Source organism: Sphaerodactylus townsendi, linkage group LG08 (genome assembly GCF_021028975.2).
Source record: "Sphaerodactylus townsendi isolate TG3544 linkage group LG08, MPM_Stown_v2.3, whole genome shotgun sequence".
In the NCBI taxonomy this organism is placed as follows: domain Eukaryota; kingdom Metazoa; phylum Chordata; class Lepidosauria; order Squamata; family Sphaerodactylidae; genus Sphaerodactylus; species Sphaerodactylus townsendi.
In genome coordinates, this window is record NC_059432.1 from 2,186,746 (window position 1) to 2,258,834 (window position 72,089).

The 72,089-nt window shown below is 46.1% G+C and overlaps 1 protein-coding gene across 1 annotated transcript; it reads right to left on the reverse strand.

Moving 5' to 3' along the window:
• Positions 1-7,089: 7,089 nt before the first annotated feature.
• On the reverse strand, positions 7,090-55,146 carry BMS1 (BMS1 ribosome biogenesis factor). Its single transcript, XM_048506684.1, has 21 exons — positions 55,066-55,146; positions 53,099-53,332; positions 51,327-51,517; positions 50,090-50,169; positions 46,546-46,734; positions 45,364-45,506; positions 43,638-43,759; positions 40,986-41,182; positions 36,422-36,561; positions 34,115-34,935; positions 33,451-33,552; positions 31,315-31,466; positions 28,887-28,968; positions 25,878-25,954; positions 24,735-24,914; positions 23,980-24,168; positions 19,921-20,101; positions 16,379-16,437; positions 14,247-14,369; positions 11,145-11,292; positions 7,090-7,212 (listed from the first exon to the last, which is right to left on the reverse strand). The coding sequence occupies exons 2-21, from the start codon at positions 53,272-53,274 to the stop codon at positions 7,097-7,099; spliced, it is 3,468 nt and encodes a 1,155-aa protein (XP_048362641.1). The 5' UTR covers positions 53,275-53,332; positions 55,066-55,146; the 3' UTR covers positions 7,090-7,096.
• Between the last annotated feature and the right edge of the window lie 16,943 nt (positions 55,147-72,089).

A 72,089-nucleotide genomic window follows, 5' to 3' on the forward strand; every position in this document is an offset into this window, starting at 1 on the left:
ATGGTGCCCACTGGTTTGTCATTTATTGGATTCTGTGAAGTCTAGCGATGGAGCACAGGTACCTGAACAGGGGAATTCTGCCATCTATAGATACCGAGCCACCACAAATGGATAATGCAGCTTCCCAGTGTGTCAAGTATCATCCGGAAGGAGCGTTGACTGTTGAAAGCTTATACCCTCAAAATCTTACCGGCTTCTAAGATGCTACTGGACTTGAATCTAACACCTCATTACAGAAGCTAATCTTTCGTCCTCAAGCATTCCTCCTCCACTCTAGCTGAGCTGATGCCAACGTCTGTTCTACCTCTGCATCTCGAGTGCAAAGACTGTTGAGCAGTTCACTCTAGCAGTGTTGTAAACAACTGATTGGCACCCGGGATGGTTTTCATGACCTCAGAAACCATTGGCTGTCCTAGTCGCACAGGCCTTGTTCTACTAGGAGCAGCAGTGGCGTAAGAGGTTAAGAGCTTCGATAATATCTAATCTGGAGGAACCGGGTTTGATTCCCAGCTCTGCCGCCTGAGCTGTGGAGGCTTATCTGGGGAATTCAGATTAGCCTGTGCACTCCCACACACACCAGCTGGGTGACCTTGGGCTAGTCACAGCTTCTCGGAGCTCTCTCAGCCCCACCCGCCTCACAGGGTGTTTGTTGTGAGGGGGGAAGGGCAAGGAGATTGTCAGCCCCTTTGAGTCGGGAGAGAAAGGGGGGATAAAAATCCAAACTCTTCTTCTTCTTCTTCTCTTCTACTGTACCGAATCAGAAGTGTTGCTATGGACACATTTCAGCCCGTGCACCCACCGCTCACCAGATCTTCAATGGCATATTCACAAAGTGCCGCTCATTTCTTAGTCAGGCCAGCGAGAGAATCCCGCTCAAAAATTAAACATAATCATCACTGCTATGAAAATCATAAGAATCCCACTCGACACTCAGTATGAAAACACTTTAATGGATGCTCTGAGCGCCCGTCACAATGCTTGGCGATGCCCTAAACCTTTGAGTTCAGCAGGCAAACAGAGCTCTGTGTTCTCGCATGACATTTGCCCGCCTCCCGTCTTTCCTCCAAGGCAAATTCACTGGACTCCAAGTGGCCATTTCAGCATTTTCTTTTCCCATTCTCCAGGCACTCCAGGCTTAAGACACCTTCTTGGTTTCTGCAGAGAGCAGCTGGAGGCTCACTTCTCCGTTGCCAGAGACCCCTTCAGGCTCGATTTCTGCCTCTTCTTCTCCCTCTGCCCGATAATCCGGAAGAGTTTCTTCTTGGCTTCTTTCTGCCTCTTGAGCTTCGCTTCCTCCTCTTTCTGCCTCACTTTTAGGTGTTCTTTGACCTGCTGGCGATGCTTCAGTTTGGCTTTCTTCAGCTTGTCGTTGTGTACCGTACCCAGAGCCACGAGGAGGGCAGCAATCTGAACGAGGCAAAGAACACGCAGAATAGAGTTAGAGAAGATGAGCAACAGCGGAAAAGCTGGATAAGTGTGAGGAAGCAGTAAGGTCCAGAACAAAAGTAACCGTAAGAGTTCTTTATTTGCTGGCTTTCAAGATCGGCTCTACAGACAATGCAGATTCTGACACTCTCTTGACCGAGGCTTTGCCCGGCTTTTACAGGTCTCTTCTTCCTTCCGCCAAGAGCACGAGACGCAAACAATATGCATTCCCACAAACCAGAAACAGTTTTCACACAGACAGAAAGCAAGGTTAAGTAGCGATTAACAGCAGTGCTAACGGGCAATCAATAACGCGGCAGAGGAATCTCTTCCAAGGCCAAACCAGCCTTCTAACTAAATCATAACCTTACAATAAGCAGGCACTGTTTAAAGTGCTGAATAAAGACAGCTGAATGCCCCTTGGATCCTACACGCCAGGGCATAAGCCGAAGCGGGGAATTCGGCCTTGTGTATTACAGAGCCTGAAATATGCTTCTAGTCCTGGGGTCATTGACCTTTTTGACCCATGACCACCTTTGGAATTCTGACAAAGGGTGGCGGATGCAGCTACAAAATGGCGGCCACAAAATGGCGGCCACAGGAGGTGGACCCAAGCACAAAATAGCTGCTGCAGCTTACGTTCAGAAATGCTGTGAAAATCCTCGCACTCTGGTAGCAGATGTTGCCAAAGCAGTTTTAAATCTGCAGACAATCAAATCTCTGGTGGCCAATAGCCCCACGGGGTACTGCCCACTTTCTAGACCCGGGGTGGTGAACCTTTTGCACTCCAGATGTTATGGACTACAATTTCCCATCTATCAGCCCTCTCGCCAGCATGAAAGCCCAATTATTTTAAAACATGGAGTGCGCAAGGTGTCTGCCACCACACTACACTAAGTAATGTCATGGAAAACAGTTGGTATATCAAAGGTAATTTATTGGCTACCCTCTCCTGGATCTCAGACATTTGAGCACAATTGGCCATGCTGGTAGGGGCTGATGGGGAATTGTAGTCCATAACAACTGGAGTGCAAAAGGTTTGCCACCACTGTTCTAGACACTTGGGGGGCACCAGGAAAGGCTGAGCGGCAACATGGCACCCATGGTCAGCACTATGAGGAGCAGCAGTGGCGTAGGAGGTTAAGAGCTCGTGTATCTAATCTGGAGGAACCCGGGTTTGATTCCCAGCTCTGCCGCCCTGAGCTGTGGAGGCTTCTCTGGGGAATTCAGATTAGCCTGTGCACTCCCACACACACCAGCTGGGTGACCTTGGGCTAGTCACAGCTTCTCGGAGCTCTCTCAGCCCCACCTACCTCACAGGGTGTTTGTTGTGAGGAAGCGCTGGCAGGGAGATATGTAAGCCGAGGTCTCCTGCAGGAGAGAAAGGAGATACAAATCAAACTCTTCTTCTTCTTCTTCTTCTAGTCCAGTGATGGCGAACCTATGGCACGGGTGCCAGAGGTGGCACTCAGAGCCCACCTCTCTGTGGGCACTTGGCGTGCAGGGACCCCGTCATGTTGGGGGGGGCACAAAAGTAAAGCCCCCCCACTTTTTCCCGCATCTAAGAGCTGGCCTGGGCTGCTGGAAGCCGCGACATGCAGGTGTAACCCTGTTCTGTTTAAACCCGGTATTGATTTTCAAGTGGGAAGAGACTAAAAAGCACGAAATCCTTTACCTGGGAGTAAGGCTTCGGTTGCTGACAATGAGGCTTGCTTCTAAAACTCCTCCTAGGGTCACCTGGATTCACCCATTCGAAGCGTTGCACGATTGCTTCAAAGCAAAGCCGCCGACTACCCACCAAGCTTACTCCCAAGTAATGTGCGCCTTGGAGCCAACTGTTTTTTTCTAAACAAAACCTCAGTATTCCGGTTAAATTGCCGTGTTGGCACTTTGCGATAAATAAGTGGGTTTTGGGTTGCAGTTTGGGCACTCGGTCTCAAAAAGGATCGCCATCACTGTTCTAGTCCTACGCTGGCTGGCCCTGGTCCACTTTGCCCACTAAAGGCCTTCCCTGCAAGAAATGTCTGCCAGGCAGGGTACCTGTAGGCCAAAAAGGCTCATAGAACACTGGACTGTTTCATGTTCCCCCTTCTCTGTGCAAGTCTCCTTCTCTCGTGCGGTATCCCCAGAGACAGAAGGGGAAGCTGCTGAGATGAGACCAGATCTTGGCTCCAGCGCAAACCGGGGGGCACAAACCCTTGTACCAATTCTTTGACGTAAACAGACAAGATTAACAGATGTGCTCAGCCTTTATTTCATCTTATGGGATTTACAGACATTAATCCAGGTGTTACGCGTGGCTTGACTGGCGGCGTTTGCGTTTTCAACCCGTGCATTCGGTTTCTGGAGCCCTGTCTGGTTGTCGCTCTCCTTAGGCAGAGGTTTGGAGGCTGCTGGCTGCTAGCTACCTCGCCTGAAGCACCCACACCACTGAACGTATCTAAATACTGAGAGTGGAACATGCTACGAGAGCACATCTGTGTGCAAGATACCTGCCGCTGAAATCAATAATAAACTTGGGAGTTGGTTTTCCTGGGAATACAACCTGAATGGCCATAATTTGCACTACGAACTGAGAGGAAAAAGACTTGCATGCCGTGCGGAACTATTCACTGCAAAGGCGACGCGAGTTACACATAGCCTGTTGACTAAGAGATCTAATTTGCCCATATTGCCCCGGTAGGCCCCTCCGCTCCTTGGAGGAGGACCTACTCGTGATCCCTGGCCCCAAAATGATCAGGCTGGCTCTGCCGGACGAGGGCAAGAGGCCTTTTCAGCCCTGGCCCCTACCTGGCGGAACAAGGCTCCTAGAGGAGATCAGGGCCCTGCCCGGGCCCACAGAGTTTCCGGCAGGGGCTCTGCCAAGCGGACCTGGTGTTCCGCCAGGTGTTTTGGCCAGCCTGGTTAAAAATACATCTACCGTGTCATCTGGCCTCCCGCAATGAGAGCGCAGAGGAGGGGGTAGCCAAGGCGCCCGTCCACATTTTTAATGGGTTCTGTTTTATGTAATTGGTATTGAAATTATGTTTTAAGGTATGTTTTAACCTGTTGTGAACCGCCCTGAGCCCTCAGGGGGAGGGCGGTATATAAAACTAATAATAAATGAATGAATGAATGAATGAATGAATGAATGAATGAATGAATGAATGAATGAATGAATGAATGAATGAATGAATGAATGAATGAATGAATGAATGAGATTTAGAAAGGTTGGGGGGGGCTCAAGAAAGGCAAAACACGGGGGAAAAGAAAAGCGCTCACCTTCTTTTCGTGAGGCTCCCTGATAACAGCCGGTCTCCACTGGTCCTTCGTAACCTTGGCTCTTTTCTCCTGATTCTTGGGTTTGTTCTTGAACGGCAGGGCCTTTTGAAGAGCTTTGGGGAGATGCAGCTTGTTGAAATGCTTCTTCTGTTCGCCCGCGATTTCCACTTTGTGAAAAGCAGCAACAGGCAGATTAAAAATCAACAACACCCCTTGCTAGAAAGCTGCTTTTAAATATTCTCTTTTCCCCAGTTGCACATTTCATACAAAATATCTGAAAGGTTATGGAACGGAAATCTCTTCATGGAGGGCTTCCCGCCTCAAAAACATCTTCGAATCTCCTTCCAGAGTCAGAAAAGGGTTGCGAAAAAGTCCAGGGGCCATGCAGCAGGAGGCCATGCTATAACTTCTTCCATGCTAGCACGGCTCTTGTGTCATGGCCCTCTACTCTCTTAGCCAGGGTCCTGCCATATTTCATTCAGGGTCAATTCTACAGGGCAACGTTGAGAATTGTTTGCATTGAATAATTCAGCCTTATCTTGCTTTGTAATGGTTTTGCAGCTGGAAATGGGGGGAGGTTTTGGATGCCTGTTTCTTCCAGATTCTCACTGTCTGAGGAATGTGTGTGAGTGTGCCCTCCCGCCCAAAGATGCAGGAGGAGGGGGGCATGGGAATGACATGTCTGTGGTGGGGGATATAACGCTTTGCCTGCTTTAATATTTTCAGTTCGGACAATAAGAAGTCAACAGCTTTTCTACACTTGTAATCAAGAATCAAGAATTCTACTCTTGAAGCACCAATTTGTTTACTGGACAATTCTGGGGTTGTGACATCGTACTTCTCAGAAAGGTGAGGAGTCACAGGCAAGACCCATGGAGGGCATCTCTAGTTACCCCAGCACCACAGGGAGGGGGGAGCAAGACACTTTTTTGAACACAAATATAAAGACTGGAGAATTAGGAAAAAAACGGAAGAGAGAATAAGCACCAGCACCAGAGACCACTTCATGGCACAGTAGGGATTTGAATTGTGGTCTCACAGCTCCCCTGTTCCATTGGTATCACAGCATGGTGTAGTGGTTAAGATGCACTCTAATCCTGGAGGGAACTACTCTAAAGATGAGAAGCACGAAGTTCCTTTTATGGATTACCTATCTGGCATTCCAAACGAGTTGGCTGACTCCTATGAATATCTGTCCAATCCAAATTTTTCTCCGTAAAATTATGGGCACTAAGCCAAATTGTGTACAGTACCCTCTGTTTAGAACTGGGCCAAAATTCATTAGTTTATAGGAGGGCTTCTGGTTGAGAGCCTTTAAATTTTGGCTTAGCACTGCATTTCTCGCAGATATGATGAGCACTAAGCTGATTCAATTCTACTTTTTTGTCTGATACTCAGGGCTAATCCAGCTTAGTTCTCTCTGATCGAAAGAAAGATTGAATCACTCTTGAGTATATCTCTGGGCTAAGCTTTTTCCAGCTATCTAGTTCAGAATCTACTGCGAAACTTGTTAAAACAAAAAATTGTTGGAAGCCGAATGGATTAAATTTATTTAGGGCTGCTATGAAAACTTGTCTCACCCTTACATCTTTCAATACTCCCTATATCCAAACATCAGGATGGCTCCCTATTTGTATTTTTTGACTAATCCAATGCAGAGAAGAGGCCCTCACACTTGCTTCGCTTCAATAGGTTTCCCCCTCGGCTTTGCATTAAATTGGTAGATTTAACAACTTGGAAATGAGAGAAAGGGTATGCTCTTGTGGTGAACAACAAATTGAAACATTGGCACATCAACTGCTTTGCTGCCCTAAATTTGCTAATATCAGGTCAAAATATTCCAATATTCTTTCTAGGATACCTGGTGAAATGGGAGAATCAGGTAGACTCCCTTTCCTCCTGGGCAATTCTGACAATAAAACCTGTGAATTGGTAGCACGATTTTTACTGGAGGTGATGCACAATCAATAATTTATATTCTATCTTAAACCTTTGTATTTGTGTACCTTTTATCTCAGGTTTTTTATTGTGTTATGATTATTGTTATGCCAAATAAAGGCTTATTATTATTATCTGGAGAACTGGGTTTGAGTCCCTGCTCTGCCACTTGAGCTGTGGAGGCTTATCTGGTGAACCAGATTAGCTTGTGCACTCCAATACATGCCAGCTGGGTGACCTTGGGCTAGTCACAGTTCTTCGGAGCTCTCAGTCCCACCTACCTCACAGGGTGTTTGTGGGGGGGGGGGGAGGGAAAGGAGATTGTCAGCCTCTTTCAGTGTCCTTACAGGAGAAAAAGGGGGGATATAAATCCAACTCTTCTTCGAGATCCTGACAACAAGGACATACCTTATAGAGGGAATCCTTGTTTTGTTTTAGCCTGATGCCCTTCTCATGCCGTAGACTTGACCAATTAAGTCTTCATTCCAGTCCACGAATCTTTTTCACCCAAAGGCTTCAGCAAGGAAGTAACTGGATTGTAGAAGGCTGGGAGGGATACAGGGTACCAAGTCCGCACGAAGACGATATCTAGAATGAGAAGAGTCGGGTTAAGCTCTGAAGACAGCAACTCTCAGCGGATGAACTTTAAAGAGTTGCTCACAGAGGGAAAAAAATCCCAATTCCATGTTGCTTAGGAGGATGGATATGTCGGGCCTCAAAGACTCTCCTCTTCGTCATCATCTAAAGGCACAGCTGAACAAGTTGAATCTTCAAGAGCAGAGGTTGGGACCTCTCAAGGTAAAGATGGGGAACGCTCTTTTTAAAAATACGAACAGGTTCTAGGGCAGCCCTTTCAGTTTTTTGAGGTTTTTCCCCCCTATGTCACGTGTACAATTGTAAATCTATATATATAAAAAGCAAACAGTGACTTTGTTGGAAGAAGTCACTCCTACTTGCCAAAGCAGCTGGACCGGATCGCCCCAAACTTTCATACATGGCCCGTTCCTCCCTGTTTGCAGGCTGGTAATAGGACCCTTCAAATCGCCGAAAGTTCATACCTGAGCCAGGTAAACGCAGCGTCTTTCCCTGGGCGGCTCCCAGGCCATGAAGCTGGCTCTGTTTAACTGTCACCCTCAGAATGTTCGTGCAGCCTGTCTGTCTGTGGCCTGAGGGCTTAGGATGTTCGTGCAGATGGGCAGAGATGCAGTGAAAACAGTAAATAGGTAATACTGGTAGGTAATACCAGTGGAAGTGAAACACATACACACTTTGCCGTGTGAGACATCAGGTGGGGTTCCCCCCCCCCCACACAATAGCGCAGGCCAGCACAACTTGCTCTGTGCCTCTCACCCACTGCTACCACACAACACACATCCAGCTCATCCTCACACACCTCACATCCGACCAACACTTACCCGCTTCCTCACCCATATTCGCCACGGCTCTCTTTTACTTCAAAAGCGGCAGCTGGAGTTTGCCTTTTCTTCTAAGAAAATCTGTGGGAAATTCAGGCGAACCAACACTACCGGCTCCGCTTCTTTTGCGTGGCCCTTTAAGAACCCGGGGGCTGGCCGATATTCGATCTGAAGTGCCTTCACCACCCCTGCCTCTGCTGCCTGAGCTGGGATAGCCTCACTTGCCCCAGTTCTGCCTTTTTTTACCCAAGCCAGGACTGTCGCGTGTCCAGCCAGCCTCATGGACAGCCGGGGATTAGCGCTACTGCTGGGCAGTTCCATTGTGGAATGGGAAGGGTTACCTTATACTAAAAAAACAAGACAGCACCATATAACAATGTGAATTGAAAAGGGAAAGAGGGATTCCATTTGACCACCCCAAAAGACTATGCTAGGGAACATTGGACCTGCATGGACATCTGTGTGGGTTGCGGACTGTGATGAGAAGGACAATTGCCACAGCAACGCGTGGCCGGGCCCCGCTAGTAATTGTATAATTGTAAACTGCCATCAAGTCATAGCAAACTTATGGTGACCCCTTGAGGTTGTCAGGGTAAGAGACATTCAGAGGTGGTTTGCCATTCCCTGGCCTTTCTTGATGGTCTCCCATCTGAGCACAAATCAGGGCTGACTCCGCTTAGCTTCCAAGATCTGGTGAGATCGGGCTATCCCCGGCCATCCAGGTCAGGGCAGAAGAACAGAGCTTTCCTGCCTGTTCTTGCATAGAAATTCTGGCCTTTCTTGGTGGTCTCCCATACAAATACAAACCTGGGTCACTGTGCTTGGTTTTGGGGATCTAATGGGATCAGACGAACCTGGACCATCCAGGTGAAGGTATTCCAGGTACAGGAACATTAAAATATGTGCCCCATATACCCACCCCCGCCACAGCCTGAATGGTGTCGTTCTTTCTACCATGTCATTCTGCCGCATGTCTACCTCTGCCCCTGCTATTAATTGTAAACCAACTGTTCTTTTCCTACACGAATACTTTCAAGGAGCAGCAGTGGCGTAGGAGGTTAAGAGCTCGTGTATCTAATCTGGAGGAACCGGGTTTGATTCCCAGCTCTGCCGCCTGAGCTGTGGAGGCTTCTCTGGGGAATTCAGATTAGCCTGTGCACTCCCACCCACGCCAGCTGGGTGACCTTGGGCTAGTCACAGCTTCTCGGAGCTCTCTCAGCCCCACCCACCTCACAGGGTGTTTGTTGCGAGGGGGGAAGGGCAAGGAGATTGTAAGCCCCTTTGAGTCTCCTGCAGGAGAGAAAGGGGGATCTAAATCCAAACTCCTCCTCCTCCTCCTCCTCCTCTTCCTCCTCCTCCTCAACAGTCAACACAGGAAGATGCGAGACACCCTCATAATTTCCTTCAGTAGACAGAAACATAGGCAGATTCCACACGGGCCAAAAACAGTGGTGTGAAATCGGTGATAAAATGTTGTAAAAGGGTTTACACCATTTTCACACTGTTTTCACACAGCTGTTTTTGGTCCGTGCGGAATCCGACATACCGTCTCTGAATCAGGCTTTAAAAGCAAAGTTGCATAATTACGACGTTTTGTTGCTAGAGAGCAAATGCAGCATGTGGGGACCAAAAAGTTAGTGGGGAGTAACAGCTCAGAATGCGAGACCAGGGTCAACAAGAACTGAGTTCGAATCCTCTCTCAGCCATCAGGCTTCAAACACCAGCCATTTTCCCTCAGCCTTCCATACCACATAAGGAGGCTGTTTCGGGGAAAAAATGAAACTGGAGGCAGAGAGAATTAACAGCATGATTGAAAAAGTGATAGAAAACGTCTTCTACCAGAAATATGGGAGGGAAATACTTTTATTTATTAAAAAAAAAATTATCCGCTGTCCTATCTTGTGGCACTTAAAGGCAGCTTACAATGTAAACAGAAGAACAATAATTTAAAAACCCCACAAAGACCACAATTTAAAATCTTAATTGAGACTGCTAATAAATAAAAACTACATTAGTAAAATGCAGTCTTGATTAAAACTGTCCTCAATTGCCTCATAAAGATTGACAGTGTGGGGGTCAGGTCCACCTCTCTGGACAGGCCGTCCCAAAATTGTGGAGCCATTTCAGACCGACAGATGAATCAACTGTGTCCGGGAGCAGGGGTAGCCCCCACCCCCTCCCCGGATTTGCGCCCCTGCCCGTGGCCGGCGGGCGCATCCCCCAAGACGCGGGGAGCTGCCGCGTCGGGAGGGGAGTCCCGTCGCCGCGCCAGCAAGGGACGAGACGGCTCCGAGCCCCGTCAACAGGATGGCCGGGGAGCAGAGCGGCATGCTGCTCTCCCGGGCGGAGGCATCGGCGGTGGGGAGAGGCGCGCCGAAAGGGCCAGGCCAGACGAGCGGCGACAGCTGGGCCCTGTTGGGCCAAGACCCGGAGGTGGGAGAAAGCGCGGGGGCGGAGTTTTCAACCCCACAGCGTGCAGTGGAGGAAATAAAAGGGAGGAAACACAAGGACGAGGGGGAGAAGGGCGAGAAGGAGGGAAGGAGGGAGTGTGTGCGTGCGTGGCAGGGAGAAGAGAAGGAAGTAGAGGGAAAAGGAGAACGACAGTGTGGGAGACCAAGTGGAGAAGAGGAGGGGACAACAGGGGTGAAGGTCTGGGAGAAGAAGGGAGGCGGCGGACAGTCAGAGGGGGCAGGAACTGAGAGGGAAGGAGAAGTCAGCAGTCCAGAGGCTGACAGGGGGGCTGCCCTACTCTCTCTCCCTAGCTTTCTGCGGACCTTGGGTCAGCTGTGGGCAGCCGGCTCAACCTGTGGCTAAAGCGGCTGTCCCACTTAGTCCACTCCCCGGAGAACGGGAATGAGGCCGGAGATTCCAGCATCTGGGCAGGGGAAGGTGGGTTGGCAACTGGGGCCCCAACGGGGACCCCACCCCGGGCGCAGGACAAACTGAATTACTGCTTCAACAATTCATGGAAATAACTGTGAACAAGTCCCACTGAGAGGACTTTGGGAATTCAAATCTGACTTGCAGTGATGCCAGAGGAGAGTCCCCTGAAACAATCCTCCTACCATACAAGATTGAGGCAGGGAACGGCAAGTCTCCACTTACCGCTCATGAGCAGCTTGTCTTCAAAAGTGGCCCTGAAAGCCCCCTCGGGTGCCCGCAGGGCCTTCTTGATCTGTCCACGGATTCCACTCACAGTCCGGACGGCTGCGCCTTCGAACTTGGCCACCTCCAGGACAGAGTTGAACATGCCCTGTAGGCCACGAAAGAATAATGAAGCTGCTTGTGAAAAGGCTGTCCATTTGTCATGTGGCACCTTCTCTACTTTCTAGACACTGTCTTTCCCCCTAATGTCATAAAAATACAATCGCCAAATTGATACACAGTGCTGAGGCTCTTTCCGCACAGCAAATATATAGTGCAGTGGTGGTGAACCTATGGCACGGGTGCCAGAGGTGGCACTCAGAGCCCTCTCTGTGGGCAAGCGCAGAGTGCCCCCCACATCTAGGCTGGCCGGGGCTGCTGGGCTCGATTATCAGCATTAAACCTAAGACCCAGTTTTGGGGAAGACCCAGTTTTGTTAAGCACTGTTAAACCCCACTGATTTTCATGCGAAGAACTAAAGCGTGATCCTTTACCTGGGAGTAAGCTCGATTGCTGGCAAAACCCTCCTAGCATCGTGATACACCCATTGGAAGAGTTGCACAGTTGCTTCAAAGCAAAACCACCGACTACCACCAAGCCTACTTCTGAGTAACACACGCCTCGGAGCCCACCGTTTTTTCTAAACGAAAACCTCAGTATTCAGGTTAAATTGCCGTGTTGGCACTTTGCGATAAATAAGTGGGTTTTGCGTTGCAGTTTGGGCACTCGGTCTCAAAAAGGTTCGTCATCACTGATATAGTGGGTTGCAGTTGGGATAAAGTAACCTGTTTTCCTGTTTTCACAGTCACATGGATCCGTGCAGGCAGCGATCGGAGCCACAGAAACAGTCCGGGCTGCTGTTGTGCTTTCGCACAGAGACGTCTCTTTTTTTTAATTTACTTCCCACCGATGCATAGCTACGCAGTCCTGCACAAATGAACCCCCCACATCCATGCTGATGTCTCACAATGCGACCATCTGCACCTGCGTAACTACGTAGATGTAAGCCGCAACATTTTAAAAAAGGAAAACAGAGGCATACATATATATACTTATACATAAGCCTTTATTGGCATAGACAGAAAGAAATACATAAATCAGGAGCAAATGCATGAAGATGTAAGACCAAGTTATTCCACCGGGCCTTTGGGGAGGCCGGCCGCTGATTGTGTGCGCCCCTCCTGTCCCTCCCTTTATCATTCTGGGAGTCTGTGACACTTATACCGTCCCCCTCTCCGGGAGGGGTTTTTTACTAATAGTTTTAATGCTGGACGCCATATGGTTCATACAGAACGCTGTAATTTTATATATTTTAATGATGTTAATGATTTTAAATGTTATTGTTCTTGCGATATTGTTTGTAATACTTGTTGTCCACCGCCCAGAGCCCTTAGGGTATGGGGCGGTTTATAAATGCAATAATAATAATAATAATAATAATAATAATAATAATAATAATAATAATAATAATAATAATAAATAAGTAAAGATAGAGAGAGAGAGAGAGAGAGAGAGAGAGAGAGAGAGAGAGAGAGAGAGAGAGAGAGAGAGAGGCCCCACGGGGAGCACAACAAGTACGTTCTACTGAGAACTCTCAACTATTTCCGCAATGAAATTGGCGACCTCTTCACAAAAACGGGGGCCCGAGTTGTTTAACAATAGAGATAACCTGGTCAGATCAGGCAGCCCAGATTGGAAGAAAAAATGTAAGTTGGTGTATTTAGATCTGATGTTATCAAATCTGGTGCAGTGCAAGAGTTGGTGAGTCAGGGTTTCCACCACATTAAGTTTGCAACTGCATAGCCTTGCAGATTTTTCTAAATTGAGGAACCTACCCTTTAATGGGGCAGAGGGCATAACGTTAAATCGCGCAATGGTAAGGGCTCTCCTTGCGCGTGGGTTCGTTGAAGTATGGAGGTAGTAGGCCATACGTCTCTGCTCAAATGGAATTAAGAGTTGTGTTAGAGAGCAGGTTCGTTTGGCTGCTAGATGTAAATTTGCAAATTCTAGATCTAAAAGCCGATCTCGGAGCCTATTGTACGCTTCTGAATAGGACATTAGGTAGAGTGATTCAATAGGCATGCCGATGGAAATGATCTTTCTCTCGATTAGAAAAAACCAGGGGTTAGCCTGCGTGTCCTGTAGTGTCAATGAGACAAGGGAGCATTCGGATGGCAGGTAGTGAAGGTGGAGCCAAAATCTGAAGGCTCTAAGCCAAGCTTAGAGGCGAATAAAGTGACTCCCACCTGACCATTTGCGTGCAAGGGGCTGCAATGCAGGATTTTTGAAAAGACTCACTAGTAGTGTGATTCTCAAAAAACCCAGTTTGGGGGAAATAACACAGGGCAGTTTCGGGTTAGTGACGGGATCTGTGCAAAGTTCCCCCCCCCCCCCCCCCCCCAAATGTGGTTTTTTACCATCCTACACCCGTGTTTATTGGCCCGTTCCAGGGTAGCCTAAGGCAGTGATGGCGAACCTTTTCGAGGCCGAGTGCCCAACTACAACCCAAAATCCAGTTATTTCTTGCAAAGTGCCGACACGGCAATTTAACCTGAATACTGAGGTTTTAGTTTAGAAAAAACGGTTGGCTCCAAGGAGCGCGTTACTCGGGAGTAAGCTTGGTGAAGAAACCATGGAATGCTTCGAATGGGTGAATCACGATCCTAGGAGGGTTTACTCAGAAGCAAGCCCCATGGCCAGCAACCGAGCTTACTCCCAGGTAAAGGATCACGCTTTAGCTCTTTGCATGAAAATTAGTGGGGTTACCAGCGCTTAGCAGGGTTACCTACACTGCTTCCCCAAAACTAGGTCTTAGGTTTAATGCTTATAATGGAGCCCAGCGGCCCAGGCCAGCCTAGATGTGTGTGGGAGGGGGGGGGTTACTCTGCGAGTGCCCACAGAGAGGGCTCTGGGTGCCACCTCTGGCACCCGTGCCATAGGTTTGCCACCACTGATATAGAAGACCCCAACTTTCAGAGTGGTACACCACCAATATTTAACCTGAACTCAGAAAAGCAAAACATATAGTTCTCATGCTTCTGCAAATGTAATTTAAACCCATACCTTGATAAATGCTGTATTCTTGTAAATTTTGAACGGGAAGCCGGTCAGCTTTAACTTCTTCACAACTGTGACGGACCTGTCTAAGTCAAGTACGACTCCAGTAGCAGCTATCCGGAATTCAGGCTGGAATACAATGACATAGGCAATTCACACATCGCAGAAGTAAAGAGCAATGAAGTGCCAGTCTAGCCCAGTTTTGACTTTGTTGTGTCCAGTGATACATAAACTACTAGCCAAGCAGTAAACTGAGAAAACTAACAGCCTCACTATTCTCTAAGGCAGCGGGTGTCTGGGATCTAATGATTCACTCCTAAGTTTGTGGACAACCAACTTGGCAAGCAACAGTCCCTCTAAGACAGGGGTCTGCAACCTGCGGCTCTCCAGATGTTCGTGGACTACAATTCCCATCAGCCCCTGCCAGCATGGCCAACTGGCCATGCTGGCGAAACTGATGGGAAACAATCCATCTAGGCACGGATTGCTACTCAGAACTTTCCGTAGGATTATGCCACAGGTGTCAAACTCGCGGCCCTCCAGATGTTATGGACAGGGGATGATGGCAGGGGATGATGGGAACTGTAGTTCATAACATCTGGAGGGCCGTGAGTTTGACACCAATGGGTTATGCGGAAGCTCACTTGCAGCGTGGAACTGAGCAACAGCAAGAGCTCCCCCTGCTGGGCAGTCACCCAACCTGCGCGGTACAAATAAGGTGCTTGTGTGGCCACAGGGCAGTGCTGCTTAGAGGGAACGTTGGCTGGGGGAGTATTTCCCAGAATGCACATGTACAGTGGACCAATGGTGCAACTGCTAAAATACAGCACTATTTCATTAAAGGGCAAGATTTGAATCCAGTAGCACCTTCACAACCCACAAGATTTCCAGGGTATAAGATTTCAACAGTCCACGTTCCCTCAGTCAGATACAAGGCTGTTGTGTTTATTTATTTATTTGGTTTTTTACCTCGCCCTTTCCCAACAAGCTGGGTTCAGGATGGCCTCCGATCAAAATTCACAACCATTAAAATATAAAATCCCAATCAGTAAACATCAGTAACATTAAAATCCCAATTAGTAAATCTCAATGGCGCCTCAAACACAGCAAGGCAGACCAGTCAGAAAGAAAAGGCCAAATAAATCCCTAGTTGGAAAAGGAGAAACCAATAGTACAAAGAATAAATGTGGGGGGGGGGGGGGAGATCAGCAGGATGGAAACTGTCACTGCCCTCAATTGTATCTCACGAAGACAGCTTTAACTGTCAAAATCTTATACCTTGGAAATCTTACACATAATTGAACAAACGAAGGGCGATTCTGCACATGAGTAAAATAGGTTCGACCCAGTTCCCTGAGAAGGGTACTAACCTAGGTCGAAGCCATTGTTGTTCCCCACTGCAACCAGCTTGATCCCAGCTCGGAGGGCGGAATCATCCTGTGCCTCTTCACCGCTCCGTTTCGATTGGCTACTGTTCTACGGCCACGGACGAAGGTGGCGTTTTTTGATTGGCTATGCGCTGTGCCGAAACACTCAGCTGTGATTGGCTGAATGGGGGACTCCTGGCACCAGAGATTCCGCACTTTACTGGAATCGAGCTGAGTTAGAGCGTGGTTCCCTGAAAAAGTAGTAGTTCCCAACTGGAGTCGGAAATTTGACCGTTACACGGGGCGAAGCTGGTACAAAACCACGTCGATCCCAGTGGTTGTCGCGGGAGCACCAAAGTGCGGCCGCCAGCTTCAGGAAACTTAGGTCGATAGCAAGTCTTGAGAATCGAGCCGAATGCCTTCTACAGAGTAATACCACTGGTTCATCAAAGACCTTACTGTCTACCCAGACTCGCAGCAGTTTAACAGGGTTTTGGGTTGAAACCTTCCACGTCAGATACTTTGTGGTCTTTCAACTAGAGACGCCTGCAATTGCTCCTGAGAGCTTCCGAATGCCACCCAGGGGCTTTGCCCCTGAGCCACGCCTCTCCTCACGCTACCAGACTTGAATCTTGCTGTTCGATTGCAGAATGGCTGTCCACAAGAAATTATTCCTTTAAAAATATCAGTGCGTTTAATGCGCATTTCACAAACGACACCCATCACTATTATCTTGCGCTGAGCTGAAATGGTTGGTGGTCAAACACTCACCGTGGCCCCACTGACCGACTGGATGGCCAGACATCCCGTCCCTTGTGGAGTGATCGGACCTGAAAGACAAGATGGGTCAAAATCTTCCGCCGGGGAAACTGACAGCACGTCTCCTCCCAGCTAAAAGTGATGAGAGACACAAAATCTCAAGAGGTCTACGATTCTTAAAAGATGGAGCATTTCCCTTCTTCAGCAAGGTAGATTTTTTAAAAAATGCCATACATCTGGGTAATAAGTAATCTCACTGTCACCAAGAAGCGTTTTGACGACTCGAGGAAATTAGTGTGGAGATACCTGGGATCAGGCTGTTAGCAAAAAGCTTTTGGTTGGATGGTTGCTAAACTCTACCAGCTTTTCCATGTTCCAGTACACAATAAACAGACTGCGGAATGAAGCCAGATAAATAGAAGTCTGGTCACCCGGCAACTGATAATACGGAATGGTCACTTCAACGGCACTGCCCAAAGCTCTTCTGCCTCAGACTCAAGAGGGACTGGGGCTCGGTGACAGAACTTTACTTGACCAAGAGATTAGTCCAATTCATTTGTCTCTCTCTTTTTTTTTTGGCACAACTCACTCTTAGTTGAGTATTTTTGACATGGTAGTAATAACTTCATTGTATCCAGAGCTGAACAAATATCCAGGTATGGCAAATACCGTTTTCTCCCAAAGCTTGAGAATTTTTGTGAATGCAAGTTTCTGTCTACAAAATATTCCAACGCAGAGTAGTTTAATGTATTTATAACCCACGTTTTTGGTTTTTCTGGACCCCAATAGCAACTAATAAAATAATTCCAAGATTTAATTCATGCTGATACAAAGGTAAAGCTACAGCTATTAAAAACATTAAGCCAAGATGAAAAAACAAAACAACTACCCCAAGTAGGCATAGATACAACACAGCACTGCTTCGCTTAACTTAAACAGTCATCAGGAATTTTTAAGTTTTCAGTCGTCTGGGTGAATGTTACTTGTATTTCCAGGAGGAAGAGAGTTGATGATTGGAATTAACGTTTGTGATATTGAGTATACCCAGGATTTCCAGGTCTCTCCATGACAAAGGCAGGCGAAAACTGAATTACTATGGTCTCAACTGCACCTTCTCATAACCATGGGCTATGCCCAGACAAAGGAGATGGTGAAACAGAGAACTTTGGATGTGGAAAGACAACATGACAGGAACAAAGTTAAGAGTTTTCTTATCGATCCAAGTACTCTAAATAAGACTGTTCTGATGCCTTATATGAAGTACTTAGATAATCCTGATTATAGAAGAACTTTTACTGCGTTAAGATGTAATGTCTTACCCTCTGCCATCTTCTACGGTAAATACAAAGGAATACCTCTAGCAGAATGCGTATGTTTGTGTGGAGAAGGAATCACTGAGTCAATGGAGCGTGTTTTATTCAAGTGTAAGATTTATACTCGTATTAGAGAAGGCCTCATTATATGCCATTAAAGGTTGAATTGAATTGAAGTAGAGAAGGCCTCATTACTCCTATGGTTTCTTGCTTTCTAGGAAGAGATAGGGTCTCCTGATGATTATGTTAACAGATAGGAAGGAGGAGATTGCTTATAGCCATGGTGGCGAACCTTTGGCACTCCAGATGTTATTTATTTATTTATTTATTTATGTATTTATGTATTTATTCATTCATTCATTCATTCATTCATTCTATTTATATACCGCCCTCCCCAAAGGCTCAGGACTACCATTATGGACAATTCCCATCAATTCCCTACAATTATGGACTACAATTCCCATCAATTCCCTACAATTGGCCATGCTGGCAGGGGCTGATGGGAATTGTAGTCCATAACATCTGGAGGTTCGCCACCACTGGCCTAAAATGTAGCCCAGGGGTCTGCAACCAGATGTTCATGGCTGCGGCAACCTGCGGCTCTCCAGATGTTCATGGGCTACAATTCCCATCAGCCCCTGTCAGCATGGCAAATTGGCTGTGCTGGCAGGGGCTGATGGGATTTGTAGTCCACGAACATCTGGAGAGCCGCAGGTTGCAGATCCCTGGTGTAGCCAAATTTGTGAGTAAAATTAGAAAAATTTGGGCTAGTCATTTATAATTTCATCAGGGATATTTATACTTTAAGAATGCAAATGCTACTGGAAGGTTTTGTATTATTTTTAGCATTATTTTGTATTACATCTGTAGTATGTACTGTGGTGCTTTTATTCCCTGGTCTTGGACCACATAAATGAATAAATGGAACAACAGAGCATCTTTTGGCAGGCAGAGAGTCCCAGGTTCTGTTCCCGGCATCGCCAGCTCAAAAGGACCAGGCAATAAGTGACGAGACAGACCTCACCCTGAGACCTCAGAGAGCGGCTGCCAGTCTTAGCAAACAAGACTGACTGTGATGAACAAATGGCTCGATTCAGTGTTCAGCAGCTTCATATCCATACATGCGCGAAGCATATAACGGAGGGCACTTTGTTGCTTATAATGGAGGGTATAATGGAGGGCACTTTGCTGCTTCTGCTTTAGCTCTGGCAACACAAGTCTAAATGCTTATTCCTGATGCTGTTTCATAATAAAGAAACCATCTGAACACAGGGTCTCATGATTGAAGAAGAAGAAGAAGAAGAAGAAGAAGAAGAAGAAGAAGAAGAAGAAGAAGAAGAAGAAGAAGAAGAAGACGAAGACGAAGAAGAAGACGAAGACGAAGAAGAAGACGAAGAAGAAGAGGAGGAGGAGGAGTTTGGATTTATATCCCCCCTTTCTCTCCTGCAGGAGACTCAAAGGGGCTGACAATCTCCTTGCCCTTCCCCCCTCACAACAAACACCCTGTGAGGTAGGTGGGGCTGAGAGAGCTCCAAGAAGCTGTGACTAGCCCAAGGTCACCCAGCTGGCGTGTGTGGGAGTGTACAGGCTAATCTGAATTCCCCAGATAAGCTTCCACAGTTCAGGCGGCAGAGCTGGGAATCAAACCCGGTTCCTCCAGATTAGATATACGAGCTCTTAACCTCCTACGCCATGGCTGCTCCTTGAGACTTGTCTTTGGCTGCTATTACATAATCTAGGGACACAACACAATCCAGGGACACAACACAATATGATCTAGAGAAAACAAATCACACAAACTCATTTGTCACCGGGGTGCTGTGTGGTTTCCGGGCTGTATGGCCGTGTTCTAGCAGCATTCTCTCCCGACGTTTCGCCTGCATCTGTGGCTGGCATCTTCAGAGGATCTGATGCCAGCCACAGATGCAGGCGAAACGTCAGGAGAGAATGCTGCTAGAACTAACCGCTAACCGAGCTAACACTGCATTCGATACCATTGAAAGCCCAGCCGACAATACATTTGTCACCAATCAAGGTTTAGGCATGGACGCCTCTGGCCTGAGGAACAAGCAATTTCCCAGGCCCTTCCAGCCTCCTACAAAGAGACCTCTCTGCATTTTACACACCAGCCATTTCTCAGTATTTGGTTTAAGAAGTCAGGTTTTCCCCCAGAGGTTTTTTGCCCTTCGCCTCAGGCTGAAGATTTTTCCTTGCCCCAAAATGATGCAGATTTTTCCTTACCCCAAAACGATGCTCCACAATGCATATGCTGCGGTGTATACTTGAGCAACCTGTGGCGACTGTTGTGGTCCTCTATGTAATATATGGGGATGGTTTGAAACCTCCTCCAGCCCAAAGAGAGAATCAAAGGATCACGAGTCTTCAGTATTTTCTTATACCAGCGATGCTTTTTCAGACGCATCTAAGTAAGAGCGAGGCACAGTTTTATCCAAAGCAAGCCTCAGCATTAACGACCACCATTATCTCGGAATTCCCCACCCTGCCTCAGTAAAACCTTTACTGTACAGACGACCAGTGGCGCGTATCTTCTACATATATAAAAGGCAAGGCATATTGGCGATGACTTTTTAAAGAGATGTGCAGGCACGCAAGCAGAAGGGGGTAGGCCGCAGTGATGTAAATCAGTGCAAGGAGGAGCAGCAGTGGCGTAGGAGGTTAAGAGCTCGTGTATCTAATCTGGAGGAACCGGGTTTGATTCCCAGCTCTGCCGCCTGAGCTGTGGAGGCTTCTCTGGGGAATTCAGATTAGCCTGTACACTCCCACACACGCCAGCTGGGTGACCTTGGGCTAGTCACAGCTTCTCGGAGCTCTCTCAGCCCCACCTACCTCACAGGGTGTTTGTTGTGAGGGGGGAAGGGCAAGGAGATTGTCAGCCCCTTTGAGTCTCCTGCAGGAGAGAAAGGGGGATATAAATCCAAACTCCTCCTCCTCCTCCTCCTCCTCCTCCCTTCCCCCTCCTCCTCCTCCTCCTCCTCCTTCATCATCTCTATCATCATCATTGTGGACAACTCACGGTTTTCTAGCGCCCGCTGTATTCTTTTTGCATGGTGGGCTTTATTGCTAGCATAAAACACTGTACAATTCCAAGCTCCTCAGCAAAAGAATCAAACAGAACTGCCACAAAGATCAACCACATACATCCAGATTCCCCAACATGATGCTCTTGGGTGCCGTGGCACCTGTGGACACGTTTCCTGGTGCTCACCCAGGGTTTTGAGAAAGTGGGCAGGGCTAGGTGGGGCTGTGACCTAGCAGGGCTTCTGATTGGCTGTGGCCTAGCAGGGCTTCTGATTGGCTGTGCAAAGTTGCTCTGGCAGCACAAGGGTCTTCGGTTACTTACTTATTTGGCTGCTATTCCATATACAACAGTTCAACAGCTTATTATCTAATGCTCCACAGTGCCCAGATATACAAAAATGGGTAGGCCATTAAAGAGGAAAGGCAAGAAACCACTAAATAACTATTTAATCAAAAAAGGAAGACCAGCTGATTGAAAACTATCACTGTCCCCAACTGCAGGCTGAAGATTTGTACACAAGATAACATTTTAAAACAATGTCTTCATTTTTCGAGGAATCGCGTTAAACAGAGTTTCTCCCTGAAATGCTGAATTTACTACTAGAGTAGTAAATGAAATGGGTCTATCCTTGGATGCATTGGTTTTAATGAATGCCAATGAGCTAAAGCTGACTATCAAAAAGAGATTGTATGATCTCGAGTATAGCCACCTGATGCAGCAGGCTAATAAACGCTGCTCTCCCTTGCACTTGGGTATACCATTAAAACCCTATACCATGGCCAAGTATTTCCATTTGGTCTTAGAACCCAAATTGCGACGAGCCCTGACCCTTGCCAGGTGCAATATTCTCCCTTCAGCTACCACTCAGGGCAGAAAACAGAAAGTGCCTTTTAATGAAAGATTTTGTCCCTGCAGTTCAGCTGACGAAGAATCAATCCAACACGTGATATTACACTGCCCGTTACACAGTTTAGCCAGGAATAAATATCTAAACCCGTGGTTAAAACCCCCCATTGATAATATTAATCTATCAATTGTGGTAACGATGTTGGATTGTGGTTCTGCAAGTGTATTGGAAGCGCTGGCTAACTTTTTGTGCTCTGTCATCAGCAAACGGTTATAACTGTACTGGAGATTGTATCATTACACTGAGGTCGCCATTTTTCTGGTATATTGCTGCTGTTTTAATTATGCCACTAAAGGTTTATATATATATACTAGAGTTATGCATGACCTCACTTCCTGAGATTCACACCCTGCCTTTCTCTCCTGTAAGGAGACTCAAGGTGGCTTACAAACTCCTTTGTTAGGATAGAATTTATCCACGCAAAGATCTTACTGTCTTTGCAGTAAGAGAAATATATTCTTTAAGAGTAACATAATATTGTTCTTTTCATCTCCTTCTGTGAAGTTAACCCCCAACTCTTGCGGAAACACTGCCTCTTGAAAGGAGTCACCATTTTGCCATTCAAGACTTTGGGCTCTTTCTCAGCAGTTACTTCAGAATTATTTTGAGACTGAGATTGCAAAATTTAAATTTCCATTCACAGGAAACTTTCCCCAACCCTTTTGAGCTGTTTGCTAGCTGGAGATCAGAAAGGGTCTTTCAATTCTCATGTCCTCCTGTTTTTCCTCATTTTTCCATGGGGATCTAACTCTACCAGTTAAACTCCAAAAGGAGCCAAGTACAATAACTTTGAGCTTCCAATTAGTTTCTGATACCCCTTTACAACCAATGGAAGGGGGAGGTTCATCAACAGCTTGTTTCACAGGCAAAAGATAGATGAACTAAATCACCAGGGTACCAGCTGCAAAACTCAGCCAAAGCAGGTTTACATTGTGTGACTTGCCAGAAGCTCGTAAACATAAATTATGTCCTACCGGGAGGAGAGAAAAGCTTGTCAGAGGCAGAGAGCAGCCAAGTTGAAAGTTTCACCTAACATAAATCAGAGCCTTGAAAGCATAATCTCTTATATCTATATAAAATAGAGCTTCTACAGAAGCTTCTTAAAGATGCTGTTACGAAGTCCACTTGGTAAGAGCACTTTGGAGGGCACCAGAAGAGGGGTCTGTAGAGGGGTCTCAGAGGAGGTTTAGAAGGGTTCCCATGGTACCGAGGAGCACCGCATTGGGCCCCTGGTCTGCAATTTGGAAGTCAACCTGGTCCATAGACTTGACTGGCAGAAAAGAAACTAGGCCAGCAAAATAAGAACATAAGAACGAGCCTGCTGGATCAGACCAGAGTCCATCTAGTTCAGCACTCTGCTACTCGCAGTGGCCCACCAGGTGCCTTTGGAAGCTCACATGCAGGATGCGAAAGCAATGGCCTTCTGCGGCTGTTGCTCCTGATCACCTGGTCTGCTAAGGCATTTGCAATCTCAGATCAAGGAGGATCAAGATTGGTAGCCATAGATCAGTGATGGCGAACCTATGGCACGAGTGCCAGAGGTGGCACTCGGAGCCCTCTCTGTGGGCACGCGCACACAGAGTTTGTTATGGGGGGGCGGAAAATCACCCCCCACACACACACACACAAACATATATCTAGGCTGGCTTGGGGCACTGAGCCCGACATGCACGCACTGTGGTGAGCAGGGAGGGCTGGCGGGCCTGGTGCCTGTGCTCCGGGTAGTTGCTGCCCGAGGCGGGCGGGTGGTGCAGAGGAGGCAGAGATGCTAGAGAGGCACAGAGCAGTGCGCGCGGGACTTGCTGGAGGCTACAGCAGGCTGGCCCCTGCTTGAGCGGGTGGGGTGGAGGAAGAGGGAGCCGACCGTTTTTTTCCTAAACTAAAACCTCAGCGTTCAGGTTAAATTGCCGGGTTGGCACTTTGCGATAAATAAGTGGGGTTTGGGTTGCAATTTGGGCACTCGGTCTCATAAAGGTTCACCATCACTGCCATGGATGGACTTCTCCTCCATAAATCTGTCCAAGCCCTTTTTAAAGCTATCCAGGCTAGTGGCCATCACCACTTCCTGTGGCAGAATATTCCAAACAGAAAAGGAACTAGGCCAGCAAAATGCTGTAACAGAGGTTAAAAGAGAGTAAGAAAAACAGGATTAAAATGCTATCTTTGCAAAAGATATAGTTGACTAATATTCCAAGAAGCTGGTCATAAGAGCTTCTCCCACTCTCTGTTGAGCACTAAGCTACAAGTATTGGGGGGGGGGGGATACATTTGAACATGACAGAACACACCACGCACACTGGCACATGAGAAACTAATACTGGAACAAAGACCACACAACGTTGTGACTACATACCTGCACATACCCTACATTTCCTTCCGTGTTTCCCAGGCCACCCAAGATAATCGGATAGTGGGGGTCAAAATTCAGCACCAGTTCGCAGGGAACGTTTTCAATTTCTACCCGGACATACATTCCGGGTCGGAAGCCTTCGTACTGAACTCTGGTCGCGTCGTCTTGATCTTCAAACTCAGCCCGGTTAAGCTGTGCGATGGAAAGAGGCGAGGAAAAGGAACGACCGTGAAAACCAAAGAGGCAGAGTCCTAGCTTTTCACAGCCTGCTGAACACCCACCCTCCATCAGAACACTGCTCCAGCTTGCTTCTGAATACGGGGGTTTCCCTTCTATCAAACCTGGCCCACATTTTATGTGTTGCGGGTTTTCCAGGCTTGGTGGCCGTGGTCTTTGCTCCTAACATTTCGCCTGCGTCTGTGCCGGGCATCTTCAGGGGCATGGTGCACAGGATTACACCATTTGAAGTCTGACTGGTTTTCATTTGGTGCAGCGATGAGTGGTTAATTCTAGGATAAGGCTTAATTCTGCTTACGCAAGATGTCAGCTTTGCTTTGTTCAAGGGTCAGCCTTTTGAACTCAAGTAGGGACAGACGCTTTCCTTGCATGTGAGAAATCAAATAATGACCTAAGCTTCTAAGAAGGAATTTCTCTGTTGTTTGCCTCCATCTATTGAACCCAAACGTTTCTCCCTGCTGCATATTAATTTAATGTTCTCGCCCCCGACACCTGATCTCCCTCAAGTGGGACGTTCCTACCTGCGCCTGTCGTAGCATCTCCCCTTTCAGATCGTCGAAGTAAGTGGCATCCCCTTCATCGTATTCAGCATCAAACATCGCCTTCAGTTTCCGCTTCTTATCCATGCGCTGCTGCTTCTTCTCCTCGTCTTCCTCACAACTTTTTCCCTCGTCATCCGCTTTCACCTCTTCGCTTTCCACCTAATAAAAAGGAGGGGGGGGGAGAGAGAGAATTCGTCTCATTCGATATTTTTTTCAAAATGCCTACAAGGCAACTGGACAAGAGCTTGTCTTGCCATTCACGTACGGAGACAAAGAAAGATATTTTCGTGTATAATGCGACACTGTACCTATTATGACAAGTTCAGGGGGAAGGGGTTACTTCTTAAAAAGGAGACACAAATGAGGCCACATTTTGGACAGAAGAAGAAGAAGAAGAAGAAGAAGAAGAAGAAGAAGAAGAAGAAGAAGAAGAAGAAGAAGAAGAAGAAGAAGAAGAAGAAGAAGAAGAAGAAGAAGAAGAAGAAGAAGAAGAAGAAGAAGAAGAAGAAGAGGAGGAGGAGGAGGTGGAGGAGGAGGAGGAGGAGGAGGAGGAGGTGGTGGAGGAGGAGTTTGGATTTATATCCCCCTTTCTCTCCTGCAGGAGACTCAAAGGGGCTGACAATCTCCTTGCCCTTCCCCCCTCACAACAAACACCCTGTGAGGTAGGTGGGGCTGAGAGAGCTCCAAGAAGTTGTGACTAGCCCAAGGTCACCCAGCTGGTGTGGGTGGGAGTGCACAGGCTAATCTGAAGTCCCCAGATAAGCCTCCACAGCTCAGGCGGCAGAGCTGGGAATCAAACCCAGTTCCTCCAGATTAGATACACGAGCTCTTAACCTCCTACGCCACTGCTGCTCCCTGCCCACTTTTCTCAACCGTAAGGAGTCTCAAAGTGGCTTACAATCACCTTCCCTTCCTCTCCCTACAACAGGCACCTTGGGAGGCAGGTGGGGCTGAGAGAGTTCTGAGAGAACTGTGACTGGCTCAAGGTCACCCAGCAGACTTCGTACAGTGGAGAGGGGAAACAAACACAGTTCACCAGATTAGAGTACATTGGTCTTAACAACCACACCACGCAGGTTTACTATAGCGGATTTACACAAAGGAAAGTGATTCTTTACAAACCTCATCTCCTTGATTGGTCGTTCTGCCTTTGTGTACGGTTCCCGTTTCCAGGTCTTCAAAATCGCCATACAGCTCTTCTGTAAAAAGCGGGGGGGGGGGGGGAAGTTTTTTAAATGCTCACAATAAACTATCGGGTTTTCTTGTGTAATCATCTGGCATCTCGTCAAAATTTCCAGCCATATGCAAATGGCAAGGTATCCGCTATCACTTCAAGCTCCTGTCAAACTAATTCGTTTGGAGGACTTTAAGGAGATTTGACCACCTGACTGGTCCGCAACAGAAAACCGTCAGCACTGCTGGGGGGCTGACACATCCATTAAGATGGGAGGGGCCGTGGCTCAGTGGCAGTGGCATTCTTCCGACGACGGAAGAATAGAAGACGAAAATACAGCATTTATTTGTTATGGACAAGCAAGCTCACCAAATTGCACTTTTACCAGCAGAGAAATACAGAACCAACTGGCAGCTTTGGATAAAACATATATCAGAAGCAAATGACATCAAATTTCTTCCAGTTGAATATTAATTGATTGTTAGATAAGTTTTTTATGTTACTGAATGCTACATGACGAAACTAATATATAGGTGAACAATAAGTTCACAGATTAGAAGGACTATAATAGAAATTGAAAATGTTTAGCGGAAAGTTGATATATAACAACAACAACCTTTATTTGGCATTTAAAAATAGGTTCTAGAGCATTGCCAGACATTTTTGAAATACAAATCAAGAGTACATTCAAAGCACAGACAGGAAGACTATATAGCAGTATACCTTACTTAGAAAGTTCTGTCACTTGTAAAAGAAATTTTGCTACTTTTTCCAAGAGCACGACATCTGTGTTGTTTAACAGAAGCTCCACAACAGAGCAGTCAGAGTCAATTTCAGATTTGTCTAGGGCCAGCCTGGGAGAGAAATTCCTAATGCCCACATATTTCGGACAGTCAAGAACAATGTGAGCAAGAGTCTCCACTTGATTTTTACAGTGTGGACAAACCCGATCCTGGAGAGGGATGGATAAGTAGCAACCCTTTGTAATGGCCAATGGGAAGGTAAAGTTGATATATATAGAATAGGAGAAATGAAACTTAAGATAGTGTAACATTTAGTATTATATAGTAAGCTTAATAATATATAGAATTTGAGGAAAAGGCAGGTTATGATCTGCACCTGAAGGTGAAGTCACAATGAATTAAGCTAGAAATTAATTCAAATTTAATAACCGAGAAATACAACATCTTAAACTATAACTGTATGTAATCATGTAACTATTTCTTTTTCGGTCTCTCCCAACTCTCCAAATATTTTTCTTTTACTTGAGTCCTGGTTTTCATTAGATTCTGATATAATAAGTATAAAGTAAAGAAATTTAGTTATTATATATACAAGACAAGAAATGATAAAATTATTTTGATGGCTGAAATGGAGGCTTTTTACATTTTCCTTTTCGTATTTATTGTATCTATTGATTCTGTGTAACTTTGCCTGAAAATTTTCTAATAAAGAATTTTTTTTTAAAGCATGCAGGAGGTCCCAGGTTCGATCCTGGGCATCTCCAGTTAAAAGGACCCGGCAGCTGGTGATGCCAAAGACCTCAACCAAAGACTCTGGAGAACGGCTGCCAGCCAGAGCAGATGATACTGATGCTGATGAAATGGTGATCTGATTCAATAGAACACAGATGACTCCAGTTCATACAAAATCAGAGATTCGACCCATCTTCTTTGATATAGACTTGAGTCTCTGATGTTATATGGACTGGACTCATATGCATTAGGGAAGTGGATTATTGTTTCGGGTTGTGGGTTTTGTGTATGTAGAAGAAGAAGAAGAAGAAGAAGAAGAAGAAGAAGAAGAAGAAGAAGAAGAAGAAGAAGAAGAAGAAGAAGAAGAAGAAGAAGAAGAAGAAGAAGAAGAAGAAGAAGAAGAAGAAGAAGAAGAAGAAGAAGAAGAAGAAGAAAAAGAAGAAGAAGAAGAAAAAGAAGAAAAAGAAGAAAAAGAAGAAGAGGAGGAGGAGGAGGAGTTGTTGTTGTTGTTGTTGTTGTTGTTGTTGTTGTTGTTGTTTGGATTTATATCCCCCCTTTCTCTCCTGCAGGAGACTCAAAGGGGCTTACAATCTCCTTGCCCTTCCCCCCTCACAACAAACACCCTGTGAGGTAGGTGGGGCTGAGAGAGCTCCGAGAAGCTGTGACTAGCCAGCTGGCGTGGGTGGGAATGTACAGGCTAATCTGAATTCCCCAGATAAGCCTCCACAGCTCAGGCGGCAGAGCTGGGAATCAAGCCCAGTTCCTCCAGATTAGATACACGAGCTCTTAACCTCCTACGCCACTACGCCACAAGAACATGTGGATTGAGAAATTTCTGTGCAGCTGAGGCGTAGAAGGTTTTTCCTTGCTATATTTCCTACTGGTTCCACAACACCGTATTTGTGTTTGTTGTTTGGTATTACTGATTCAATATAAGGCAGTTTCAAGTATTCAAGTACTGTGCAAGGGAGCCAACAAAACTGTAGATCATGTTCTCAGCTGCTGCAAAAAGATTGCCCAGACCGAGCACCAACAGAGGCACAACTCAGTGGTAATCGGCACCCTTGGTGCCATTCCAAAAACACCAGGGCAGCACTTGAAACATCTTCAAATTGCCAAAACTCAGATTCAAAAGGCAGTCCTGCTGGGATCCACAAGAATACTACGCCAATATATTACAACTTCCCAGGCTTCTGGCTGAGGCTCAAATTGTAACGAAAGGCCAACGACCACTAAAGAATTGGCAACTGGGACATTAAACAAAATTAAATAATAATAAATGTTTTTCCACTTTGGGAAATCATTTTTACCATTCAGTGGCTACAAACCGCCCCATTCCGCAGCCTATTCCAAACCCAGTGCCCTCAGTAAAACGACGAGGTAAGTTTTCCACAAGTCCTTCCAATATCAGAACTCGCTCAGAAACATTTTCAACCGAACCATTCAAAGAGAAGAGCTGCCGAAGAAAAGCGTCTGCCTTACCGTCGTCTTTCAACAGCGTTGCTGCATCTTTATCGGCTTCCCAGTTTCCGGTCACAAAGCAGTCCCGGATACTGTCCATAACCTGCCGAAACAGGAGAGCTCGTCAATACGCCTCTTACTCGTTCCAGCAAAGGAACTGCGCTATGCCTGATCCCTGTTAGCAGCAATCATTTTATTATGGAGCCTACAAAACTAAACGTTTTGAACTATGGTTAGTTAGTTATTCTCAATTAATTAGCAATCTCTTCTTGGAACTTCTGCTGCACCAGGTCAGCGGTCCATTTTTGGCTGCTGCGTTGAGCAAAAGACTCTAATCTGGTGAACTGGATTTGTTTCCCTGATCTTACACGGGAAGCCTGTTGGGTGACTGTGGGCCAGTCCCAGTTCTCTCAGAGCTCTGTCAGCCTCACCTACCTCTCAAGATGTCTGCTGCTGGGGAGAGGAAGGGAAAGGATTTTGTAAGCAGCTTTGAGACTTCTTACAGGAAGACTTACAGGAGACTTCTTATAAATCCAAACTCCTCCTCCTCCTCTTCTTATACCCCGCACTTTTCTACCTTTAAGGAGTCTCAAAGAAGAGCTGGTTTTTATACCCCTCTTAAGGAGTCTCAAAATGCCTTACAATCACTTTCCCTTCACCTCCGCACAACAGGCACCTTTAATCTTTAACACAACAACCTTTATTAGGCATTTGAAATAGTCTCTAGAGCGTTACCAGACATTTATGAAGTACAAATCGAGAGTACATTCAAAACGCAAACAGAAAGACTGTAAATAGCAGCATACATTACTTCGAAAGTTCTGTCACTTGTAAAAGAAATTTTGCTACTTTTTCCAAGAGCATGACATCTGTATTGTTTAACAGAAGCTGCACAACAGAACTGTCAGAGCCTCCTTCAGATTTGTCTAGGGTCAGCCTGGGAGAGAAATTCCTAATGCCCACATATCTCGGACAGTTGAGCATAATGTGAGCAAGAGTCTCCACTTGGTTTCTACAATGTGGACAGACCCGATCCTGGAGAGGGATGGATAAGTAACGAACCTTTGTAATGGCCGATGGATCTGGCCCTTGTGATAATCCATCTCTGGACAACAGGCACCTTGTGAGGTAGGTGGGGCTGAGAGTCCTGAGAGAACTGTGACTGGCCCAGCAGGCTTCATGTGGAGGAGCAGGAAATCAAACCTCCTGGTCAGAGTCCTCCAGCAGAGTGTGGAACTGGGAATGTCAGATTGTAAACCCCCCCCCTTTTTTTCCCGACAACTGGGGCCCTGCTGTTCCCTCTTAGAGGAGTTTTAGTTGTTGGGTTAGTTGTTGGGCACTATCCCCTGCTTGAAATGTTATATTAGGATGGAACGCTGTTTTAATGTACACCAAGACGGAACGTTGTTTTAATGTACACCAGGATGGAATGCTGTTTTAATGAACGCTGTTCTAATGAATGCTGTTTTAATGTGCACCAGTACTGAATGTACGGTGTTTATTATTATTATTTGATGTTGTTTGTTTCTCTGTTGTGAACCGTCCTGAGCCCTTCGGGGTGGGCGGTATATAAGTTGAATAATTAATCAATCAATCAATCAATTAATTAATAAAGGATGTGAAAGAACAGTGTCTGGCCCAAGGTCACTGAAGCAAGCTTGCAGGGCAGAGCATTCAAAGCTGGGTCTCCCAGAAGAATGGCAAACCTTTTCGAGACCGACTGTGCCCAAACTGCAACCCAAAACCCACTTATTTATCGCAAAGTGCCAACATGGCAATTTAACCTGAATACTGAGGTTTTAGTTTAGAATACACGGTTGGCTCCAAGGCGCACGTTACTTGGGAGTAAGCTTGGTGGTAGTCGGTGGCTTTGCTTTGAAGCAACTGTGCAACGCTTCAAACGGGTGAATCACGACCCTAGGCGGGTTTACTCAGAAGCAAACCCCATTGCCAGCAACTGAGCTTACTCCCAGGTAAAGGATCACGCTTTCGTTCTTCCCATGAAAATCAATAAGGTTTACCAGTGCTTAACAGGGTTACCTACACTGCTTTCCCAAAACTAGATCTTAGGATTAATGCTAATAATCTCCCTGAAATAATTACATTATTATCACATGACGAACTCTGTGCACGCGTGCCCACAGAGAGGGCTCTGAGTGCCACCTCTGGCACCCATGCCATAGGTTCGCCACCACTGCTCTAACCACTTAACCATTGTGTCCTGCTGGCTGGCTGAGAGTGCCTCCTTCTGCCAGGTTTCGCCAGTTTCAGTTGGAGAAGACCAGTCTGCAGTGCACTCTCAGATGTATACACAGGGGATTTTTATTTTAATTTTCCTGGTTTGACGGGATTGTTAAGGTTTGTGGTGCTTACGAGCCACAAGCTCACCCCCTCTACATTTCGAAGAGCATCGAGAACAAAACTCAAAAACAGAAAGACAAAGAACTACCTCATCTAAGTCCCAATCTTTGGGGGCTTCCGCTGGGAATTTAGAGCAGTCGAGGGCGTCGGCTTTTCGCTTGGATTCCTTGTCGGGGCGACTGACGTGGAACAAGCCACCGAGCTCTTCTGTGTCGCCTTCATCCTCCTCCTCTTCAGCCACTGAACAAAGCAGCACCGAAAAACAATACAATGCCTGAGTTGCAATGTTTTCAATGCTTCACGCAGCAGCCTTGCAGCATTTCCAGCAACAAGGGAACACCCTAGAACAGACCTGGGCATTATACGGCCCGCGGGCCACATCCGGCCCGCCAGATGACCCTGACTGGCCCCCCTGCCATGCTGGGGAGCAAGGCGCCTTTGAAAGCCCCGCAGAAGCCGGTTGCCTTGGCTGCCGGCTTCTGCGGGGCTTTCAAAAGCGCCTCGCCCCCCTGCCTTTTGGCCCGGCCCTCCACAATATTTTCTGTTTCTTATGCGGCCCCATGGAAAAAATAATTGCCCACCCCTGCCCTAGAAATATTAGACCTGGTAGCTCTTTTATCAGATGGACCACAGAAGAGTAAGCCTATGAAATCAGGAAATTCACCTCTTTTAAGTCGGTCTGCTCTCTATGTCAGGAGTCTGAGCTTCAGATTAATGACAACTGACGTCTATTGTGGGTTCTCTGACTTCAGTGATCCATGTAAACAGAAGTAGAGAAGCTGCTGAAATCTAGAGGGCAGCCAGATATGGGGGCTTTTTAGCAATTTAGTCCTGGCACACATATGTTTGCTTGCCCAAAGTGGCTTGGGACTGCGGTGTCTGAAGGACTGCCGTCTCCCAAACATTGCAGCCGAGGAATTAAGAACACAAGGAGAGGCTCTCCTGATTGTTCCACCAATAAAAGCTCGCCTGGTGGGTACACAAGGCAGGGTCTTTTCAGTGGCAGCCCCACAATTACGGCATAATCTCCCAAGGGAGGTACATCTGGCCTCCTCACTATTGATCTTCAGGAGGCATGAGGCGAGAGGCATAAGAAAAAAACAATTTTGCAGAGCGCGACCCCAACGTGATTATATGTTAAGAGCATTGAGGAAAAAAATCCCTGCACTTTGCTTAACAGCCTTGAAGGTTTCACGAGGCCAGTAATTATCTAGATTCTGGCTAGCTGTTGCTGTTATTGTGTTAAAAAAGATAAAAATAATTACTGTGTTCCTATGTACCTGTATTGTATAAAAATTGCTTTGAAATAATTTTTCAACACTGCTATGATGTTATAAAATTCCTTGTGATTTCTTAGTCTTCAGCCTGGTGGGTACAAATTTTCTCTTATCGTTATTAGTTTTATTTAGCCTGCATTTGACTCAGTTAGCTTTTTAATGCTTTATTTATATTGTAGGCCACCTTGAATTCCACAAAGGAGAAAGGGGGGTAATAAATGTTTCTAAATGAATGAATGAATGAATGAATGAATGAATGAATGAATGAATGAATGAATGAATGAATGAATGAATGAATGAATGAATGAATGAATGGATAGGAATCAGGCCACCAGGCCAGGGAAGCTGGAACTGGGAAACCACTGGATCCTGATGCCTTTCATACAGTCAGGGTCATACAGAGGTTAAAGTGTTGGCCTGTGATCTGGAAGACACAGGTTCAAATCCCCAACTCTGCCATGGAAGTTCACTGAGTGATCTTGGTCTCCCTCAGCCTTAACTACTTCGCAGGGCTGTTGTGAGATTAAGAACGAGGAGAGCAGAAAGGTGTTCTAAGCTGCTTTAGATCCCCATCAGGGAGAAAAGCAGGCTACAAACATCACCGTTAAAAACACGATACAATAAAAATAACTCAGGTGTGTATAGACAAGAGCCTTGGAAAAAGGTTACACACTCACAACTTTGGCCTGTCATAGGTTTTCTCCTCTGTCCTCCACAGGCCTGTTCCGTTAGCTCAGGGGTGTCCAACTCTGGCATCCCAGGTGTTCATGGACTACGATTCCCATCAGCCCCTGCCAGCATGACCAATCAGGAATTCCCATCAGCCCCCTGGCAAGGGGCTGATGGGAACTGTAATCTATGAACACCTGGAGCACCAGAGTTGGACACCCCTGCATTTGCCCCTTTCCAGAATCCGAGAGTGCAAAGTGTTTTGGTTTTTTATTTACCTGTCCCATAAATAAGTTTACGGAGACTGGGAGCCGACTGCTGTTGTCTGAGAAACGTTTCCGCTGCTTTTTGAGTAAGGTCTTCTTTCCATTTGAGAGCACCTGAAAGAAAAATATAAAGTCACCTATATGACTGCATTACTTTGGAAGTAGCTTTTGTGGGGGAGGGAATTCCACCTCTAACATCTGAATTGCAACCACTTGTATTCACCTCCAAAAGTATTTTACTCTCTCCTGTTCCTACTTCAGCTTGCGTTGCCTTGGGGCTTTTCCATACACTCTGAATAGCGTGCTTCCAATTCACTTTAGCAATCATTTGTGAATGAATTTTGCCATTTCACACAATAAAATCCAGTTAAAAAGTTCGTCGGAAGTGGAAAGAAAGTACATTCATTATTCAGTGTGTGAGAAAGTGCCTTAAATCTCATCACCCCTGAGCTTTCTTTCGCTAGAAAACTATAAGCATAATGTAAAACATGAAGACTCAGCATGAGACAGCAATGGTGTAGCTACCAGGGGACGGGGTGGGGACCGGCACACCAGGCGGAGCCATTGGGGTCATGTGGGGGCGGAAAATCGCTCCCCACACCCCTCCTCCTTCCCCCCAGCCCCATCCCGTCCCCAGTTTGTCTAATGCAGAAATTAGACAAAGTAAAGAACGTACCAGCTGTGTCAGCAGAAAAGTCACAGGCTTCTTCATATTCCTCTTCACCTTTCAACAGACCTTCAACATCCTCCTCCTCTTGTATGGACTTTGATTCCGGGTTCTTACTTCCAATGCTCTGCACTTCGGACTCCAGAATATCTTCTCCGCTGGACTCTTCAGCATCTGAGTCTTCCACTGACCCGCCTTCCTCCTCCTCCTCCTCCTCCTCCTCCTCCTCCTCCTCCTCCTCCTCCTCCTCCTCCAAGGAGAAGTATTCTTCTGACTCGAATCCCGATGCTTCTTCAGCTTCGCCATGTTCAGAATCAGTAGTGGGAACCAACTTTTTGCTTAGGTGTCCTGATTCTCCACTGCTCTTGTTGGTTTCACAGGACCTGGGCCTGCTGGACAGATCTGTATTTCTGGCTGTCGATTCAGAATCCGTAGCCTTCTCCTCCTCCTCCTCCTCGCTTGCATGTCCTCCACCACCTGCACCTTCCATTCCCTCATTCAGGACAGCTTCTCCTTCATCACCAGAACTCAGCTCCAGATCATCGTCACTGTCGGCAAAAGCGGGCAGCTCTCCCGTAGTCATTTGTCCCGTCTCTTTTTTAAGAGGTTTGCAAGTTCTCTCAACCAGGTCCTGTTCTGGGAGATCTTGACCGCCTGGTTCTTCATGCACTTCCTCCTCTTCCTCATCCATAGACATTCTTTCCTCCTCTTCCTCTTCCTCCTCCTCGCTTTCCTCATCTTCCTCCTCTTCATCTTCAAACACTGCTTTCCGACGCATCCGCCCAGTGAGCGTGTCCATTTTCTTCTCTTCTTTAGGCACGCTGAACATCCTTCCCAAAAGAAACACAAACCAAAAAAACCCTAATCAATCAATCTTTATTACAGTTAACATTGTTATTAGGATGATATTGTTTTGCTTGTTATATTTTAATATAAGATGTACAGTTTTTGCACTTATTTGTACCTTTGCACTTTCACCATTAAAATTGCAATTCAGGCTGATTTGTTATAATTATTGACGGGGGGGGGGGCACAGTGGTCTTTCTCCTTTTCCTGTAGCTGCTACACTGTATCCATTTTCTTCATGCTGTGACATGATCAAACCAACCTGCATAGCTGAGCCCTGCTGTTGGAAAACTATAAGATTACAGTACACTCTACACGAACAGTGGTTCAATTTGGCATTCAGATTGCCAGACCATCAGCTCTCCCATGGCCAATTGGCCATGCTGGCAGGGGCTGATAGGAATTGTAGTCCATAACATCTGGAGTGCCAAAGGTTCGCCACTACTGTGTCTAGTAAGACAACCTCAGGATTCATTAGGCCTATTTTGTAGCACACACGGTCCTGTGACGTACTTTAAGTGCTGCTGCACAAAAATTAATTATTAGCAGAAAATCCACCTAGACCTAGGCTTATTACCCCAATCTCTTTCAGCCATATCCCATCCATTTTGAGTGCACTAGGCTAGGGTATTTCAAAAGCTCAGACTAAATGGCTTAGACCCTATGCAATTACTGGAGCTGGGTCAGCGTCAAGCTACGGTAAGACTTTGATCTTCCAATGCTTCAATGACACTGAATTGCAGAGTGAGTCTGAACTCCCCACACCGGAATGCAGACCCTTCAAAACACGGACAGGAACACTTCCTGCTCCCGATGTATCTTCGATCACGCTGCCTAAACTTCGTTGGGCCTTTTCGAGAGCACGCTTTGATGCTCTCTCCTGAGCTGGAGGGATTCAAAATACACCGTTGGGTTTGCCCCAGGCACCATCCCCCACCCCCCACCCCCCGTCATGGCCAGATCTGGATGGCCCAGCCGAGCACAATCTTGTCAAATCTCAGAAGTTAAGCAGCATAAGCTGTGAGGGCCCCCCAAGGGTGCTTTCAAAAATTAAGGCGTTTCTGTTGGATGCCCTGACTAGATGGGCCAGTCTGATCTTGGACAGTGAAGCAGGGTCAGCCCACGTTAGTACTTGGATGGGAAACCAGCAGGGAAATCAGGGGCTGGTATGGAAAGGCCTTGCCTCTGTCTCTTGCCTTGAAAACCCTACAGCCGTGGTGGCAAACCTTTGGCACTCCAGATGTTATGGACTACAATTCCCATCAGCCAATTGGCCATGCTGGCAGGGGCTGATGGGAATTGTAGTCCATAACATCTGGAGTGCCAAAGGTTCGCCACCACGGATCTAGAGATTTGAGTCCTAACTTTGGGGCAAACCTGGAAGTTGGAAAGCAGAAGTTCTGCCCGCTGCGGGGGACTTCACAACACACACATGAACACAGAGGAAGACACGCGAACAGTGTGACTCACTTTTGGCTTTCAATATCCTCAGTCCCTATTGGCTTGGAATCCATGAAGAGAGAGACTTTGCTGGAAGCCATCTTGGCATCAATGGTCGAGTGTGCAGAGATGAGGCTCTGGACCAGTTCGTGATTTGGTCTCGTTTCATCCTGGAAAACCAAAAAGGCTTCATTCACTGTTTACTTCTTGGCTCTCTTTTGCCAATTCCATACACTTGGATTCCCCAAACTTCCTCTGAAATTCTGACATTGTGGAGAGTGTGGCCGCAAAATGGAGGCAGTGGTTTTAAAAATTTGCACTGCCAATCAAATCTCTAATGGCCAATAAAAAGCCTTGCTGGGAAAAAGCCCCACCCACTTTCTAAAGACTCAGTGGGTATCAGGAAAGGGTTGGCAGCTACCCCGGCACCCACGGGCCCCACTTTCGGGACCCGTGCCATCAGCTATCAACGGAAATACTGCTCTACTGCTCCCATTGCTAACCGTTAAGAATTCTATGGGATATGTTTTTGTTGTGTTGCAATTTTTTGCCCGCTTTGAAACAGGTCTATCAGAAGGAGATGACACACAGCCACTAGGTGATTGCAGCTCACACCTCACTGTGGAGGAACATGAGGTGAGGCAAGTTTTGAGGGCTGTGAATCCAAGGAAGGCTGCTGGACCGGATGGTATTCCCGGTCGGGTGTTAAAGGAATGCGCTAACCAACTGGCTGGTGTTTTTATTGGGATCTTTAATCGATCTTTATCCCAGTCCACCATTCCATCTTGTTTGAAAGCTTCCACCATTGTTCCACTACCAAAGAGATTTCCTGCTGACAATCTTCAGGATTATAGACCAGTGGCACTCACCCCCATCATCATGAAGTGTTTTGAAAAACTGGTCCATAGGCATATTAGTTCTTGCCTTCCAGATACATTTGATAAACATCAGTTCGCATATCGGACTAATAGATCTACGGAGGATGCCATTGCCATTAGCCTCCACACAGCTTTGACGCATCTGGAACAGCAGGGGAATTATGTGCGAATGCTCTTTATGGCATGGACTTTAGTTCCGCATTTAATACAATCTCGCCACAAAGACTGGTGACAAAACTTGTGGACCTTGGACTCTCACATTCAATCTGTTTGTGGATTAGGGACTTCTTGTCTGGACGTTCCCAGAGGGTTAGACTGGGAAATCGGGTTTCCTCAGTTCTTACTCTAAATATGGGAACGCCACAGCGCTGTGTGTTGAGTCCTTTACTGTTCACCCTTTATACATATGATTGTACTCCTGTCTATCATAGTAACACCATTATCAAATTTGCTGATGACACAACGGTGGTGGGGCTCATCTCTGGAGGATGAGTCTGCCTATCGGAATGAAGTGGACCGACTGCTCATGGTGCAGGGAAAATAACCTGGTTCTTAACACTAACAAGACAAAGGAGCTCATAGTGGACTATAGAAGGAATAGCTCAGAAATTCAGCCCTTGACTATAAATGGAGATCAAGTGGAGCGGGTGGCTAGTTTTAAATTTCTGGGCGTTATGATTAAAGAGGATTTGACCTGGGGAGTACAGACTGCCGCGGTGGTTAAGAAAGCCCAGCAAAGACTGTACTATCTGAGACTTTTAAGGAAGCAGCAACTGGATGGAAAACTCCTGGTGTCCTTTACCGCTGTGCTATAGAGAGTGTCCTAACCTACTGCATCTGTGTATGGTTCTCCAGTTGCACAGTGGCGAATAGGAAGGCGCTCCAAAGGGTGATCACCACTGCACAAAGGATTATTGGCTGCCCTCTCCCCTCCTTGGAAGAAATCTATAATGCCCGAAGCCTAAATAAAGCCCAAAATATTCTGAGGGACCCGTCTCATCCAGCACACTCTCTTTTTAAACTGCTACCATCTGGCAGACGATACAGGGCCCTCAGAACTAGGACAAAGAGGTTTAGAGACAGCTTCTACTCTAGAGCTGTGGCTATGCTAAACTCCGCTGCTTCATATTGATGTATTTGGGGCTGTGTAGGGATGGGTGGAGGATGATGATGTATGAGTCTGAAATTGTGTGCATCGAGGAATGCTGCTGTAAATTTCGTTGTGCGTGCACAATGACAATAAAAATGCTTATGCTTATGCTTATGCTTATGCTTATGAAGTAGAAGAGCAAATAATAGGGAAGAGAAGTGAGCGAGTTGTTTGGTAGAGCTTCACTAGATAACAAATAAATTTACACTAAATATAGGAACAGCAAACTCTATCCATGCGAGTGCTCAGTCTAGGTGTCTGTGCAGTCTATATCAGTGATGGCGAACCTTTTCAAGACCGAGTGCCCAAATTGCAACCCAAAACCCACTTATTTATCGCAAAGTGCCAACACGGCAATTTAACCTGAATACTGAGGTTTTAGTTTAGAATACACGGTTGGCTCCGAGGCATGTGTTACTCGGGAGTAAGCTTGGGGGTAGTCGGAGACTTTGCTTTGAAGCAACCGTGCAACTCTTCCAATGGGTGAATCGTGACCCTAGGAGGGTTTACTCAGAAGCAGGCCCCATTGCCCGCAACTGAGCTTACTCCCAGATAAAGGATCGTGCTTTAGTTCTTCACATGAAAATCAGTGGGGTTTAACAGCGCTTAACAAGGTTACCTACACTGCTTTCCCAAAACTAGGTCTTAAGTTTAATGCTAATAATTGAGTCCAGCGGCCCAGGCCAGCCTAGATGGTGGGGAGATGGGGGCAACTTTGTTTGCGTGTGCCTACAGAGAGGGCTCTGAGTGCCACCTCTGGCACCCGTGCCATAGGTTCGCCACCACTGGTCTATATGCAGTCTCCCTTTTTTGCCAGAAGAAGAGAGATCTTTCCAAAAGCTTATGTGATTCCAGACATGTGACTTCAGAAGTTAACTCTGGCTTGACTGAACGAAGCAGGCACTTCTAAAATCCTAACAGGTTTTTTTAAAGAGAGGTACATGAAGGACCTTGATTTTCCCTTTGGCAAACTGAAACAAAGCCAAATCTTCTTAGAAATTATACCCTTTTCTTGGTTAGTACCCTTGTACCAGCACAGCAGCTGACCACCTTAATATCAGGAAAGGTATCAGTGAGCACCTGGGACCTCTCACCTGCTATTTCACCTGCAAAAAGTATTCCTGTTTTATTTCCAATAAATGCAATTCCTGCCTGGCGGGGCAACTCATGAGTAAAAACAGTCATATTTTAAGTGCTGGTTTGCACAACACATGTGTTTGCCTGTGTAGAAATCATTCCCCTGTCAGGGAAGAAAGGAGCCCTGCGGCACAGAATGGCAAGCTGCAGAACCAAAGTCGGTTTCAGGCCGTCTGTTCAAGGTTGACTCCTTCAATATGCTAACCTTTACTGAAACTTTTGCCCTCATTAAAGAGAGACTGTTAGCAATGGACTATCAACAACTGCAGAGCTTGGCAAATAAATCTTGTTCACCAACAAATATGTCAATTCCTTTCACGCAGGGATACCCAGCCTATTATATTACAGCGCTCACAAATCCCATACACAGGAGAGCCTATGTGCTGGCTAGATTTAACATCATGCCATCTCCGCTACATAGAGGAAGACTTAAAGGTCTTCCAAGCGATAAGAGGTTCTGTACCTGTAGCATAGGACAGCTGGATTCCATCCCACACATTCTCCTGAACTGCTTATTATACCAAGAACTCCGATCCAGCCTGTTATCCCAAGCTATAGACTCTATGATTGATTATACTGAATCAGATAAAGTAGTTATGCTTTTAAATTGTCAGGATTTTCATTGTTGCCTTATAGTGGCAAAGTTTTTGTCAGAAGTTTGTAAACTGAATGTATGACAAACATGAAGTTTTTTACTATTCACTTTTTAACTGGAATTGTATTTTTATACTATCGTGTATATGCCAATAAAGGCTTATTGAATTGAATTGAAGGTTGACTCCACCTTCCCTCCATCCCATGTCGGCAAAATGAGTACCCAGCTTGCTGGGGGTAAATGGTAGACAACTGGGGATGGCAAGCCACCCATAAACACGCTATGCCTAGTAAACGTTGTGATGTGATGTCACCCATGGGTCAGCAATGACCCAGTGGTCGCACAGGGAACTTACCTTTACATTTAAGGCAGGGGTGTCCAGTTCTGACACCCCAGATGTTCATGGACTATGATTCCCATCAGTCCCTGCCAGCATGGCCAATTGGCCACACTGGCAGGGGCTGATGGGAATCGTAGTCCATAAACATATGTGGCACCAGAGTTGGTCACCCCTGATTTAAGGAAAAAAGACATATAGGAAGCCTGCTGGGGGCAAGATTATATTCTATTTATGAGACCTTATATTATATTTGTTTTATGTCTCATTGTACACTGCCCAGAGCCCATCGGGGGTTGGGCGGTCTATTAAGCTGAATAAAATAAGAAGGAGGAGGAGGAGGAGAAGAAGGGGAAGAAGGAGGAGGAGAAGGAGGAGAACAACAACAACAACAACAACAACGAAGCTTGGTTTTTTGAAAAACTTCAGAGAAACTGACAGGAAGCGGATTTGGAACAACAAGAGCAAAGAATTAAGCCAAGGCCTTTTGCCCTCACCTCTTCCTCTCGACGGGCGTGACTCCCCCCCAAGTCAATGTAAACGGCATCTTTGTCGTACACTAAACCTCCGACCCCCGACAGTGGCGCATAGATTAGCTTCTCCTTCTCATTCAAGGACCGCTTCTTTTGGTGCTCAGGCAGAGCGCAGGGGTCGGGCAAGAACGCGACATCACTCACCGTGAAGTCCCCGACACCTGATGGGAGAAAAGACAGAAGTCGCAAGAGATGCAGGACAAGGGACCACTAATAATGGTACAGACAACGGTTACAATGCCCAACTAGGATTTGGGGTGATATGGAAAAATGTATCTCTTGAGTGTGAAGGTCACACTACGGAAAATGAGACAGAGAGAAAAGAGGAACTAAAGGGAGGAAAGAACAGGGAACTAGGCCTGTGGTAGCCAGAAACACAGGATATTGACGCATGTTTGTGCCACATCTAGAATTAGCTGATTTCCTAATAAAAGTATTCTGTGCTCACTTAGCTAATGCCTGCATGTGGAAAGCCCCTGATGTATCAAGGGGATGTGTGTTAAAAGCTGATTGGTCAGATTGTGAACCTCGTGTCCACTTGAGGGGTGGGCAAGAGGGCAGAGCAGGGGCTTTAAAAATGAGCTGTGATGCACCACAGACTTTAGAGAGCGGCGCCCACCAAGGTGCCCTCTCTCCACGTCTGCAGTCGTGACTACAATAAACTGCTTACTGCTGACCGCCTTGTTCGTGAGTATTTTTGGGCAGAAAATATTCCATAACATGGGGGACCGAGGTTCAAGCCTCCACTCCGCTATGGAAGCTCTCTGGGCCAGTCTAACCTACCTTGCAGGGTAGTTGTGAGGATAAAATGAGAATACAAGCCCTTTTGGGTCCCCACTAGGGAGAACAGTAAAGGACATAAATGAAGCACATACATAAATTAACCATATGAACACCTATATTTCTCAACAGCAGTTTAATGTCGAGGAAGCATTACGAAGCCTACAAAGGTCACCCGTTTTTTTATCTCAGATGACTTCAAATCTTGCTTTCCAACAGGAGAAGTTCAAAGTAACAAAGTTCAAACGCAAACAACATGAGCATCATTAAAACTCACACCCAACAAAAAAAAAACCCTCCAGATAAGGCTTTGGAATCTACCCACTTCCAGCAAAGGCAGGAACACTCACTAAGGAGCAGCAGTGGGGTAGGAGGTTAAGAGCTCATGTATCTAATCTGGAGGAACCGGGTTTGATTCCCAGCTCTGCCGCCTGAGCTGTGGAGGCTTATCTGGGGAATTCAGATTAGCCTGTGCACTCCCACACACGCCAGCTGGGTGACCTTGGGCTAGTCACAGCTTCTCGGAATTCTCTCAGCCCCACCTACCTGACAGGGTGTTTGTTGTGAGGGGGGAAGGGCAAGGAGATTGTCAGCCCCTTTGAGTCTCCTGCAGGAGAGAAAGGGGGGATATTCTTCTTCTTCTTGTCCTGACTTCAAAGGAGCCAGCTACAAAAAAGGGTGGACAAGCAAACAGCCCAAATGAAAGCTTTTCAAATCTCCATCTTTGGGAGACACCGGGCACAGAACCGGTAACAATGCCAGACAAACCAAGGGTTACACAGGCTCCTAAGGATGTGGTATGGCCTGCGCCAAACCACAGCATGGCAGTTCTCCCCAGCAGATGTTCTGGGCATGTCCAACTGCCAAGACTATCTTGAGGGCCTCATGGAATTCTGGAATCTTCTGCAAAATCTCATTATGATGCGTAAGCAGAGACATTATGACATTAAGAATACACATGGAGCTGCCCTGTACAAGGCCGATCACTGGTCTATCAAGGTCAGTAATGTCTAGACAGGCAGCGGCTCTCAGACGAAGGACTTTCATATCAGCTACTCCCTGATTCTTTTAACTGGAGAAACCAGGGATTGACCCTGCGGACGTTTTGCCAAGCAGATGCCCTACCACTCAATCGCGGCCCCCTACCCATCATGTGCATGCTGTACGGCATGCGTGATAGGGAAGTTTGCTTGTACTTTTCAACCCACAGAATAAAGTCCATCGGTCATCATGCATGTGAGCTCCCAAAGGCACCTGGTGGGCCACTGCGAGTAGCAGAGTGCTGGACTAGATGGACTCTGGTCTGATCCAGCAGGCTAGTTCTTATGTTCTTATGATATAGAGGAGGTCCACATTTCACCTTTACGATTTTGACATGTACAGCTTCCAAATGGGGTCAGATAACGGAATGCTGTTCTTTTCTGAATGTGGTAAAACAACTCCGAAAGTTAAATTTTGCTGTTCTAGGTGACTTACGCCAGATAAGCCTCCACAGCTGAAGCGGCAGAGCAGTTTTGCTTCGGGTGGAGCTGTGGAAGACAGCTGGTTCCCTTTCTCATCCCGGTTCTCCAGATTAGAGCGCACCTGCTCTTAACCACTACGCCACGCTGGCTCTCAGAGAAGTGGGTTTACGCATCTAGCTGCATGTGACATCAAATCTCGTATACACAGTTCCATTCTTGGATTCAGTCAACTGTACCCCATTGATCCCTGATTGGTTGGATGGCTTTTTAAAATTGTGCACCGGATTAATGTACAAGCATAAAGCTTTATTGAGACTTGAGAGGCCAAGTCTCTTTGATAACAACACGCACAGAGAAGGGAAGTATAACCCACCTGGTATGTGTATCTGGCTTTTGTTTTTCAGGTGTGCTCCTCTTAAGTAGCCATAAAGCGAAATCTTCCTGTCGCACTTTGGATTAACCCGGACATCTTCTGTGTTTGTCAGATCTTCCATCCTACAAGATACAATAAGAGGTTTCAGAGTTACAGTTTCCAAAGGATTGGGAAGGACAAAGAAGAAGAAGAAGAAGAGTTTGGATTTATATCCCCCCCTTTCTCTCCTGTAGGAGACTCAAAGCGGCTTACAATCTCCTTGCCCTTCCCCCCTCACAACAAACACCCTGTGAGGTAGGTGGGGCTGAGAGAGCTCCGAGAAGCTGTGACTAGCCCAAGGTCACCCAGCTGGCGTGGGTGGGAGTGCACAGGCTAATCTGAATTCCCCAGATAAGCCTCCACAGCTCAGGTGGCAGAGCGGAGAATCAAACCCGGTTCCTCCAGATTAGATACATGAGCTCTTAACCTCCTACGCCACTGCTGCTCCAAAGAGGAAAATACTGGGCAGCCTATTTGAACCTGACATTATCTCTTTCAAGTGCTCAGTCAGTTTAAATTCTTAAGCTGTCCTGCTCCTTTTTCATTATTGCAGCATTGCTGAATTTTGCCAATCGCTCTGCTCCTCAGCATCGGAAAGAAGTATCACCATATAACTGCTCACCCATCACCAAAGACAGATAGAGGTCTGTCCCATAAGGGGATGGATCATGCTATGCATACAGAAAAAGAAGAAGAGTTTAGATTTATACCCCACCTTTCCCTCCTGTAAGGAGACTCAAGGTGGCTTACAAACCCTTTCCCTTCCTCTCCCCACAACAGACACCTTGTGAGGTTGGGAGAGTTCCGAAGAACTGTGATTAGCCCAAGGTCACCCAGCAGGAATGTAGGAGTGTGGAAACACATCTTGTTCACCAGATAAGCCTCCACCCCTCAGGTGGAGGAGTGGGGAATCAAACCCAGTTCTCCAGATTAGAACCCATCTGCTCTTAACCACTACACCACGCTAGTCTGAATTAAACTACAGTCATAAGGACTTTAATTAAGAGGTTAATATGACATGACAATTGCCTCTTTTGCTTCTGTGACCATATTATCACGCGAAGGATAACACATAGCTGAACAAGGCTGAGCACAAGCCACACCGTGTTGAAAGTAAACTGCAAATCATGAAATCCCCATGTAGGGTTTGTAATATGGTAAGGAAGAAAACAAAACATGTGTCAATGAGCATTGAAATCCCCTGTACATCTGAAGATCTGGGGTTGGCTACACCGCTTTCAGTATCTAAGAAAAAACAGTTTTATGGCATTGTCTGAGTATCAAACATGAGAACTGTGAAGTCAGTACTGAAATGTGATTTTAAACATATCAACTAGAAGAAGAAGAAGAAGTTTGGATTTATATCCCCCCTTTCTCTCCTGTAGGAGACTCAAAGGGGCTTACAATCTCCTTGCCCTTCCCCCCTCACAACAAACACCCTGGGAGGTGGGTGGGGCTGAGAGAGCTCCGAGAAGCTGTGACTAGCCCAAGGTCACCCAGCTGGCGTGTGTGGGAGTGCCCAGGCTAATCTGAATTCCCCAGATAAGCCTCCACAGCTCAGGCGGCAGAGCTGGGAATCAAACCCGGTTCCTCCAGATTAGATACACGAGCTCTTAACCTCCTACGCCACTGCTGCTAACAGTATTGAGGAGCATAGAAACAAAGCAAAAGAGCAAAGGGAAATCACCTGTCAGCCAGAACATATGGGTGAGACGTCTGCCACGCAAGGGGACGGAATTTCATCACCGAGATGAAGCGCCCCAAGTTGTGGACTTCCTGCCTTTGATATTCGCCGTGCACCATCCCAGAAAGATAGAACAGCTTGGCACCCTAACAAAAATTTCGAAAGCAAAGAATTCTAAAAACAGAGGTATTTTATGACAGCGGAAACAAAGCATTATACCAGCTTTTCACCATTGTACTTGGGAATGTATACAACATTTAAGAATGACAGTTGAACATTTTACAATCGCCTCAAGAGATTATCAACCAACACAAAACCCAAGGATATGATTTTCTTCACAGATGGAGTTTGGATTTATATCCCCCCTCTCTCTCCTATAAGGAGACTCAAAGGGGCTTATAATCTCCTTTCCCTCCCACCCCACAACAAACACCCTGTGAGGTGGGTGGAGCTGAGAGAGCTCAGAAGAACTGTGACTAACCCAAGATCACCCAGGTGGCATGTGTTGGAGTGCACACACTAATCTGATTCACCAGATAAGCCTCCACAGCTCAAGTGGCAGAGCAGGGAATCAAACCCCATTCTCCAGATTAGAGTGCACCTGCTCTTAACCACTACACCACACTGGCTCTCTAGAACAGTGGTTCTCAACCTTCCTAATGCTGCGACCCTTTAATACAGTTCCTCATGTTGTGGTGACCCCCAACCCTAACATTTATCCATTTTACAGATGGAGAACACTGATGCAGAGAGTCTTAGGCGACCCCTGTGAAAGGGTCGTTCGACCCCCAAAGGGGTCACGACCCACAGGTTGAGAACCACTGCTCTAGAAGATGGAACTCTAAGCTTGCCTATGGCATCAGGGACAAACTTACAGTACGGAACCAAATTTTGCTATGTAGGAAGTAAGTTGCAACGTCTAACACGGCCTGCGTAGGGTTAACAGGTCTGCTCAGCAACTGGACGGGTCAGAGTTTCAGCCAAATACTGAGCATCCCCAAAGGCCCGCACCGACATGCTGACATCACTTCTGTGCACACAGAGATGACCCAAATTAAGACAGTGTGGATGGAGCCACCCTCAGGTATCCACAACAGCATTTACTACACAACTCACAAGCTGGTCTTCTACACTATACGTTTTGCAATGCCGGCCATTTTTCCTAAGGGACTGAGATACCATTACCTGATACACCTCCGTCCAGAATCGGTGTTTCAGTCTTTTCTTCGTCTTCTTGAGCTGTTTGTTATTCTTCAAGGTATCTAAGTGCGTAAGCACCCCCATGATTTTCGGAAAGCCGTGTATCTGGCAAATGTTGAGGAACTCAAAGGTTTCCATTTCAAATCCAAAACTGGCATCGATAAGCATCAACACCTGAGTGGGGAGAGTGACAGCTGGAAAACACGCAACTGATTTCCCATGAAAATGAAACACAGCAGGTTTTCCTGTGGGAGGAGATACTAAATTCTATCCTCTCAATAGAATACAGTGACAATAAGGTTTAAGAAACTCAACAGAGAGGACAAGATGGATCTAATTAAAAAGATCTGTACAATTTACCGTATATACTCATGTATAAGTCGAATTTTTCAGCACATTTTTAATGCTGAAAAAGCTCCCCTCGACTTATATGCGGGTCATAAAAAAAATTGTGTGATTTTACTTTGCCGGGCAGCAGGGGGCGCAGTTTTTATGCTAGCGGCACCAAATTTTCAGGGTACTCTCAGAAGACACTCCTGATGATACTAGCCAAGTTTGGTAAAGTTTTGTTCAGGGGGTCCAAAGTTATGGACCCCCAAAGGAGGTGCCCCCATTCCCCATTGTTTTCAATGGGAGCTATTAGTAGATGGGGCTACCCTTTTGAGGGTCCATAACTTTGGACCCTCTGAACCAAACTTCACCAAACCTCGCTGGTCTCATCGGGAGAGTTTCTTTATGATACCAGCCAGGTTTGGTGAAGTTTGGGTCAGGGGATCCAAAGTTATTGACCCCCAAAGGGGATGCCCCATCCCCCATTGTTTACAATGGAAGCTAATAGTAGATTTTCCATTTCTGATCATATCCCTCTTAAAATCTAAGTTGGGTTACATTTGGACATACAGATGATGATGAGGAATCCAGTTTTGAAGGATTTTAACTCTTGTGTTTTAGCTTGGTTGCTGGTTGAGCTAAGGTTTTTGTACTTTTAAAGTTATTGTTGATACCATATTGTTCTTGTTGACCCTCTTTTCCACTTACAGAGCCAGTTTACTGTTTTTCTTTGAAATAAATATTCAAAAACATTTAACCTACTGATGCCTCAATTAATGTAATTTTATTGGCATCTATTTTTATTTTTGAAATTTACCACCAGCTGCTGCATTTCCCGCCCTCGACTTATACGCGAGTCAATAAGTTTTCCCAGTTTTTTGTGGTAAAATTAGGTGCCTCGACTTATATGCGGGTCGACTTATACACGAGTATATACGGTATGTACTATTTAAAGGGGAAAAACAGTTCATTAATTGCTGTAACTTAATGTCAAGTTGCTTTAAGGGTTATATTCCACTCTGTTTGAAATTCAGTGGTTTTTAAATAAACTACACATAAGAGATTCTGGCCTCTCCCTCTTTCCCCGCGTATCTTTATCCTGTTACATTGGCGGCAAGCGGCGGGATACGTGCAATATCTAAATCCAGTTCCCAACTCGCAGACAAAACCCCACTTTCATTTATACTTCTTGTGAGGGAAAAACAGAGCAACTTTTACCTCACACAATGGCACCACCTAAGACCCAGAAAGCAGCTAGGGAGGGGAAAACTCAGGAAACAGGGGAAGCTGTGGCAGCCCATGAGGGAGACCCAGCTCAAACACAGACAACCTCTCTGGAGCTAGAGAAATTGAAAACAGAATTGGAAATGAGAAAACTGGAGGCTGAGAATGCTAGGATAGCCTCTGAGAATGAAAAAAGCTAGGATGGCTTTTGAAGAAAAAATACAACTGGCTAGGCTTGAGGCAGAAAGAGAGAGGGCAAAAGAACAAACAGGCAGAAAAAGAGCAGGAAACAGAGATGGCCAGAATGGCCCATGAAGAAAAAATGTTTCAGCTGAAGGCTACATTGCCCAACCCCACTCCTGCTAGTGTAGAGTTTGCCTCAGGAGACAGCAAGCGTTTCCCAAAGTACCAAAAGGAGGATAATGTGGAGGCTTATTTAGCCAGTTTTGAACGGACTTGCCAGGATCTGGGAGTCCCTGAGGAAAGGAAAATGGCCAATCTACGTCCACTGCTGTGTGGAGTGCTCAGGGAAGTCTATGCAGACTTAAGAGATCAGGAGATTGCTGATTATGGTCTCTTTAAAGAGAGGGTGAAGCTGAGATTTGGCCTGACCCCTGAACAAAGCAGAAAAGCTTTCAGGGAACTGAAACGCAAACCAGGAGAGACCTACTCCCAATTAGGTTGCCGCCTGGATAAAGCGCTTGATAGGTGGGTGGAAGGGAGAAAAAGCAAAACTTTTGACGAGTTAAAGCAGCTCTTCAGCCTGGAGCAGTTCTACCGGCTGGTCCCCCTCCACATGAGATGGTATATAAGAGAATTTGAACTAGACAGCTGAGCCTGATAACTCAACTACAGGCTCCAAGCATAGGAATTTGTCACTGAACCCCTTTAACAGAAAACTCTTAGCCAATGACTTCTTCAAAGGTTTATCCTGTCTGGCAAACAAAAGTTCAAAATTTAACATCTAACATTAAACACCTAAACCTGTAAAACATTCAACACAAACAGCAGCGTAACCATAAAGCAACACTGATAACAAGCAGCGGGTAACAATGAAAAGAGCTGAATGGAACAATCCGTAGTGACAAATAAAACATCTCACTGAGATATTTTTTAAAAACCTTAACCTGGAACAAAATCATAAACACTGTATCCTCGGCAAGCTGCCCGGGGAAGAATACTGCACTGATGTGGCACCACCACTGACAAGCCCCTGCCCTGAGCAACTAGTGATCTTCATTCAGCTGAGAAAAAGCCTCTGAATTAAGACCTTAAGGAACGAGCAGGACATCATGGGAGAAAGTGGCTGTTTAGACAGTCTCAAAGGATTTAGGACAGTCCCCAAGGGAGGGGAGGGGGACGGGAAGAGGGAGAGCGAGAGAAGGAGGAGAACAGGTTGGATTTATACCCGGCCTTTCTGTCCTGTAAAGAGATTTAAGGCGGCTTACAAACTCCTTTCCCTTCCTCTCCCCACAACAGACCCCTTGTGAGGTAGGTGAGGCTGAGAGAGTTCTGAGAGAACTGTGTCTAGCTCAAGGTCACCCAGCAGGCTTCCAGTGGGGGAGTGGGGAAACAAATCCAGTTCTCCAGATCAGAGCCCACCACTCATGTGAAGGAGAGGGGATCAAACTCAGTTTTCCAGAGTAGAGTCCACCACGCCATGCTGGCTCCAACCCAAGACCAACTCCAAACAGCTGCAATGTGAAAACTGCAGGGTACATTCGTAAAACAATTTCTTATGGAAGACAAAAATCTGAGCAAGGCTTTTTCCAGATGACACACGGTGCGATTTTCTCTACCCAGAAACCAGTGAGATTTCCTCTGAAGTACACCTGTAAGACAATGCAGCCGAATGCTACTGCTTCAGAGCCCAATTTTAGTGGAACAAAACAAGAATAAATTGTACCCATCAGCTAATAAGCATGCATGTGCACGCACACACAGAAAACGCGCCTCTTCGTACCCATGAACTTACCAGATCAGCAACTTTAGCCAGGTCAATCATGGTATTAATATCACATCCACACTCAATTATGGTTAGCCTACGCTTTTTACCTGGAAAGAAAGAAGAACAAAACACAGCAAACTTCAGTACTACTTTGCAAAGAGGAAAGAAAAAGAGTTTGGATTTATACCACCCCCTCCTCTCTTGTAAAGAGTCTCAAAGTGGCTTACAAAACTCCTTCCCTACAACAGTCACCTTGTGAGGTGGGCGGGGCTGAGAGAGTCTGGAGAGATCTGTGATTGGCCCAAAGTCGCCCAGCAGGGAAACAAACAGCAGGAGCAGGGAAACAAATCCGGCTCACCAGATAAGCGTCTGCCGCTGTTAACCACGACAACACACTGGGCGAGCATTTATTTCATTATTTATTGATTAAAACATTCGCATCCCAGCTTTCCTTTTGGTTCAATAGGGCTTACAACGACGATGAAAATGCACGCCACTAAAACCAAAGATCAAATGGCACCCCCCCAAATCCCTCTCCCTCCCAAGATTCCTGCCATTCAAACCCCCTCGAAAGCAGGCTTTGAAGTGCCTCCAGAAGATCACCAAGAAGGGCCCCCTCCCCCTCTTTCAAAAATCCGTTCCACTGTCAGAGGCACAATGAAACAGGGCCAGGCTTTGGTCCAGGGGTGTCCAACCCTGATGCTTCAGATGTTCATGGACTACAATTCCCATCAGCCCCTGTGGCATGGCTTGGCTGCCCTAAGCCAACAGAGGGCTGCCTCATTACCTCAGACCTACCTGATAAAAGGCTAATAACGCACAGCACAAATAGGACAACCTGGGGACGTCTTTAAAAAACCTGCCTCCTCATCTTTTGTTCAGACAGCACAATCAAAAAAGGTGTTGGAGGAGAAAAAGTCCCCGTCCCCCATTTCCTCCTGTCTGAGTTTAAAGCTCTGATGCCCAACATTTTGTGGTGCTGCAGGGATTCTACGCGCCTGCAGCTTTTTGCTTAAGATCTTCCCATGGCGTTTGCTCTGCAGGCTCTGCCACCGGGCACCTTTTTACCTCGAAAAGCACAGGGTTGTACGCAGCTCATTCTGCCGATTCCGGCAATATATAGTTTCCCGCTTTTTATTATTGTTAATGAGCTGTCTTCAAAGACACGAACACACAATATGAAAATCGGCCCAGCATTCCAATTGTAGCTGACCTGAACTATAGTTTGGTATGATGCTCTGGCACGGCTCATCTCCGTTCTTACCTGACACAATTGTGACGGGCCCCCGAATTTCAACCAACTTCTGCCTGGTGAAATTCTTAATGAGACATTTTATCAAGGTGCTCTTCCCCACTTTCGGAGGACCAACCACCACGACTACCACCGGTGGTGGCTCCAAGGGAGTGCGATCTACCACGGGAATATGATGCTTCTTTGTCTTCAGATCCTGAGTCCTGTTTTTTAAGAATAAGAAAAATGATAAACCCAAAATAATTATACAGTTATGCAGAGTTAAATAATGTACTTTGGATCGGGCTGTATACACAACTCCAACACAAGAAAGGAAAGGTTTTGTATGTACTGTCGAAGGCTTTCACGGCCGGAATCACTGGGGCTGGAATCATTGAAGATCCTCTGAAGATGCCAGCCACAAATGCAGGTGAAACGTCAGGAGAAAATGCTACTGGAACACGGCCATACAGCCCGGAAACCCCACAACACCCCAAAGATTTTGTAGTTGGACAGTTGGTGGGCTTCATAAGGCAATTTGTCAGTATCCAAGCCCCTCAGGGTTGGCCATTCTGAGATGGAAAATTCCCGGAGATTTTGGGAGTGAAGCAAGGGGAGGAAAATCAGCAAGGCATAATGCCAAAGAAATTAACCCTCCAAAGCAACCGACTTCCCCAGGTGATCTGATACCTGTAGTCTGGCGATCAGAAAGATCTCTCCCCCCTTCTGCCAACCCAAAAGGCCACATACCCAAATAGGGCAGCTCAAAAATTCACCACCAGAAGAACCCAGAGGATTCACCCATTAAACATGAACATGCACAGTTCTTTACTCTTAATTCTCCCTCCCCCCTTCTGTACTTTGTTTTAGGTGCCCTACTGTGGCACAGAATGTTGAACTCTGCACAGGATCACATTAGTAATTTCTCTCGTTATTTCATTAGATTTCCATATCGTCCCTCCCCTTTCAGGCCCGTAAGAAATAGTTCAACACAGTGTCTGCAAGTGCTGGGCCAGACATGATAAATTCAGAGTGAAATCTCCATTCAGTTATGAGCTTTCTGGATGGCCTTCGCCAAAAGCTCTCTCATGGGGTTATAGCAGGGGTGTCCAACTCTGGCACTTCAGATGTTCATGGACTACAATTCCCATCACCCCCTGTCATGCAAGCAGGGGCTGATGGAAATTGTAGTCCATGAGCATCTGAAGCACCAAAGTTGGACACCTCTGGGTTACAGTGAAGCTACCACACTATTCTATGCAAATTAAAGAAGAAGAATAAGAGTTTGGATTTATATCCCCCCTTTCTCTCCTGCAGGAGACTCAAAGGGGCTGACAATCTCCTTGCCCTCCTCCCCTCACAACAAACACCCTGTGAAGTGGTGGGGCTGAGAGAGCTCCGAGAAGCTGTGACTTGCCCAAGGTCACCCAGCTGGCGTGGGTGGGAGTGTACAGGCTAATCTGAATTCCCCAGATAAGCCTCCACAGCTCAGGCGGCAGAGCTGGGAATCAAACCCGGTTCCTCCAGATTAGATACATGAGCTCTTAACCTCCTACGCCACTGCTACGTCACTACGCCAGATTAGATACACGAGCTCTTAACCTCCTATGCCAAGATAAAGATCTAACAAACAGGGTGTCTGCATACAAACAAGGAGGCAGCTATTCCACAGGTACAGCTGAATAAAAACCATGCTGCTACAGAAATGCAACAACCCAAATCAAGCATGGTTGTGATGCAAAGGAAATAAAGTGTATGCTGATGAGGAGCCATTCTAGACAGTCTAACAACAAGCTGTACAATACCTGTGGAATGTTCTGGCCATCCGCACTGCAGACTGGACTGCAAAGGCCTTCGGGTTTCTCTTCCGGGCATCTTCCTCATCTTCCAGGCCGAGGTCTTTCAAATAGCGCTTCTTTTTCTTATCAGCTTTGGGTCCACTGTGTTTCTTGCGATGGTGTTTCTTTTCTTTTTCATCCATCTCTTTGGCTGGTGGTCAGCTAGTGCTGAGGGTGAGAGATGTGCTTCAGACAATATCACTGAGGAAACAAGAACCACAGACTCTATGTAGCACATCTTCCATAGAAAAGAGTCAGGAAATTAGAACCTATCTGTCAAAACCAGAGACAGGAAATTAGAACCTATCCCCATGAAATACCATCTTCCAGGACTAGGCAGTTTGGTGATGACAGGTTAAAACTTTCTTACATATATTATCTTTGACGGAATGGTGGCAAAAAATAAACCTTTGTCCACTTCAGCTAATATAATGCAAGTGAGTAAATGGGAATTTTGGAATTAGTTCCTTGAAAATGGTTTCTACTGTTTCTGGAGTTTAGAAACGTCAGTACAAACACCAGATAGCCAATCTACTTGTGTTTAAGCTGACACATAGGAAAATAGTTTAGAAGAAGAGAGTTTGGATTTATAACCCACCTTTCTTTCCTGTAAAGAGACTCAAGGCAGCTTACAGACTCCCTTTCCTTCCTCTCCCCACAACAGACCCCTTGTGAGGTAGGTAAAGCTAACAGAATTCTGAGCCACAGAGTTCTGTGACCAGATGGCTTCATGTGTGGGAGCAGGGAAACAAATCCAGTCCACCAGATAAGAGTTCACTGCTCATGTGGAGAAGTGAGCAATCAAACCCAGTTCTCCAGAGTCCACCTGCTCTTAACCATTCTACCACACTTCCATGTATTTATATGATTGCAAAATTTTATTTACACCCCAATTTTTTCCCTATGGGAATCCAGAGTAGCTTACAACATTTCCCCCATCCCTCTTTTATCCTCACAACACTGTTTGGAGATAAGTTAGGCTAAGCAACTTGCCCAGAATGGGAATTCAAACCTGGGTATCTCAGATCCTGGTCCGACTATCCTACAGTCATCATATCATACAGCAACTTTGTATTACATTTTTTTCTACTAGAAGAAGAAGAGTTTGGATTTATATCCCCCCTTTCTCTCCTGCAGGAGACTCAAAGGGGTTTACAATCTCCTTGCCCTTCCCCCCTCACAACAAACACCCTGTGAGGTAGGTGGGGCTGAGAGAGCTCCAAGAAGGTGGGACTAGCCCAAGGTCACCCAGCTGGCGTGGGTGGGAGTGTACAGGCTAATCTGATTTCCCCAGATAAGCCTCCACAGCTCAGGCGGCAGAGCTGGGAATCAAACCTGGTTCCTCCAGATTAGATACACGAGCACTTAACCTCCTATGCCACTGCTGCTACTACCCATTTTTACTACAGAAAGACAGTGTAGTAACATGATTAGAGAGTCGGGCTCAGATCTCAGAGACCCTGGTTTAAATCCCCTCTCTTGCCATAGAAGCCTCCTGAGTGACTTTGGGCCAGTCACACTTTCCCAGGCTAACCTACCTCACAGAGCTGTTGTAGATAAAATGGAGAAGAGAAGCTAACGGGTTCCCATTGGGGGAAAAGGCAAATAAAGCGAGAGTCAGGGCGATGTAGCAGTTAGGAGCAGCGGACTCTCATCTGGACAACCAGGTTTGATTTCCCCCACTCCTCCACATGAGTGGCAGACTCTTACCTGGTGAACTAGATTGGTTTCCCAGCTCCTCCACATGAAACCTGCTGGGTTACCTTGGGCCAGTCATAGATCTCTCCAAACTATCTCAGCCCCACTTGCCTTGCAAGATGCCTGGGACTTCGACTGGGCAAAACAAACCACTAAGAAAGGGAGAATAGACACACACAGACACACAGACACCGTCCTCTTATCCCGTGAAAATCACACCCAAAAACTCCCCTTACCTGTCCCGTCTCCTTCCGGAAAAGAGACGCTCTCGGGCTGCAGCTAAGACAGCATGCGAGCGCGAGTGTGCCTTTTTTCCCTGCCCTCTCGGAAACAGCGGCCCGCGACATTAGTTCCGCAGAAAGAGAGCGACAATAGATGTCGCACCAACGGAGGGTCGCCATGGCAACCGCGTCTCCAGCGTCATGGCAACCGCGTCTGCCCCCCCCCCCCCCCCCCCCAAACAGCGGCGCAGGATGTTAGTCCCGCAAAACCAGGGCGACGATTGTTGACGCACCAACGCGGGGGATCACCATGGCAACCGAGGCCAGGGAGGAAAGAGCGCTTCCGAAGGCCTCGGCCTGGGAGTCGCCTCGCAGCCGAGCCTGGCGAGCAGCGGAGGGGAAGGGGGAAAGGGGGCGCTGGTGGACGGTCCGCTTTTGAATCGGCCTCGTCGCGCGGCCACGTCGGCCGTTGAAAATGCAGAAATATGTGAAATATAAGTGATGCCTGTATATTGATTCCTGAGATTGGACACGCAACTGACGCTTTGGAAGTGATCAAACCCTTTATGCTGAGGGCGACGCGGGCCTTTTATCTGGAACTCCCCATGTTCAACTGTTGCCGTTGATATCGAGTATCTCTTTGTATTGTCGGAGGCGTTCACGGCCGGAATCACTGGGGTGCTGTGTGGTTTCCGGGCTGTATGGCCGTGTCCTACCCTGTTTCCCCTAATATAAGACATCCCCGAAAAATAAGACGTAGTAGAGGTTTTGCTGAAGTGCGAAATATAAGGCATCCCCCGAAAGTAAGACGTAGCAAAGTTTTTGTTTGGAAGCATGCCCGACGAACAGAACACAGGAAAAATAAGGCATCCCCTGAAAATAAGACATAGCACATCTTTGGGAACAAAAATTAATATAAGACACTGTCTTATATTCGGGGAAACACGGTAGCAGCATTCTCTCCTGACGTTTCGCCTGCATCTGTGGCTGGCATCTTCAGAGGATCTGATAGTAGGAATGGATATATTCCAGTATATATGATGCGGCTGGCCTCCACGCGGGCCAGGGCCTTTACAGCCCTGGCCCCGGCCTGGTGGAACACCCTCCCTCCGGCGGTTCGGGCCCTGCGGGACATCAATGAGTTCCGCAGGGCCTGTAAAACGGAGTTGTTCCGCCGGGCCTTCGGAGGGACCAGCCGCTGAAATGGTGCCCCAGCCAGTTCGCCATCTAGGCTACCATCTACTGTGGCTCGCCACCCTCCCTCCTCCCCAATTTTTCCCTGGGAAAATTTAATGAAAAATGGGGTTGGTCGGACGCCTCCTATTATTCCTATTATTATTATTATCAGTATAATGTTACCGCTGTTTTAAAGATTTTAATAACTTATTTATTGTGTTTTAAGTTGTTGTACACCGCCCAGAGCCCCTAGGGCAGGGGTAGGGAACCTGCGGCTCGAGAGCCGCATGCGGCTCTTCTGCCCTTGCACTGTGGCTCCACGAGCCATATTATCCTTGCACCCGTACTACGAGTGTAGGCCGGGTGCATCCATGTGCTTCTCAGAATGAGCAGAGTAAAAGGTAAAAAAAACCCAATATATATAGTGTTATCTTTATTTTAAATGTCAAAAATTATTTGTGGCTCCAAGTGTTTTCTTTTCTTGTGGAAAACGGGTCCAAATGGCTCTTTGAGTGTTAAAGGTTCCCTACCCCTGCCCTAGGGGATGGGGCGGTATAAAAATGTAAACAATAAATAAATAAATAAATAAAATATACTCCACCTGCTTTCCATTCCTACTATCAGATCCTCTGAAGATGCCAGCCACAGATGCAGGCGAAACGTCAGGAGAGAACGCTGCTAGAACACGGCCAGACAGCCCGGAAACCACACAGCATCAAGTATCTCTTCATTTATGACTCGCCTCATTTTGGACCAGCCAGCAATAATTAGAGGATCCTGTTCTACGGGACGTTATTCTGTTTCCATGTGAAATCCTTTGGACCTATGATTAGCTGACGTGATTCGGTTATTTTATAGAATCTTCCCGACTTACTTGCTATTATGTGAAATATCTGGATTTGTTTTTGGATTGTAAGATCAGTGTTTTTGCACTGATTTACCTGTTATGGGGGTGGTATATACATTTTTGTTCAGTGTCTCACATTAAATGCTTATATTTCTTCATTTTCTGAAACTTCGGAGGCATATCAGGACGAAATGTGTTCTCTCCATGGCACAGGTGTCCCCATAACATTCCTCTAAGATGAAATGTTAGCAGCAAAAACTACCAGATCACGGCCATACAATCTGGAAAACCCCCAACAGCCAATACAGTAAATATGTTAAAAACTGAATATCTTAAAAATAAACTCAAAAGAGGGTTAGAATATTGCTCTTTCCTCTATGTTCTCTCAACAACAACCCTGTGTAGTAGGCCAGGCTGATGTGACAGGCCCAAGGTCTCCCAGCCAGCCTCCATGGTAGATGTCGCAATTGATGACAGTGTTCTCCCAATTTGAGAATCCAGGCTCTTTGGACCTGGCAGAGGCACATAAAATGCGATCAAAAAATTGCCAGGAAGTGAGAAGTTTTATTTTAATTGCAGTAGGTCCAAGTTTCATTTGCATAATAACTTTTCCGCTTCTAGTCTTTATTCCCCTCCACTTTAGTCTTTATTCCCCTCCCATATCCTACACACAGATCCTATGAAGCTGTGTGTTTGGGACTTCACCTGCCTTTGACATAAGGGTGATATTGTAATGATGTCACAATTGACATAAGATTGGAAAGCATATGTGGCTCTATGAAAGCTTTGACTGTATAATTGATTCTGAACTTTCTGAAAAGTCTATCTTTTTTCAGAAAGTCCAGAATTGGCTCTAATCTGGAGGTTCAGTTCTCCACATGAAGACTGCTGGGTGACCTAGGGCCACCCAGAGTTCTCTCAGAACTTTCTCAGCCCATGCAGAGGCAGCCAATGGCAAGACACATCTGAATGTCTCTTTGCCTTGGAAAAATCACTAGAGGTCGCCATAAGCCAGCCATGACTTGATGGCAGGCATGCACCTACACAGACTCAGGGATGCGTGCCTGCAGGTGGGACCAGCAGTATATCATACCTCAGTACATAAAGGCAGTACACTGCCTCTTTGATATGTTTTTGACCCCACACAGTTGATTTCAGTACAGACAAGGCAGGTTGTCTTCTGTGGTTGTGTTCTGTGGAAAAGTTACCTGGTGAATAGGAACTTTGTGAGATTTACAATATAAACCAGTGATGGTGAACCTTTTCGAGACCGAGTGCCCAAATTGCAACCCCAAACCCACTTATTTATCACAAAGTGCCAACACGGCAATTTAACCTGAATACTGAGGTTTCAGTTTAGAAAAAACCGGTTGGCACCAAGGTGTGCGTTACTCGGGAGTAAGCTTGGTGGTAATCAGTGGCTTTGCTTTGAAGCAACTGTGCAACTCTACGAATGGGTGAATCACGACCCTAGGAGGGTTTACTCAGAAGCAAGTCCCATTGCCAGCAACCGAGCTTACTCCCAGGTAAAAGATCGCACTTTAGTTCTTCGTGTGAAAATTAGTGGGGTTTAACAGCGCTTAACAGGGTTACCTACACTGCTTCCCCAAAACTAGGTCTTAGGCTTAATGCTAATAATCGAGCCCAGCGGCCAATGCCAGCCTAGATGTGTGGGGGATGGGGGCAACTCTGTTTGCATGTGCCCACAGAGAGGGCTCTGAGTGCTACCTCTGGTACCCGTGCCATAGGTTCGCCACCACTGATATAAACCATAGACGTAACCTTTTCCACCGAAAAATCTAAAAGGGGTCGGTTGTGGTGCAGCGGACATGAAATTAGCATGTTTCGTAATGGGCAGTAGATCAGCCCGCAGAACAGCTGCAATTCTTAGATGGCGTTGTCGATGCTCCGAAGATTTTTCATTTAAAACATAACAAAACAAAAAGATGAAAATGACATACGCGTGGGATCGCCAGGGGAAACTATCTTCATTCATCTACTTTTCATTGGCGTTTCATGCAGTAGGCTGGCGAGTCAACGTTATGGCTGGCCGACCCGACGACGCTGGGACCGTCTGCATGGACGGTCCTGGAAACAGCCAGGCAGCCGGCATCGCGGGCGCCAGTAGCCAGCCCGTCTAACATGTCAGACCTCGGCGCGTCGCGAGCCTGGGGACACGCTTATTGTGGCGCCTGCTCCAGCGCGGGAGCGAGGGCGGTCCCAAACCGACAACGCGTCACCGGAAGGCCAGGGACAAGGTAATGCCAGTGGGGAAATGATGAAGCCGCTGCGTTCGCTCGGCAGTGGCCAGCGGCGTTCCCAAAACTGGCACTCTGGGGAAAAACGCCCTGACTCCATTGACTCGAACAAGCGGGAACAGCGAAAATTAGCGGCTGCGATGCAGCTCATGCCTAATCTGAGTAATTGCAGCCTGGAGCGGTGTTTTAGATCTCCAGGCCGCCATTCATTGCCCGTGCGGAAATGGCCATTGTCTAGCCACAAACATCCTCCCTTCTGACTCATTCCTTCATTCCTAGTAGAAAACACATTTTTCATTTACTACATTTTGATATGGATGTATATTTTCTATTGTGATTTTTATGTACAGTGTTTTATTGTTAAAAATGTAGCACAGTGCAATCAAATATATTTTTAATATATTCTTAATATATTCTTCTCAATCCTCGGGACCTGGGGATCCCCTGGAATTACAGCTCATCTCCAGACTACACAAGTCAGGGTGATTCCGCACATGAGTAAAATAGGTTCGACCCAGTTCCCTGAGAAGGGTACTGACCTAGGTCGAAGCCATTGTTGTTCCCCACTGCAACCAGCTTGATCCCAGCCTCGAGAGGCTGGAATCATCCTGTGCCTCTTCGCCGCTCCGTTCCGATTGGCTACTGTTCTACGGTCATGTTCCGTCTATCCCCACACACGTTATAAAAAAACTGAGTTTGAGCGTGGTTCCCTGAAAAAGTAGTAGTTCCCAACTGGAGTCGGAAATTTGACTGTTACAGTGCGAAGCTGGTGCAAAACCACGTCGATCCCAGTGGTTGTGCGAAACACTTAGGTCGAACGCAGCTCGAACTTAGGTCAATAACCCAAGTGCGAAATCGACCCTCCCGAGTAAATGGCTGCTTTGGGAGGGTGGACTTGATGGTGTTGCCCCCCACTGAGATCCCTGACCTCCCCAGGCTCCACCCCACAAATCCCCAAGAGTTCCCCAACCCTGATTTGGCAACTCTCATTCCCCTCCAGTAGCCTGGGCACAGGGCAGGAGGAACCTGGCAACCCTACGCAGACTGATGTCAATGGAATACACTGTCTCCAGGTGAACTTCCATCTGCAAGATCTCCACCACCACCACCCAACTCCCAATTTAGCTCACTGGACAGCAGGGGTCAAAAACTGATGAAAACAGCCCACCCCAGCACTGGCCATTGCTAGTTTCACAGGCACCAAGCAATTGTGTTAATTAACTCATTTGTCACAGTTGTGAATGTGTGTGTTGATGCAGGGGAGAGAATTCATACCTGGCTAGATGAGAATTCACTCATCTAGCCATGTATGCAGACTCATTTTCCATGTTCAGAAGGCACAGGGATTAGGAGCAGCAGTGGTGTAGGAGATTAAGAGCTCGTGTATCTAATCTGGAGGAACTGGATTTGATTCCCAGCTCTGCCACCTGAGCTGTGGAGCCTTATCTGGGAAATTCAGATTAGCCTGTGCACTCCCACACACGCCAGCTGGGTGACCTTGGGCTAGTCACAGCTTCTCGGAGCTCTCTCAGCCCCACCTACCTCACAGGGTGTTTGTTGTGAGGGGGGAAGGGCAAGGAGATTGTAAACCCCTTTGAGTCTCCTGCAGGAGAAAAAGGGGGGATATAAATCCAAACTCTTCTTCATCTTCATCTTCCAAAAAGCTATCCCTCTTTGCTGCTGAGAAGACACTTGTATTATGCTCTGGAAACCCTTTGCCTTAAGAGCCACCTGTGCTGTGTTAGGACTCTTGAGAGTAAAATAGCTAGTCAGTTTGGTTATTTTGTGCATTTTAGTGCCACTGAACTATCTGCCTAGTTTTAATATATTTTCCTAAATTTCTTCAATAAAAACATATTTTGCTTTATGGTGTGTGTAGTTCAGAAAGTTATTGGAACTAAACCCAGGGACAACCTTGGAACCTAATACTATCCTATTTTGGGGGCCTGATATTGGCCCTTCCCACACAGGCAAAATAAAATGTTTTGAAGAAGAAGAAAAAATTCCAAAGAGTACCCCACAGTTTTTCCCTTAAAACGAAGTGAAAACCATCAGAGAAGAATTTCTGGGTAGTGTCAATACTGTGTTTATTTCTGATCCTGCTATCACTTTTTATATTCCTAAGGAAAAGCTTGGTCAGGTGTTTCAAAAGGACATTTTCCTTGTTTGCATGAAGTCACACCTCTAGTTGTACAGGTCTCTCACCAACTAGTTGTAGAGGTTTCTCACCAGCAGCAGTGGTGTAGGAGGTTAAGAGCTTGTGTATCTAATCTGGAGGAACCGGGTTTGATTCTCAGCTCTGCCGCCTGAGCTGTGGAGGCTTCTCTGGGGAATTCAGATTAGCCTGTACACTCCCACACACGCCAGCTGGGTGACCTTGGGCTAGTCCCAGCTTCTCGGAGCTCTCTCAGCCTCACCTACCTCACAGGGTGTTTGTTGTGAGGGGGGAAGGGCAAGGAGATTGTAGGCCCCTTTGAGTCTCCTGCAGGAGAGAAAGGGGGGATATAAATCCAAACTCTTCTTCTTCTTCTTCTACTGAGGACATCAGTTGTTAACTGCGTTGTTCTTTCAATAGTGCTGCTCAACATACCTAGTGTGTCCACCTCATTTTATCTTCACAACAACCCTGTAAGGTTTAGGCTGATGCAGAATGATTTGGCCATGATTTCTCAGTGAGCAAGTGGGGATTTGCAAACTGACCGTAAATGTGCACCCTAACTACCGCACAGCGTTGCCAAGCCAGCATGTAAATGTCTTATCATAACATCTAATCCCGTTGACTTCTGAACATGGAAAATGAGCCTGCATACCTGGCTAGCAGCCAAGACTGATAAAGAATGAGAGCAAATGCAGTTATCTTTGTTTTGTCCTCCTTTTGGCTGCAGTTCAATTGAAAAATTCAAAGTTGGCACACCAAGACTCATAATCTAATCTGCGGTTGGAAGTTTGAGAGCAGAAATACCAAACATTTGGTTTACAAAGTGCTTTTTAAAAGGGCAAATATTGAAAGGGAAGACCTGAGAGAGGGCGGGGAAGATAATCTCTGAGCTGAAGCCAGATCTTACTTACAGGGCCACCAACATCTTACACTAGCTACATATCCATACTAGGTCCTGGCAGATGTGTTTCCAGAACTTTCATCCTGAAACTGAGCTCCCAGAAGTGCAGAGTCCTGCAAGGCCCTGCAGGATTTAACCAAAACCAATATTTGAACACAACATGGGCAGCAGTTATAGACTGTATAATTTGTGAATTGACTAAACCTACAAGATGTATATTAAAGTATATTCATTAATGCCCCGGTACATCTTCAAGTAAGCCTCACAGACAACGATGCATTCATAAGAACTAATCTGCACTTTTATAGTTCAATCAATCAATCAAATCAGTGTTTATTAGCCTTAGGCCATTTACACATACAAAGGTACATCAGCCAAAGCCCTCCTCCCCTCAGATTACAAAAGTATAAAACATGTTATGAGAGTTTTTCAAGCATTAGAGTACAGAAGCAATGCAGTTATATAACATTAAATGGAATATCATAAATTTAGTTAAAACAGGATTATAATTTTAGGAATCTTTAACCACCTTTATTACAACTTAGCTTTTGTGGTTTGAACATCAGTTGAACTTTCTCTGATTTTTGCTGCTAGAAACATAAATATTGCTACTTTGGATGTAACCTCAGCATACACATCAGCCATCAGAAAGCAAACTTTCTCCTCACTGCCTGTCAGGCCTGACAGGATATCATTGATATATTTGTTACGGATAGCAGAATAAAATGGACAATGAAGTGTGTAGTGTACTATGTCCTCACACTGATTTAAGCTACATCTACATACTCGTAGCTCTCTTGGTATTTTAGCAAATCTCCCCAGTAAATGTTCTGATTTAAACGTCTGATATCTCAGGGAAGTGAATGATTTTCTTAGGTTTGCTTCCTTGAGATTTGATAGATATTGTGCATAACATTTGTTCTTTTTAACACGAGAGAACCATGGGGAGTATTTCTGGATGGCAGCAAGTTGGTTGTCTTGTAGAGCATCTTTACTATAGAGCCAGTCACGAATTTTGCTGACGTCCCATATATGAATAGTTTCCAGGTCAGGAATTTCATAGAGAGCTAGTATGGGAGAAATTTGGTCCTTCCACCTATTTGTTCTCATCATGTGTCTGTAACTCAGATTTACTAATTGGTTGGGCTTTAGAGTTGCCAGGGTTTTATAGTACAGAAGTATTCTTACATGAATTCTAGTCCTGATGGAGGGTAGTCCTACTTCCATTCGGAGCAACGGGGCGGGGGTGGAGGGTGGTAGGGCCAAAATCTTTCTCAGAAAGATATTTTGGACTGTTTCCAGTTTTCCTACTGTGGCGACACTTTTATAGTTGCTTACCTAATCTTTACAGGGATAGCTATGGACTAATGATTGAATATTGAAAACCCAACATGAGCAATCAGCTTCCAGATATATTCTGGCTTTGAAAATCTTCAAAGGCTTGTGAATGCATGGTATCTATAATATAAATAAATATATTCACTTCCATATTACAATTCCAAATCTAAAAGACAGGACTTCCATTCTGCTTACTTCCAATGCAGGTCAGTGAGATATATACACTTGTTCTTAGAACAATCTGAAACAGAATATAAATACATGAGCAGGTCCTTATTTCAAAAGAGATATTCTATTCTATTGTGTCTAAAGACAATATTAGACATAAAATTACCAAATCATACTTCTTTTGGCTCTGCAAAGCTTTCTCTTGCTGCAAAAATGTCCTTGAAATGAAAGAACTTTGGCAATCATTTAAAGGTCAGTCGATAGCACACCTCCTCACAGGTGTTAGCAATTGAACTGGTATAGTTCATTAAAAATTGGCCATCCTGGCAGGGACTGATGAGAATTGTAGTTCATGAACATCTGGAGAACCGCAGGTTGCAGACCCCTGCATTAGCTGAAGCTCCTTAAGAAAGGAAGATTATTTATTCTGCACACTTAGGCATCTGAAATATCAATCAATATGGCTTAAACAGACTGGCATACAACATCTACTTGGAAAAGAGCAGGACCATAGCATAAATCAGTGGTCTACTGAAAAGATCACACTGCCTGAAATTCAACTGATGGGCTAGAAAGGCTGCTAATTAGGAGAGAACAGCCTGCAATTTCTTCTTGTCTCACAGGAAATAGGGAAGGAAAGGGTGGGATTCCTTTCATGGGACCCCATCACGGTTCAGTAGACTTCTCATTTAAAACATTTTGAGGCAGAAACGCTTCCTCCATAGAATTTCACATTGTTTTTAACCACAAAACAGCCCCCAAATGTTTCAAATGAATCGCATAAAATGATTCTCTGGTTGAAACAGTTTGAAAAAGTTTTCCGTTGCTGTGTGATCTATAGACTATGTTTCCCATGCGTCTCTGCTTCCCTGAATCTCCTCTTTGGCCACCGTTTTCTGTGGTTCTGAAGTTCCCCCCGGCCTGTTTATTTGCAGCATTTCTCTGTTTTCTCTTTTATTGGAGGGCGAGCAATCTTCAAAGCACCGCGTACACAAGGAGTAGAGCAGGGGTGGCCAACCGATGGCGCCCCAGCTGCTCATGGACTACAATTCCCATCAGCCCCTGCCAGCACCATGCTGCCAGGGGCTGATGGGAATTGTAGCCCATGAACATCTGGAGCTCCATAGGTTGGCTACCCCTGGAGTAGAGAATGCAGCACGAGGCTGTGAAGCATTGAAGCATCAATTCAACAAAGAACTTAAAAAGGCAAAAAAAAAATCACAAAATAGCCCAAGACACTTTCTGGGGGTTGGGGAAATTTGATGGAGGTGCAGCCGGGGGGTGGGGGGAGGGAGAGAGGGAGGCTGAGCAAGGTGGTGGGTGGACAAGCCAGGGCCATGGGGGGCTGCGGGCAATGGGTGGCAAGAAACCAGGCATAAATGCATGATAGAAGATCAAGGATTTATGGTAAGAGCAGTAATGGAAAAATGGCAACAAGATGGAGTGAAAGACATAGATCTTATTAAACAAATAATAGACAATAGAAATAAGATAAAAAATAGAGAAATCTGTAGAATTGGAGAAGAAACTAATATCAAAATGGTATAGAACACCGAAACAGTTGGCATGTGTGATAAGTGGACTCAGTCCGAAATGTTGGCATTGTGGGGATAGAAATGCAATATATTATTATTATTATTATTATTATTATTATTATTATTATTATTATTATTATTATTATTATTATTATTATTATTATTATTATTATTATTATTATTATTATTATTATTATTATTATCATCATTTATTGGGTTTATAGACCACCCTCCCCCGAAGGGCTCAGGGCAGTGAACAACATATACATAGAGCACAATATCAGATTAAAATACCATAAATATAAGTTAAGACGGCTGTAATAAAAATAAACTCTACCCCATTTAAAATGCAGCATTAATTAACTCAAGATGGCGCCTGCTATCAATTCCCTCAAAAAACCCCAAAGGGGAAGGGGTGGTAGGATCTACATGATGTTACAAGAGAAAGAAGAAGAAGGGAGGGGGGGGCATATATACCCATATGTGGCTAGAATGTCCAGAGGTAAAACATTTGTGAGAAAATGTTATAATATATATAGAAAAATATGTGAATGTAAAAGTAAAGATAAACCTAGATTTACTATTTATAGGCAGATTGGCTTGTACAATAATAGAACAAAGAAAGAGAAAGCTATTCAAACTCATGATCAGAGCGGCCCATGCAGTAATAGCATTGGGGTGGAAGGACAAAAAAATCTGGACAATGCAGAAATGGTTGGAATATATATGGGAGCAAATACAATTAGAAATTTTTGACATCATGTCCAGAAACCAAAGATGGCAAGAAAAACAAAAAGACATGAAGTGGATCTGGACGGAATTCAAAGACTGGCTAAAAGAAATTGGAATTACAGAAGAAAACTGGATAAGAACATTAAAAAGAATGGACCTGCTGCTTCACATCTAAAGAAGAAAAGAAGGGGGGGAGGGGGGAAAGGGGGTAAAAGGATATGGAGGATGAAATATAAGATGTACAATATAAATCTGTAACAATCCAAAATATCAATGAAAAATTATATTTAAAAAAAAAGAAACCAGGCAAGGTAGCTGGTCGGGCCACCTCTGAATGTCTCTTGCCTTAAAACTCCCTGGAGGGGTTGTTATGAGTCAGCTGTGACTTATCCACACTTTTCACCTCTACAGGCCTGATTTGCCCTCCAAAGCAGAAATCCCCCCTTCCCCCCCTTCTTTCCAGGCTGCCTTATCACTCTGGTAGAAAACAGTCAAGAAACAGGCTGCCACACTGGCTAAACTTGCATCACTGGGTGAGTAATTAAGTTAAGGAGATAAAGCTGATTGACAAACAGCGATCTGTTTATCTGCTCCTGTAAACCTGCGGCTCCCCCACGCCCCCCACACACTTATTTTTGGCCTCCACACAGAAAACACAGAGCATTCTTTTAATGATCAACTACAACTGCAGCTGCCCAGGACCTCACTGGGACCCCATAGCGGGCACACATCCCGCCAGTGCTCCGCCAGCTCCCTTGGCTCCAGGTGGAGCACAGAACCAGATTGAAGGTTTGGGTGCTAATCTTCAAAGCCCTAAATGGTGTGGGGCCGCCTCTCCCACTGCTTTCCCCAAAGAGCACTGTGGTCAGTAAATAACTTGCTGGTCGTCCCTGACCTGGAAGATGTCCAGCTGGCCTCAACCAGGACTAGAGGGTTTTTAGCTCTGGCCCCAATCTTGGAAGAACTCTCTGTCAAGGCCCTGTGGGATTTGTCCCAGTTTTGCAGGGCATGCAAGATGGAGCTGTTTCACCAGACCTATTTGTTGAGACACCAACAGTATCTGCCCATCTACCTGGCATTCCTTCCCCTTCCCTTCCCCTTTCCTTTTCCTGTGTAAATATGGATTTGGGGGGGGGGGGAGGATTATAATCCTATCACACTGAGAAGATTAATGACTCAAGGATATTGATGCTGATTTATATCCTGCTGATTTGATGTTTTATTCTTGTCAGCTGCCCTGAACCTGTATGGGAAAGGGTGGCCTATAAATGCAATAAAACAAATAATCAATTGCCATGGTCCATTGGGCAGTCATGCAACTGCTTGAAGGTTCCCCCAAGGCAACCTGCGGCTCTCCAGATGTTCATGGATTACAATTCCCACCAGCCCCTGCCACCATGGCCAATTGGCAGGGCTGATGGGAATTGTAGTCCGTGAATATCTGGAGAGCCGCAGGTTGCAGACCCCTGCCCCAAGGCCTAAGAGAATCCAGGCCAATCAGATGCTGCAACGCCGCCCTTCTCAATCCCAGATCTCCTGCAGGTTGGCAAAGATCAGAACTTCACCTTCATAGGCTGGGAGGAGCTGATCTCTTGACTTGCTGTCCATCAGAGGTACCTCAGGAGCTTTGAGGTCAAAATGTTTCAGGAGGGGGAAAAAAGAAGAGGAGGAGGAGAAGGAATTTAGATTTATACCCCCCACCTTTCTCTCTGGGAAGGAGTCTCAAAGCGGCTTACAAATTCCTTCTCTTCCTCTCCCCACAACAGACACCTTGTGAGATTGGAAAGGCTGAGAGAGTTTAGAGAACTGTGACTAGCCCAAGGACACCCAGAAAGAGTGTAGAAGTGGGGAAACAAATTTGGTTCACCAGATAAGAGTCCATTGCTCACGTGGAGGGCTGGGAAATCAAATCTGGTTTTACAGACTGCAGTCCATCTGCTCTTAACCACTACACCATGCTGGATCATCCCTGCCCTGGCTATGACTGCGGGTGGGGCTGGGCACCAGTGAGCAAGGCAAAGCTCTCCTTCAGAGATCTGGTGGGCACAGAACTCCTTCCCTTGTGTTCATTTTCCACTGCAATAACTCATTTCCATTCCCATAAAGTTGTGTCCCTCAGATTCCTGCCTAATGAAATCCCTGAGAAGACGAAGCCCACCATATATGCCTCAGGCACAGTGCAGTGGGTAATGAGTAGGGTCTGCATCAGGTTACAATCCTCACTCTGTTGTGGAAGGTCTTTGCAGCCAGTCACACGCACATTCCACCTAACCTACCTTAGAGGGCTGTTATTACTATGGGTCTCAAATGGCGAAAGCAAGACTGAGAGAAGCCAGATCGAGTGCCCACGGGAAAGAAAGGGAGGCTTAAATGAATGAAATAAATAAAAATCCCTGAGTTAGTGGAGAATCCCACCTCAAGCTACAACCATGCATGCATATAAACATCAATGAGATATAAGAGGAGTCGCTCTCTCAAGACAGTTACGCTCCCCTGTCCATGGTGCTGAAAAATAGAAGTTTTGCTGTCCGTTCAGGTCGGTGCTGGTTCTTCTTGTAGTTTTTAATCATTTTTATTTTATCGTTTAAAAATACATATGAATTGGCAGACAGTCTGACTTAAAGTGGTTCCAATAATAACAGAATATGAGCTGCCACATCAATTATAAACCATGTACTTAACATTTGCGAGTAATACCGGTAGTTACATCAGAAATAGTGGTTTAAGATTCTGGTACATAAATACAATGCAAAAATATAGGTATAAATGTGCAGTAATATCTTATATATATATATAAATATTTATCCATGTGTGTGTGTGTGTGTGTGTGTGTAGATAGATAGATAGATAGATAGATAGATAGATAGATAGAGAGAGAGAGAGAGAGAGAGAGAGAGAGAGAGAGAGAGAGAGATGCACAACGTGTGATTGGTTTTTGGAATATGCTGCCACAGGAGGTGGTGATGGCCACTAACCTGGATAGCTTTAAAAAGGGCTTGGACAGATCTATGGAGGAGAAGTCGATTTACGGCTACCAATCTTGATCCTCCTTGATCTAAGGTTGCAAATGCCTTAGCAGATCAGGTGCTTGGGAGCAGAAGCAGCAGAAGGCCATTGCTTTCACATCCTCCATGTGAGCTCCCAAAGGCACCTGGTGGGCCACTGTGAGTAGCAGAGTGCTGGACTAGATGGACTTCGGTCTGTTCCAGCAGGCTCTTTCTTATATTCTCATGAAAATATATATTTTGCTCCTCTTTATATTCCTTATCTATTCTGGATCTATATCCTAGGATTGTGTGTGTGTGCTCTGCTGTTTTATTGCATGCTTGTGTGCCCCCATTTTTATCCCTTAATAAAAATTGTTGAACTTTTAACCACTCCCCTGTGTGTTTCTATATAAAAGCTGGCTCATGTATAAAAAGGCATTCAAGATCCCATGTTGCCTGGCCTTTTGCAAGCCAAGAGTCTGCTCCAGCTAAATTTCCCCACACTAAAGGGGAAAGACTTCCCACCACTTCGGGTAACAACAACGCTGCCTCTGGAGTAAGGTGGAGTATCCTTCTTTGGAGGTTTTTAAACAGAGGCTGGAGTGCTTTGAATGTGTGTTCCTGCACAGCGGGGGGTTGGACTGGATGGCCTTTGTGGTCTTTTCCAACCACATGATTCTGTGATTCTGTGAAAGCAGCCTGAGGGCCACTGCCCTTTTCCTGTAGCAATCCAAGGGTGGGAGAAAGCTTTGCCACAAACAGCCCCCGATTCTCTGCTGGGAAACAGCTAAGCCAGGGCAAAGGGTCTCACCGTGTTGCATCACCCCCACTGAGAGAGCTGGAACAGTGCCAGCCAAGAATTACGCAAGCTGGGGGCCAGGTAGGGCTGAGTGAGGCTGGGGGGGGAGGGGGAGGGAGGGATCAGCCCTGAAATAGTTGCAGACGATGAGGAATGATGCAACACACAGCAGAAGAGACACTTAATCTAACACACACACACACACACACGCCACCTTCAGCAGTGGCATAGGAGGTTAAGAGCTCGTGTATCTAATCTGGAGGAACCGGGTTTGATTCCCAGCTCTGCCGCCTGAGCTGTGGAGGCTTATCTGGGGAATTCAGGTTAGCCTGGGCACTCCCACACACGCCAGCTGGGTGACCTTGGGCTAGTCACAGCTTCTCGGAGCTCTCTCAGCCCCACCCACCTCACAGGGTGTTTGTTGTGAGGGGGGAAGGGAAAGGAGATTGTAAGCCCCTTTGAGTCTCCCGCAGGAGAGAAAGGGGGAATATAAATCCAAACTCCTCCTCCTACTCCTCCTCCTACTCCTCCTCCTACTCCTCCTACTCCACTTCTTCTTCTTCTTCTTCTTCTTCTTCTTCTTCTTCTTCTTCTTCTTCTTCTTCTTCTTCTTCTTCTTCTTCTTCTTCTTCTTCTTCTTCTTCTTCTTCTTCTTCTTCTTCTTCTGCCTTTCTCTTGTGTGGATAAACAGCAGCATTTACTCTCCTGTGCCTCTAATGGAGGAAACTGCAACAAAGCCCCATTTGGGATAAACGGCCGGTCATCTTTATGGGGCTGTTGGGCTCCTGTTTCATTCACCTGTGAGAGTCTAAAGGGGCTGTTTGTCACCTACCTTCCCGAAGTAGTTTTTGGGAGGAAACCGCTGCCAAAGCTAGCTTAATGGATGTGTTGCATTTGGAGGTGGATATATATGGAGCAGGGAGACAGGCAGAGAGGCCAGGGCCTTGATGTCCATGCCCCTCTTCTTGGGGTTTACTTCTGAGTAAATGTATGCATCCCAGTACCATATGCAGAGCCTGTGCATGAAGCACAGTAGATTCACAGCCATTCTGGTCTGCCACATGGAGTGCGGAGCCCACGCCGAGTGTAAATTTGCACCTTATTGCAGCCGTTGGCAGCCTCTCCCACTCTTCCTATGCACGTGTGGAAAACAAAAGGGTTGCCCAAGATGTGTGCCAAGAACGTAGATTCTCAGACTGCTGCTAGTGACCCCCCAACTCGAGAACAAGTTTATTTTTTGCTTTGTTGCACCTTTCCCATTGATAGGACCCCCCTCCTGTGCCATGGAACTCAATGTGTAACTTTGGGCCAGTTACAGATTCTCGGCCCAACCTACTTCAGAGGGTTGTTGTGAGAACAAAATAGAGAAGAGCAATGCAAAAACCACTTTAGGTCTGATAACAAGGAGGAATGGAGATTTTTGAGATATAAGGGTTTAGGAATCTCTGTCCCAGCTTAAATCTGAAGAAGGGAGCTTTGAATCTTGGAAGCCAACACTCTGACAATCTGGTTGATCTTTAAGGAGCTGCTGAATGTGAATCTGGCCCATTCTTTGCACTCGGCTGCTTTACTTCCCACGGGGTCAGCTTGCCGAAGTGGAAGGCCTGGCTCAGATTTGCCTTCTGGCAGCATTTTCAATCGTCTTCCTCCCTGCAAATACTCACACAATGTGAGAATAATAATTGTATTCTCATACTGTGTGAGTGTTTGCAGGGAGGATCCTCTGAAGATGCCAGCCACAGATGCAGGCAAAACGTCAGGAGAGAATGCTGCTAGAACACGGCCATACAGCCCGGAAACCACACAGCACCCCAACAATTGTATTGTCGAAGGCTTTCACGGCCGAATCACAGGAGTGTTGTGGGGTTTCCGGGCTGCATGGCCGTGTTCCAGTAGCATTTTCTCCTGACGTTTCGCCTGCATCTGTGGCTGGCATCTTAGAGGATCTTCAAATCCTCTGAAGATGCCAGTAACAAATGCAGGTGAAACGTCAGGAGAAAATGCTACTGGAACACGGCCATACAGCCCAGAAACCACACAACACCCCAGAATAATAATTATTTTGGCCTGATCCTATGCATGTCTATTTAAAAGTCCATTTTAAATGCCTTATGGGGGTGGGGGGGGGGAGGCAGGGTTA

What these genes read in the sequence shown, in the direction of transcription:
- BMS1 (XM_048506684.1), bottom strand. Translation starts at nt 53,274, where the DNA reads ATGGATGAAAAAGAAAAGAAACACCATCGCAAGAAACACAGTGGACCC. An exon ending in ATGGCCAGAACATTCCACAG is followed by an intron (nt 51,518 to 53,098) that starts GTATTGTACAGC and finishes CTTAAAAAACAG; the next exon opens with GACTCAGGATCTGAAGACAA. An exon ending in CGACCAATCAAGGAGATGAG is followed by an intron (nt 24,915 to 25,877) that starts GTTTGTAAAGAA and finishes CCTTTTTATTAG; the next exon opens with GTGGAAAGCGAAGAGGTGAA.